The sequence below is a fragment of the Benincasa hispida genome, chromosome 2, assembly GCF_009727055.1.
Source record: "Benincasa hispida cultivar B227 chromosome 2, ASM972705v1, whole genome shotgun sequence".
Classification (NCBI taxonomy): domain Eukaryota; kingdom Viridiplantae; phylum Streptophyta; class Magnoliopsida; order Cucurbitales; family Cucurbitaceae; genus Benincasa; species Benincasa hispida.
Window position 1 is genome coordinate 59,007,090 of NC_052350.1, and position 72,089 is coordinate 59,079,178.

The window sequence follows — 72,089 nt, forward strand, 5'->3', positions numbered from 1 at the left end:
CACTAAGCAATAGTTCATTAGTTGACTAAACGATCGTGGAGCTTTGACTACATGATAGTTCATCAGTTGATCATAGCTAAACGATCATGTGGCTTTGTCTATACGATAGACTGCCATTTACTACACAATCGGGCACATTGTCTATACGATAGACGCTTTTTATTTCCCACTTGCTCGATCGTCTACACGATTGTTGTCCTCTAGTCACTTCCTCAAGCCAAGATCATACAAAGCCCATAACTCCTAGATTCTCACACCGAGAATACCAAGGTAACCATTGTGGTGGTATCCTCACTCAACTTGATTGGTTTCGAGGAGCCGTTGGCTATTTGTGGTGTTCGAACTGTTGATCGTGCTGTGCACCGGTTGCATTCGAGGCCGTGTTGTTGTGGATGCTTGGAGATTGTTCGAGGGAGTTTGAAGAATGGTTCTTCAAAGGTATGCATATTCTATCCTTTGATACTCTTGTTAGCATGCTGTAATTTCTTGTTGGAAAGTCAACTAAGACAGAGCCATTATGATCTCCTTCAAAAGGTCAAATTTAGGCCTAACATGACCTATTAGTTTCTGTTCTTGTACTGTAATTATTTATGTTCAATTTCGAATGGAATTTGGAACGATCCTTCTACTGCTCATGGAAATCCTTATGCTTGATTTCCTTCAATTGGTATCAGAGCCAGGTTGTTCTGACATTCCAAATTACCATGTCTATTTTGAACTTCTTTTACAGTCGTGGTGGGGTTTCTGCATTGCGTTTAAGTGTTAAATGCGTTTGTGGATGGATGTTGATGAATGTTTATGGGAGAATTGCCTCTATTTAAAGCTTTCTTTTCGATTACAAAGTGTTAATTTGTAAAGGCCCCTGCGTTTTTGGGCATAATTAACGAGCAATCAAGTCTATAATTCAAAGTGTTTAAGTTTGTTGAGTCGTTCGTGATGAAGTTTTGAAGCATGGAGATGCGGATCTCATCGAGGAAGAAGACCAAGGGTTGGTCGTATCATGTAGCCTAAGGTAAACCATCGTTGAGATTTGGCTAAACAATCGTGTAGAAAAGTTCTACACGATCGTGTAGTATTAACTAAACGATCGTTTAGCATGGGGTAAAGTGTTTGCTCTATCGTGTAGCATTGGTTGCTCGATCGCATGGATGCTGGAAGTAAACGATCACGTGGAGCATTTGATGCTCATCATTTAATAAAAGGTGTGCACACTAAACGATCGTGTAGTTAGCATGCTTCATCACATAGTCACTGACTACATGATCACCTGGTCTCCGATACCTCGTGCTTGCTCAACGATCGTTTAGAAGATTGTACTTCACAACATCATTGTCGTTTAGATGATCGTTTAAGACTTGCATTGTATATTGCGCACTGCACAATCGCATAACCTCATGCTTCATCGCATAATCAAGGTACACGATCATTTAGCTCAAGAAGCATTGGTAAACGATTGAGTAAAGCATTTACTCTTTCGTGTAGGCGATCACAAGGAATTCGGTACACGATCAAGGAGACGCATTTCTTCGCCCGGATGGTTCAAGACCCAGTTCTCTTGTTTGAACCAGAGACTCATTGTTATTTGTAATAGTTAGCTTAGTTTTTTTTTTTTTTTTTTTTTTTAGGATTTTAGGCTGATTATCCCAGTTGATATGTGATGTATGTTGGTTTATATGCCATAGTGTATGGTTTTGAAACCTACCTTAGTTTATGCAATTATTCATGCATCATATATTATGACTATTATAATATGCTTTTGGCATAATGAAATTACAAGAAAGCATACCCATGCATCATGAAATATAAGAGTTATATTTATGTATGCAGTGAGCATATTCATGCATCATCTTTATATTATAAGAGCTATAGTATAAGGGTGAATGGAAGCATGTGTGCTTGGGTCGTTGCTTGGTTATATAAGTGTTATATAAAAGTAGCAATAAATGAACAATGCATGGAGCATGACACTTAAGCTAATTTATAAAAGTTATGAATGCCTTGTATGTGTAGCTTCGCATTGTGTTGGTTTTAGTTGTTTCCTATTATAAGTGTTACAATGGAAATTAGAACTAAAATCAATAAGAAAGAGTTGCATGCAGACTTAGGTGAACTCATGTTTTAAAAGGGTTTTAAAATTGGATTGAGATAGACCTAAGTTCAAGGTACTAATGAGATTAGAAACCTAAGTTTAATCTTTTAAATCGGTTTAATATGATTAAATTGATTTCCATAAAAGATTAAATTTGTATTAAATCTATCTATAAGGGATCTTTTGTCTAAGGCGGGTTCTGTCTAGACTGGGGTACTTAAGCTAACAGAAACAGAACACCCCTACCTAGGAATCTATCTGGAAAGGTGAAAGGAATACCCCGACCTGGAAATGTTGTCTTCGTATAATATCGTTGGAAGATTTTTACTAGAAGACAAACCACATATTCCACAAATGTGCTAAGTCATTAATCTTAGCCATACACATTCTCAACTAGCTTCGTGAATTGCAAGAATTTCAGAATGATTTGAGGAAGTAGCCATTATAGTCTATTTCACTAACTGCCACGATATAACAGTTCTCCCACATGTGAATAGATAATATGTTTGAAATCTAGCTTTATGTGGATCAGATAAATATCCACAATCTGCATAACCAACTAGATCAAAATTTGATTTATTTGAATAAGATAAACCCATGTTGATCGTTCCTAGGAGATAACGGAGGGGATCTCTCTCGATCTCGAATTGAGACTCCTCCCCCCCCCCCCCCAGGAGGATCAGGGGAACCTGTCCCCCGATCACTTTTGGAAAACAAGTTGGCTCATCTTGCTCAACCGCTTACCGCTCGAGAGCGTGAGAGTACTTCTTGCTTGACTTCTCAGGAAGAAATGATTTATTGCTAGAGATTCATACATACAAAGTCGATCCAATTAAAACACGATTTGGGAGGTTTTCCTTGAGAAGATAGATTTCTACCAAACCCTAGCTTTATTATGAGAGGGAGGCATGAGACAAGCTTCGTAGGACCTTCAAGGGTTTGGCCAATTTCGAAAGTCGAGACAATTTTTTCTCCAGAATTCACCATGATATATCTGATCCATGCATAATATCATGAAAAATGGATACAAATTTTTTGCTGTTATTTAGTATCGGTAATAGGTCTGAATTGAATAAAAGAGGGGAAGTGGTATTGATCAGATTGACGGATTGAGGACGTCGGTCATGCTTTACCAATTTCCAATACTTATAGTTGATCCTACTGATGTAATTTGAAATAGCATAAAAAAAACTCTTCTGGCTTTATCAATCCTTACTAAACATTCTAACAATAAGCTATTCGGTCATGACTTTCAAGTTCAGTTGTTGTAAGGGCTGTTTCAACCATTCCTCTTAAGCGCAAGGGACGATAGTTGCTTGAACATCAGCGAGAGGGATGAGAGTTTGGCACGGGACTCTTATCTCTAAGCAAGATTATTTATGAGCCCTAGACTTGGTCCTAGCATATTCGATAGCATATACAATGATGGAGATGGAGTACTTGGGATCAGTAGAATTCTAAAACTGCCCTAAAACTAAGTTCTTATAGTTTTTCCCGATAAAGTGTGAGACCCTTTTGATCCTTCACTCTTGCAGATTGAGAAATTGAAGAAGAAATTCGAAGTAGTGTACTGACACATATTCGAATGAGATCCTGAATTCGGAATATGGTAAAATGGCTCCTTGATGGAGAACTACACCTTTGATGGGTGTCGCGATGGGTCTATTTGTGATATTTTTATCTATTATTTTGGCGATTTATAATTCTTCCATTTTACTGGATGAAATTCAAGTAATTAGACTCAATTCACAAGAACCCCTAAATAACTTTTCAATTTTCGTTCCACAGGTCCATAAAGTCCCCTTGGTAGCTCAATGAATTCAAGTTGAGAATCAATTTTTTATGTTGATTTGAAATGTTCAAATTGACAAGAAAAAATTCGATTATATATGATATGATCGGTGTGATGTATGAGATATATCAAGTGGATGATTAATGTAAATGAGATTTACATTAAGGACCATGAAATAGAAAAAAAAGTTATCGTTTATATGTTTCATGAGATGAAATATTAAAACTATAGGTTATAAATATAATATGGTAAGTTGGTTATCATATTATTTATAATAATATTAATTATTGGTTAATTATATCTTTTTCTCTAATAACCAATTGAGTGAGAGGTTACTGGTGGTTTCATGGTAACCACGAGATAAAAGAAAAAATGTTTTCCTAAATTTAGTAGTTGAATTGAGAGTTTTTATTCTCGGAAGTTCTCACGCAAATGCTATCAAGTGGATTAGATTCACTAAACGATGGTTGAAGAAAGACTAAATGATTGTGGAGTGAGACTACACGATAGTTCACTTAGCTGGCCTTTAGCTAAACGATCGTGGAGCTTTTGCTAAACGATCGCACGAAATTTGTTAAACGATTGGGCATCGTCTATACGATAGATCTCTGTCATCTCCTAGTTGCTCAATGTTTACATGATTGTTCTTCCTCTGGTCTCTTCCTCTAACCAAGTCCACACGGAGCCCACACTTCTAGATTCTCACACCGAGAATACCAAGGAGCCATTATGGTGGTGTCAAACTCAACTCGACATAGTTCGAGGTTTTTGGAGGCCGTTTGTTGAGTTCTTGGTGTTCGTGTGGTGGTCGTTGTGATCATGCTGTTTTGTGATCAAAGTGTTTGAGCGTTCGTGATTGTTGTGTTGCTAGTGAACGAGCGTTCGTGATCGAGGGAGGTTGAAGATGAGTATTCAAAGGTATGTGTAATCATGCCCTTGATTATCTTGTAAAAGCATGCTGTAATTTCGTATATTGCATGACCAGTTAGTTTCTGTTTCTTGATTGTAATTGTTTATGTTCAAATATGAATATAATTTGGAACGATCATTCCGCTGCTATGGAAATCCTCATGTTTGATTTCCTTCAATTGGTATCAGATCCAGGTTATTCTGATATTCCAAATTTTACTTCTGGTTTGAACTTCTTTTATAGTCATGGTGGGTTTTCTGCATTGTGTTTAATTGTTAAAAACGGTTGTGGATGGCATTGATGAATGTTTACGGGTTTAATTGCCTCTGTTTAAAGCTTTCTTTAAATTACAAAGTGTTTGTAAGGGCCCCTGTGTTTTTTAGGCATAATTAACATGCAATCGAGTCTGTAATTCAAAGTGTTTGAGTTTGTCGAGTCGTTCATGATGAAGTTTCGAAGCATGGAGATGCGGTTCTCAACAAAGAAGAAGACCAAGAGTTGGTCGTGTCGTGTAGCCTCAGGTAAACAATCGTTGGGATTTAACTAAACGATTTTGTAGATTTTTCTATGCGATTGTGTAGTATTTACTAAACGATCGTTTAGCTAATGCTAAACGATGAGGTAAATCGTTTACTCTATCGCGTAGCGTTGGTTGTCCGATCGTGTAGACGCTGGAGGTAAACAATCGAGTGGGAGCATTTGATGCTCATCGTTCAATAAAAGGCACATGCTAAATGATCGTGTAGTTAGCATGCCTCATCGTATAGTTACTGTCTGCACGATCACACAGTATACGATACTTAGATGCTCGCTCAGCGATCATTTAAATGATAGTGTTTCACTACATCGTTGTCATTTAAACAATCGTATAAAGCTTGCATTGCGAAGTGCATTGCACGATCGCGTACCTCATGCTTCATCACATAGTAAAAGGTACATGATCGTTTAGCTCTGGAAATGTAGGTAAACGATTGAATAAAGCGTTTGCTCTTTCGTGTAGACGATCGCGAGAAAGTTTGGTGCACGATTAGTGGAGACCCGGACTTCGACCAAACGGTTCAAGATTTGGTTCACCTATTTGAACCAGAGACTCCTTGTTTTTGTAATAGTTAGTTTTTTTTTTTTTTTTTTTGATGATTTGAGGCAATTTTTCCCGATTCATCAACTTTTGGTTATTATACATAAGATGTATGTGGTTTATATGGCATAATATATGACATACAGATTTGAAACCCACCTTAGGTTATACAATTATTCATGCATCATGTATTATAAGTGTTATAATATGGCATGATGAAATTACAAGAAAGCATGCACATGCATCATGAAAATATAAGAGTTATATTTATGCATGCAATGAGTATATCCATGCATCATCTTTATATTATAAGCGTTATAGTATAAGAGTGAATGGAAGCATGTTTTGCTTGGTTCGTTGCTTGTTTGTATAAATGTTATATAAAAAGTAGCAATGAATGACAATGCATGGAGCATGACACTTAGGTTGTTTGTTGTGTTTGCTTCGTGTTGTGGTTGATTTTGGTTGTTTCTGTTATAAGTTTTATAATAGAAATTAGAACTAAAATCGATAAGAAAGAGTTGCATGCGGACTTAGGGTGAACTCATGTTTTAAAAGGGTTTTAAAATTGGATTGAGATAAACCTAAGTTCAAAGGTTCTAATTTAATCTTTTTAAATCATTTTAGGATTAAATTGATTGGCATAAAAGATTAAAATTGTATTAAATCTATCTATAAGGAACCTTTTGTCTAAGGCAGGTTCTGTCTAGGCTGGGGTACTTAAGCTGATGGAAATGGAACACCCCTACCTGGGAACCTACCTGGAAAGATGAATTAGATAGATTTTCTGCAAGCATGCGATAGTTGGTCAAATACTCCATTAAAGAGTTTAATGGATGATGATCAAAAGTTGTTTAAACTATCTAAGGTAAAAGTTACTTTTGGAAAAACCTAAAAAGTCACTTAGTTAAAATTCTTAGCCGTGTTTTTTCTAAGTAACTAAACCCTAGGTTATAAAATAATCAGTGGGAGAAAGAGATATATCTGATATATCAATTATTCCACTCACGTTTCTCCCTGAATGTTCACGCCGTGAGATTCATTCTTGGCCTCGTGGTGCCCTGGAAGCATCCCCCTTTAGATGGTGTTTGCATGAATCAATATCAAGGTGGACGGAGAGAGTGTTTATAGTAAGTGGGTGAAGGGTGTGTCAACACATCCTACGGTCTCTATCATTGGTTCGTACCATGAGATCATTCTGTACTCCCTCTTGGCACCTTGGGAGCGTCTCCCTTCGGATGAGTTTTGTGCAATTAGTCAAGATCAAGGTGAATTCCAGAAATGGATAGGGTCACTTTAGTTTTTATCCTAATCAAATTTTTTCCCTTCGAATTGGCTACTTGGGGCAGAATTCTAGTGCCTAAAATGACGGATCACACTTACGAGAAATTGTTAAGTAAGTTAATGATTTCTTGACCAAATCAATGATGGCTAGTTATTATAAGAGCAAGAGTGTTTTGGTATTAATGACTGGTTGAGAATTTCTCAATTCAAAGGAGGATAATTGACCTCCCTTCAGCGGCTTTTGTCCTAAACCTTTGAAGCGTCATTGCGAAACTAGATGTCACACGGGGTTCATGTTAGTTTTTCTAAACCTTATTGGATGTTGTATTTTTTCAACGGGTATTTGCTTAAAACTTAACATAAAACCTAATGTAGGTCAATGTGTTTTTGTTTTCAACAACATGTTTGTTTTTTCGTTTATTTTCTCTAATTTGACCAATTACATACAGTGGAAAGAGTCTTGTAAAACATATTTCATGGTAAACGACCTCGAATTTGTCATGATTGAGGAATGTCCTCAAGTCCCGACCCTTGATGCATTGCGAATTGTTCGTAATACATATGAGGTGTGGATGAAGGTTAATTCATTGGCCCGACTTCACATATTGGCTAGCATACCTGATGCTTTGTCCAAAAGGGTTAAGAACATGGTCATTGCACGTGAGATCATGAACTCGTTGTAAGATTTGTTTGAACATCAGTTCTTACATTTTGAGCACAAAGGGATGGATGACAAAATCAGTAGTGTCAGTTCTCAAGTTAAACTCCATGGAGAGAAAGCAAGTGTTTCTAACTCTGTTGACGTTCATCGACGAGAAGTGTTCTCTAAAATGCAACTTGAAGCTTATTTAGGTCCTGATACAGATCTCACTACTCTCCAAAAGAGAAGGATGTCTAAAAATAGTAAATGTGATTTATTGGTTTTGGAGACCTGTTTGGTAGAGAATGATGATTCTGCTTGGATCCTTGATTCGGGTGCTACTAATCACGTCAGTTCCTCTTACCAAGGATTCGGTTCCTGGCAAATGTTGCCACAGGGAGAGATACTCTTCGAGTTGGTACTAGTGAGGTTGTTTCAGCAGTTCCTGGCAAATTTACAATGCATTGTCAATTGTAAATAGGAAAAATAATATTTGTTTTTCCAAATCCTTCAATTAGATTTGTAGAACCTGATATTGTATTGACTTTTGCTTCCAACATTGTTAGTTTGGAAAAATATTTTCTACTTGTAAGTATTGTATGTGTAGTTGCACTGTCTACCAGACATAGATCTTCTTTACTCATTTTTTTTAGTCACCCGACATATGAAAATGATCTATATTTCTTCATTGAAAGAAAATAATTACAATAAGAAAAACAACATTTGGAATATACAAAGGTTAACATCTACTCTGAGAAAAGAAAACATGAAGATTAAAAAAATATATTAAATCTAGATATTTTCAAAATTAAAGGAAACATTTGATGTTCCATTAATTCTGCCAATTTTCTCTTTAAGAGATTCAAAGTCCACCACATCTAAATTTGTCATATGGGATGGGTCAAATATGGCATCCTGATATGCAAAATTTACTTCCACACTTTTCTCTTTTTCCTTCAAGGATGCTTGATAGAGATCAACTAAGTATTTTGACGTACGACAAGTACGTGACCAATGCCCAATCATCGCATCAGAAGCATTTATTTTCAACACTTTTTGAACTCTTATCTTGTGAAACTTTTCCTTTGTGATCATCATTTTGTGTGGTTCTTTTGAAATTTGAATGATTAGAACGATCACCACAAAAATAATAATTATTTCTTCCTCTGTCATGGTCACGGTCTCGACCACGATTATTATTCAAATTCACAGCATTCACTTCAGAGAATGGTGTTGTTTCGGTTGGTCGTGATTCATGGTTTTTCATCAATAACTCATTATTTTGTTTGGCCACAAGAAGACATGAAATTAGTTAATAATACTATTTGACACCTTTCTCTCGATATTGTTGCTTCATGAACATATTAGTGACATGAAATGTAGAAAATGTCTTTTCTAACATATTAGCATCAGTAATTTTCTCTCTGCATAACAACAATTTCGAACTGATTTTAAATAATGTGGAAATCACTTACTGATTTGAAATCTTGTAGCCTCAAGTACATCCACTATAACGAGCTTTAGGAAGAATAACTGTTTTCTGATGATCATACCTCTCTTTCAAATTTTTTTTCACAAGATACAGGGATCTTTTATTATAAGATATTCATTTTCAATCCCTCGTAGAGATGATAAGGAAGGAAAATCATAGCTTTTTCTTTATTCTGACTGGATGTCGTATTTCATTCTTTAATAGTCTCTCCAAGATTCATAGTATCCAGATAGATTTTAGCATCAAACACCCATGACAAATAATTATTGTCGTTAATATCAAGGGCGGAAAATTCTAATTTTGTGAGATTTGTCATGGCAACACTATCACAAAATATTATATTTATATTAGAAATTTAATAGATATTAAATGTGCAAAATAACATTAAATTTATTAATTATAGTGAAGAGTAAAAAAATTGAAACACCTTTATGACCTAATTAGGGAGAAGTTTATTGCCCATTCGATATTGTTTTAATTCAAGAGTAAAATGATAAATTGACTACTCAAAAAGATTTTAAAAAAATATATATATATATATAAAGTTTTTTGTATTTTTCAGAATAGTTTTTAGCAATTTTCCAATGTTTGGGAATGTTTTTGTTTTTGCTTGAGAAGCATCGATGTATGTATTGAAAAAAGAAAAAATGGGAGTCGGTGTGGTTATTTATTGAACGCTAAATTATATTTAAATAATACTATTAAACTTTATACTTTGCTCCAAAAATACTTTGAACTTTTAAAATATTCAAAAATATTCTTGAATTTTTAAAAAAGAGTTCAGAAATACTCTCATTCGTTATCAATGGGATCAGGGATACGTTAGTTTTAAATGGAAATTATTAATGTTTTGTTTTTAAAAAAATACTTGAACTTTCAAAACTTCCAAAATATTCAAAAGTGCCCTTAAACTAGGAAAAAAAAGTTCAAAAATACCCTCACTATTAGTATATGAACAAAAACCATTAATACTTCGTTGTAAAAATAAATGTAAAATTTTTAAAAAAAGAAAAGAAAAGAAAAAACGTTTAAGAACGCTCCTACAGTTAGTATGGTGATCAATTTGTTTGAAGTTTTTTTAGTTCGAAAAGAATCAAATTTAAAATAAATTATACAGATATCCTCTTTTTCATATAGATGCTCTCATTTTTCTCATATTTTTTAATTAGCACATCAATTTTCTCAGCAATTAATTAAAATAAAAACCAAAATTTTAAGTTAAAACATAAAATCTCACAAAATTTTATAATCAAAATCCTCCCTCAAACCATACAAAAACAATAAATAGTCAAATAGAAAAAATGTATTTTGGCTATTAATACACACCCAACTACTAACCTACAATTGATAAAAACATTTGAGGTCACATAAATTACCAATCTGTAATCAAAATTGATGTAATTGCAATGAGATTTTATTGATGGACCAATTGTAATAGGCCTCAATGACAAACGTAATTAGATTGCTTTTGATTACATTTACGTAGGCATTTTGCAAAAGTAATCTGATTGTGATTGAAGTCGTTTACTTTGCATTTTCTTCTTATCGTTACCTTTACCTTTATTGCTTGGGTCAATCGGTAAAAGTAATAGAAACAGAGAAAGATTTATAATTCACCTACTATAACAGTAACAGTATATATAATGTAACGATAACAATAACGATATCTGAAGGCAAAAATTGGAAAGTCATTCTAAAGTATCTGAAGAAAGCTAGTGGATCTCACATAATTTTCAAACGCAATTAGATTAATCACCTTTAGCTCTGCAATCAAATTGTGTTTGTTGACTATAGATTTAACAGTGTACACCACATTTCATTACGATAACAAAACACAGATAAATAACAATAAGCATAATTAAATGGAGCTCACTTTTCAAATTATCATTGATGAATTAAGTTTCATCTGGGATAAGCATGTCCTAAAAACCCTTTATGCTTCAATTATTCTTTTTATTATTATTATAGTCCATATTGTTGGGGTGTATGCCCTAAAGCTCCGTAGTTTTTGATGCGTTAATAACATGCGATGGATTGATAAGACTATTGTGGTTTAACGCTTAGTTTTATAGGGTCAAACCCAAGTGCAAATTCAACCAGAGTCCTGGTGAGTCCAGGGTCGAATGCAGGGATTACTCCCTAATGTGCGGTGAAACTAAAAATACGATCGTAGTGCAAATTGAAATGTTCGAAATGGTTGAGTGAATGAGCTATTTTGAATCTAAGTACTAAGAAATGAAAATTATGTCTAAATGAAACAGTGTGAATTCAGTAAGGGTTGAGAATAATTATCACTAACACTTCTTAAACATCTAAGTGGATTATGTGATCAAGCAATGCACTCAATGTTACGTCCAACATTTCTCAGTGTATCTAGCCACATTATCTTATTTCTAAGATGCATGCGATGAGTGCAATGTGAAGATGATATACTTATTTCTAAGAAATACTTTCTCTTATTTTATGAGATCCAAATCTAAGGTCTTTCAAACTTAGATTAAATTTACTTTGAACATTCTCTCAATTGATTCAAGCAAGTCATATAAGCATGCATAAGACAAGTTGATCGTCTGATTCTTTTGTTATTTAGTAGTGCCAGTTGCACACTTCTCAACCCATTAACAAATTAGTTACACATGATATTGATAGAAATGGACAGAAGATAAGATGAACATGTATTCATATTGTACAGTCTAAAATTGTCAATAAAAAAAGTACAATGCGGAAAAGAAAAGAGTATAGAATCAAGTCGTGGTTTGAAATTTCGTGCTCTTTTACGGCTCCTTTGACGACTGCTTCACTTAGAACATTAAACCATTGTATCCTTCTTCCCCTCTCACAGGAATCCTATGCTCTCTCACTAGGGAATTTCTATGAAAATATAGGAAGGTTTTTTAGTAGAGTTTCCTCTCAGAATTTTCTCTTCTCCTACTATTGTTGTTTCTACATGAAAAATGCATGGGTATTTATAGGCGTTCGAGGATGCTTTTCTTCTTCTTTTTATTTTATCTTTATCATGATTGCATTGATGGGGCGCATTAAATTCCATATCATGTCGCGTCATTTGCAACGTGTCAGGGGTTCATTGAATCTTCACAAAGTTGCCAGCTACCAACACAGTCTGTGATTTGACTCCCACCACCCATGTCATGTCAAGCCCCATCACTTATAGCAACGCGATCATCTGCTTTTCTAGCAGTTCTTATTTGATCGCATCAGTGGGTACTTGGCTTATGTGATCATGCGTTCATCTGGTTGTGCTGAAAGGTATTCTGCACAAAGATAGCAATATCAGTCTGAAATTTAGATGTGTTAGATATTGAGAGTGTGTGATCGCATACTCTATTTTTTGTATAAATTCTTTGGTAAAGAATGTTGAAGCTTCTTGCCTTTCTCTTATTTTTTACATATAAGAGATACAATAACTTATTTCTTACAAGTTATCAGTTTTATGTTAGTTGAACCAATGGTTGAATGATTTTATATTACTTGTGCAAAAGTCCATTAACCTAAGATCCAAGGTTATCTGATGTAACTTAAATATAGATGTGGAAACATACAAGTGGATCATATTTAAGTGATAACCTAAATGGTTTGTAGTATATGGATAAGGTTGGATGCCTTATCTTGGTGACACTACTGATACAACTCACTTTCTAGTTGTTACAATTGTTGTAAAGTACTACATGTGGAGTTTTATGTCTTAAAATTCGTGGTTTGTAAACAGTAAACTTATTTTGTAAATTGATAAAGTTGTTATTGAATATATGAATTGCTTATTTTTCGTTTTAATAAATACAATAAACTAAAAGATCCATGACTATTACATGAGTACTTCAACTTTATGTGCAAATATAAGAATGGATCAGATTTGATTAAATAGTCAAAATGATCTATAGTACATATAAGATTGGGTGCCTTATTCTGGTAACACTATTGGATGTGGCTCACTCTGTAGTTGTTACAAGGAGTTGTAAAGTGCTACAAATGAAGTTATCCTGATTCGTTCATGTGATGACATGAGGAGTGGGGGCGTCCTGTGTAATGAGTTTGCATAAGATCAGACCAAAAAATAAATCACTCTTACTTTATAACGTTGTTTACTGTTTAAGACTGACTATTTCAAGACGATGACCTAGGTGACTTGACCTTAATCCTGAGCTAACTATGAACTCCTGTTTATTCGAAATTATCTTAGATTTGCATGGGTGAGGGTTGGCTCAACAACGCCGGCTCAATAAGCCTTCTATTGCTAGGATAAAACCTAGTAGATAGTTAGGGTGTAAGACAGAATTCACTCCTACCCACTTTCAAGGATAGTAGAGAGATTGTTCCCTTCAGTGCTGATTCCGGGTCTTGAACATGGGCCCCAACCTCTCATTGGCCCGAGAAGGACTTTGTTTGTTGATTAGATCACAAACAAATTGTTCATTAGAGGATCAGCGGAACTTAAGAACCAATAGGTAATCTCGGGGGTAAAACAGTCATTTAACTCAACCGTTATTACGAACAATCTTTAAAGGGTTAACTTACTATTTATGGTTATATCGAGTGGACACAATATATCTGCAGTGAGGGGAGTGCAACTATTGGGCTTTAGTGGAGTGACCCGGTAGTTAATGAATGTGGATTAATTATAAAGAATTTAGTCAATTAATCTCATAACATTGGAGCCTATAATCTGTAGGTCCATTAGGCCCCCTTACTAGCTCACAGACGGAATTAACCTTAGAATAGTGTGATAAGTTAATTTGAAACAGTCAAATTCGAATTAAGGAAATTAGTAATTATATGTGATATAATTACACGTTTAATTTTGGAATTAAATAAAATTGGAGAATCGATTAATATTTAAATATGATTTAAATACTAATGTTATGAATAGGGATTAATAGTGATGGATTTGGTAACAAATTAATTTAATATTTGATATTAAATTAATAGAATTAACTAAATTGTTTAATTAGTTATTAATTATTAATTTTATGAGAAAAACTAATTATTGAATTATTTTTTGTAAAATTAATAAAATTTCAATTTTTAAAGAATTAAAATTGAAAATTGATTTTGATTTTGATTTTGAAATTGAACTCAAAACTCAAAATGGAAAAAATTGAAAATTTGGAAAAACCCACAAAGTGGGATTTTTCCACTCAACTTCAAAGCACCTTAATCACCATAATCCACTAATTCCACCAAGTTGGTGGTGGGTTGACGGTCTAAAATACAAAAGGGCTTCAGTTGAAAAGGACATGCAATTGCTGAATTGTTGAATTTTTTAAAATTGAAGAAGTTATTCTTCAACAAGCTGAAAAACCAGAAAACATTTCCTCAAATTTTCTTAAGTTCAGGCTTGTTTTGAGTCCCACAACTCAATCTAAGGCTCCTAAAGAATAGTAGGAAAGCTTTAGTGGTGGTCCACAGCCTGAATTGGAGAAGATTGCAGCTGTATTTCATTGAAGAAGAGGATCTTCAAAGGTATTTAATGAAACCCTCTTGATCGCCTTTGAACATGCTTAATTTGATGTCAAAATTGAGGAATTAGAATGCTTAATGATCCTGTTTTCTTCCTTTGTGTGTTTCTTTAAACCAACACTACAAATGATCTGATCCTAATCATTCTTGTGGAGACATGTGAGAAGGGGTATCTTATATAAAAGAGTTTATATAAAGATCGGACCACGAAATGTTAAGCTGTTCTTTATAACGTCATTGCTAGAAGAGACTTACATTTCATCAGGATGACCATAGGTGACTTGACCTTAATCTTGAGTGAGTTATGAACTCCTGTCTATGAAGTGGGTGAGAATGGATAAATTCGTTGACTCAATAAGCCTACGATTTTGGGGATTCGTCTGATTGGGGAGCTGGGAACACAGCTGTAAAGGATCTCTTAATGAAGAGCATCCAAGAGCACGTTCGGATCTTTCTGATTTCACCGTGACTGAAATACAACATATACATTATAACAGACAGTTATGCAATTTACACTAATTAAAGGCATGCTTCGAACAATAAAAATACAAGAGAATAGTTCTCATACCAGTTGAAGACGCTCTTCAAGCTTTGGAACTCATACGCAACGGAAGACCTCTACACGAACTCTATCGCCCAGCAAATGCGTCGGCTACAACAGCACGATCAGTCATGAACAAGTGAATGCAGCGGGGACGACACCATCAAAATGGAGCCATTGGTATTCTCAGAGTGAGAATCCAAAGTGTGGTCTTTGGCAAGTTTGGTAAAGGTTGAAGAAAGAACTAATCATGTAGACGATAAGTAAGTGGGAAAGAAAATGAGCTATCGTATAGCTAAGTGCTTATCGTTTAGAAGAAGCTACATGATCGTGTAGGTTTTACTAAGCGATCATTTAGTAAATGGTAGACGATCATTTAGAAAACACAACACACTATGCGATCGTTTAGGCGCAAGGTGTGCGATCATTTAGGCGCTGAGTGACTATCGTATAGGCTCTTGACTATACGATCGTTTTACGTTTCCACACTGATGCCAATTTTTTCGAACTCTTGCAAAATGAAACAAATTTTCATTTTATTCACCGGTTACCATAACCGAATAAGGCTCCTCCCACTAACGCACATCCGAGAGAAATTTTAGGTCAATTATCATATAATTAAACAATTTAATAATTAATGAATATAATCATATTATATTCTTACCATATAATTTGATATCACTTATCATATAATTAACCAGACCAATTATATCATATATAATCGAACTCCCTCTTGTCAATTTGAACATTTCAACCTGACCCAAAAACTAATTCTTGACTTTATCCAAGCTACCTAGGGGACCTTATAGACCTGTGGCTCGAAGCTCCAACGGTACGTGAATAGCTGACTAAACTCTTTAGCCACGAGATCCACCATCTGTTAACTGCCAGACATTCCACTAAAGATTAACAGCTGAACTCTTCTTATCACAGATATATTTTTGTGTCCATCGGATATAACCAATCATGAGTACGATGACCCTTCACAAATGCTCGTAAGTACAGCTGGGCCAATTTACCGTTTTGCCCTATAGTTACTTCTCACTTCTTAAGTACCATTGATTCCTCTAATGAACAATATAACATAGGCCAACTATGTGTGAACACCTCTCGGGCCAAGAGAAAGTGTGTGACGCCACATCGTTCAAGCCCTGGAATCGGCCCTTAAGGGAATTATCTATCTACTTGCCCCTATTTTGGGGAAGGAGTGAATTCCATTTTGTGTAGCTGAGTTCCCAGCTCTCAAATCAGACGAATCCCCAAAATAGTAAGTTTGAATCAGCGACCTGGCCACTCGCACCCATATAAATCAAAGGACTACCCTCAATGGCAGGAGTTCCCAACTCACTCAGGATTGAGGTCATGTTACCTATGGTCATCCTAGTGAAGTGAAGTCTCTGTCATGAACGGTGTTATATAACGAGACGTTAACACTTCATGATCAAGTCTTATACAAATTTTTTGTATAGGACGCCCCCGCTCGCATGTCCCCAACACGAATGATCAGGATCATACCATCTGGGACAAGTCACAACACTTGTGACCATTCCACAAAGCGGGCCACATCCATAATGTTACCAGGATAAGGTTTCCCCCCTATATACATATACTACAGACCATTTTGGTTATCACTCAAGACATGATCCACTTGTATGTCATCATATACATGCTTAAGTTACATACAGATAACCATGGATTTTATGTTTATTGGTTTGTGGTAAAGCAAATAAAACATGCAACTGAGCAAAAAACAAGATGTGAAGTAAATATCATATATTATACAACACAAGCGTTCGTACAAACTGTTTACAAACTACAGGACTCAAGACTTTAGGGCATCAACCCTAACAAGCTGCACAAGAAGAAATTCACTCATTTCCTATAGTTAAGGTAAAAAGATAAATTACTCCCTTAAGGGCTGATTCTGGGACTTGAATAATGAGGCACCTCACCCTCTCATGGCCCGAAAGGGGTTGGTCATAGTTAAACTGTGACTAATTGTTTATTAGAGGGATCAACGGTACCTAAGGAGTTAGATGTAACTACAGGGATAAAACGCCCAGGTGTGCTTACAAGTAGTTTGTGAAGAGTCAACTCACTACTGATTGGTTATATCCAATGGACACATGAATATATCTATAGTGCGAAGAATTCAATTATTGGTCTTTAATGGAGTGACCGACAGTTAATTAATGTTGATTAATTTGATTAAAAGAGTTTAATCAATTAATCTTGTACTATTGGAGCTTCAATCTATAGGACCATAAGGTCCCTTCATTAACTCAACGAGGACTAATGAGAATCAAATTAATTTTGGTGTGATTTGAATTGTTCAAATTAATTAAAGGGAATTAATTGTATAAGATATAGTTAAATAATATATATTGATACATTATATAATATAATGTATGTTTGATACATTTTTGTGAGAGAAATAAATATTTGAATATGATTCAAATATTAATTATATGAATATGATTCATATAAAAACTAGATGTTAAAATTTAATGTGAATATGATTCATATTAAATTTATATAGTTTTATGAGAGAAATAAATGTTTGAATATGATTCAAATATTAATCATATGAGTATGATTCATATAGAAACTATATGTTGATATGAATATGATTCATATTAAAATTATATATTTTACTGAAAGGTGTTATAATTTGAATTTGATTGAATTATTATTTATATGAATGTGATTCATATAAAAGCTATAGGTTAAAATTAATATGAATTTGATATATTAATACCTCAGGTTATTTGAGAGAATGATAAACTATAGTTTATGTTATATATGATATAATATTAAATATAGGTTATGTGTTATATGTAATATAACATATAGTTTAAATATATATTAAGTGGTTAATATAGATATTAAATTCAAATTTTTGAATTTGTATTTATTAAAAATAAAAGGTGAAGGAGTTATAACTCACTCACCCCTTAATCTCTCTCTGTAACAATTATGGAAGAGAGAGTAGGTTCTCTCTCTAGTCCTCCTTCTTTCTGGGAATTTCATAGAGAATAAAAAAACTCTCAGTTATCTTCTCCTTCCCTCACGCCAAGATTGAGTGCAAGCCTACACCTCTATACGATTCTCATCCCTGAGAATAACGGGGAAGACCCCTTGATGGTATCTGTTACTGTTCGTTGAGTTAATGGATGTCGAGTATGTGAGATTGGGAAAAGATGACTTGGATTGGAGAGGAACGTGAAGATTTGGTCTTCAAGGATATGTAATTTCTTAATTCCTTTCTCTCTATTTGAACTGTAAAAAACATGTTTAGGTTTATGTTTTTCCATTGTTTTCATTACTCTGAATTCTACGTATTCTGTAAAACAAAATTTAGAGATTGATGCATCCAATTGCTTCCATTACAAGGAATTTCAATCTTTTCACATATACCTTAATTAAAATTGACAATTTTGTTTATTCTTTATTTTTTTTGTTTGAAATAAATAAATGTCAAATAGTTGACAAAAAGAGGAGTAAGAGGATAATGGAGAAGAGGAGAAAAAAGAGAAAAATAGAGAAGTAAGACCCTATTTAATGGTTTTTGTTCATTTAACAATAAGATTGTATTTTTGTAATTTTTTTAAGTTTAAGAGTATTTTTTAAATTTTTGGAAGTTCGTGCCTATTTTTTATACAAAACCCTCATGGTTTTTCTCCAAAAACTTAGGATGAACTCGATTTGGAAGTTTAAAAGTATGTCTGAAATATTTAAAAGTTTAAGAGCATTTTTTAATACAAAATACAAAATTTAGAGGTAGCTTTGTATAATTTAACCATTATTGAATTGGAAACCTTTTTGAAACATTTTCTCAGGCCGGCCGGCCGGCGGCGGCTCTTACATCCTCTTCGTCTAGACTTACCTTGCCGGCCGGAATCGTGTTTCTGGCGCGGTCCTACATGTTCTTAATATATACACAAATAAATTACAGTTACCGAAGCTACGTGGTCCGTTTCCGAACCAAAGTCGCGCGTTTTGAATACTCGGGTAGTAGTTTCTGCTTGGAGGGAAACCTGGTTTCTTAATTGACCTTAATACCCTTACTCTTTCAACAATAATTCCAATTCCTACTCCATTTATATTTCAAATTTTTTTAAAAAAAATTAACATATTAGGACACATTTAAAGTTATTATAATTATGTCGATTTATCATCTTTATGTTTGTATGATATATTTAAGTTATTGACAACATAGATTAATTAGTTAAAGACATTGAAAATCTCTCAAAATTAGTAAAAACGAGGAAGAAAAATATTTTATTAGTTCTTAAGTTTTGAGTCAGTTTCATGTGGTTTTTAAGTTTCAAAATGTTGCATATTTAATTGTTAAGTTTTGAGTTTAATTTCAATTTAGTTTTTGAATTTCAAAACGTTATACTTTTTACCTTAATTTTTTACTAAATACTAATTATCAATCTTTGAATTTTAGGGATTGAATTGAATAAACTTAAAATTTAAGGAATAAAACTGTAACAATTTGATATCTAGGGACGAAATGAAAACTAAATCCAAAGCTTAACAATTTTTTTTTGTAAAATTTATTATCCTTTACTTTTATAATATTCTATTTTAAACTTAATGAATAACAATTTTGGTTCTTATGTTTATTTTGGCTTAATGACATACTTAATGTAACATGATTTCAAGTCACATAAAGGTAAAGGCAAGCATTTGGCAAGTGGATAGTGTGGGTATATATAGCAAAGATCAAAAGGATTATTTTCTAATAAATTTAAAAATTGAAATATATATTTAAATATATATTTTAAAAATTTAAAGATAAAATAGAACAAACCTAAAAGTTTAAGTCTCATTTGATAATAATTTTGTTTTTTGTTTTTATTTTTGAAAATTAAACCTATAGATACTACTTTTCACCCTCAAATTTCTTTCTTTGTTATCTGTTTTTTAACAATAGTTTAAAAAACAAGTCAATATTTGAAAACTAAAAAATAGCTTTTAAAAATTTGTTTTTGTTTTTTAAATTTGACTAAGAATCCAGTTATTGTATTTAAGAAATATGCAAGTCATGGTAAAAATAGATAGTAAATAGACTTAATTTTCAAAAACAAAAAATGAAAAATGAAATGTGTTACTAAACAGAGTGTTTGGAATCAAAATATGAAACAAACTTAGAAGTTTGACCAAATAAAATTTCTCCAATGAATCTGTGAAAGAAGGGAAATGGTATTTGAGTATTAGTTTATAGTATATGAAAATATAAAACTAAAAGGAAAAAGGAGAAAATAAGAATAAGATAGAAGCACTAGGTCTAATTATTGAGGTGATTTTTTCATTTTTTTCTTCATTAGATTTATTAGGACCACCCATGAAATTTTAACCCTTTTTTCTTATTTCTTACAAAAATTACCCATAAAAGATTTACTAAATAATTGCAAAAATGATTATACCTTTTCATATGTGGTTGACAAATTGAATCATTATATCATATCCAAGGTGAATTTATATATATACACACATATATAATTTTATTGTCTATAAATCTTTGAGTAATTATGAAGATCTTCAAAGTGGTTAAATATACTTTTTAAGAAATGAATAAAATTTTTATGTATTATATAGTTAAGTTTTAATATATATTCTTTTTTTTTTAGTCCATTTTTAACATTTTTACTAATATTTTAAAAACTAAATAAATTTTTTTTTATTTAATTCTTTCAATGAGATTCTTATTTTAAAGTTAATAAAAATGTGAAAAAGGTGATTATTTAGCATCGATTTATATTTACTATATGTTCGTCATTTTCATGAGATATGATGATAAATTTTCATAAATTCAAGAATCAAAATTATAAGACGAAAAGAAAGTTTAAAAGATAAAATGAAACATTCAAAAATTTAAAAAAAAAAAAATTGACAAAATTATATACGCGGAAGAAAAAAAAGTTATTTAAAATTATATGTAAATATTGTTTTTTATTAATTCTTTTAAATGTCTCAATTTGGATCATATTAAGTTATTAGCTAGACTTGATTTTCAAACAATTAGTCATATCTTCGCTACCATATGTTAAGATTTGAATCACTTCTATCGTAATTTATAATGATTCATATTTATGATGGTGGTTTGATATCCTTAGTGACTATGTTCTGTGTGATGGTGGAATTGATTTTGGGGATCATTTATTCTTTTACTGCTCTTTTAATAAAGTTATCTAGAGTGTCATGTTTTTGTGGGGTTGGTGTTCCCAAAAGATTTTTCATTGAGATACATAGTTTATTTGGATCTATCAATTTAGTACTCTCGAAAGCGATATGATTGATGCATCAAGTTTGTAAAATTGATTGGTGTACAGTTATTTACAATATTTGGCACGAGCATAATTTGCGAGTCTATGGTGCAACGTGCATCCCCCCTCGGTGGTTAGTCTGATGGTTCGATCTAAAATTTTTGTTTGTTATTCTCAGTGGATTGAGTTTCTCTTATGAGGTTCTAAAGGGACTTCATCTTCGCCTTGAAACCTTCTTGAGTTGTGTGAGCTTTTGCATTGTGCTTTTATTATTAGTTTTTTTCTTCTTTCAATTCTCATTTGTTGTGTTTTGTTTGTGCTTGACCTTATACTATTAAGTTCCCCTATCTTTCAGCAATGTATTACTTTTGGGGGAAAAAAAATCATATTTACGTCTGATTACCTCTAATCAAACCCATGGATAAACTAATAAACTTTTGCTCATAGTATAAAATGATTTTGTTATCTCACGCCTACTTAATAATTTAATTAGTTAATCAAATTGTACTTTAATATTTTGATTTATTTTTATTAAATAAACTCTTGAAGTTGAACAAAAACAAAGCATATATCAGCTTTATGCCCTCTCCAAGTGATTCGTCTAGATATTCGATCTAATATTTCTATATTGTTCTTCGTTCTTGGATGCTTCCATTGTGGGGATATGATATTGTTAACTTCTTAATATATATATATATATGTATACATAAATATGTATAGAAAAAATTGATCAAATGTTCCCATTGCAAAGAACCTCTTATATGTATTATCAGTACTTATTTAAAACTAAGCATCTACGAGCTAAAGCATGCCATAACATTCTTAATTACAAATGAAAATTTTAAGTGGGCTTAATCATGAGAGAGAGAAAGTATAAAATAAATGGGTTAAAAGCTTAATTTCTAACCAATTAAATAATTGGGGTATGTAAAAGAAAACAATAAAAATTTCTTAATGGCTATTTTTTTTAATATATGTTTAATCCTGTATTTTCTTTTTCTTTCATGTTTCATCATGATTGAAGGTTAAAGTATTGATCGCTAACTTATGTTTTGTAAACTGGTAATATTTAAATGAGAAAAAAAAATTCATCTAAAAAAAAAAGAGTTATCATCTTGGTCTCCATATTTTAATTTTGTTCAATTTTAGTATCCATATTAAATATTATGTCATGTAACTTAAATTTATCATCAAAATCACTTTTAACATTTAGATTTACGAACAATGAAAAATAAAATCAAACAAAGTAACAAAATAAAATGAACTAAATTTAAATGTTATATGTTTATATTGTTTGAGGCAATAAAGCAAACATATGATGTGTAGAATTCAAGCAAAAGCTAACTGATCATTGTTATTGTTTCATGAATGAGAGGATGTACCTATGAAGGGAAAAGAGGAACCTAAAATAATTAACACTCTCCTTCTTTCGCCCATATTAAATTACTTTTAAACAAAACCATTTAATAGTTTTATTTATTGCCCAATTTTTTAATTGACATTTTTTTTAGATACTTTAATTGACAAATTTTAATTTATCACTTATGGTCTTAAAAGGGTTTATTTCTCATTTCAATTGATTTGCTTTCAAAATTACTATACTAATCCTATATACCCTCAAAAGTATATATTTTAGTTAATTAATTTAAGTTTGTTCTTTTTTTTTTTTCCTATGACTTTCCCAATAATGTTTGTTTTAATCATAAATATTAACTAATCCGTTAGAAATCGACAAACAAAGAATGCACAAAATGTAAAATAGTAGAATATCGATATACAGATTTATGTGATTCACTAACTGTGTGTCAATTATGTCCACAGAGCAAAGGAGAAACAATGTTATTAAAGATAATGTTACGGAATATAGAATAGTGGCACCTTTAAGATTAGAGAAGTGTATATAATGCATTTTTCTAAATCCTAAGGTCATAATCGTAAATAAATTGTAAATAATTAAATATGTCAAATCCAAGTTCAACTTAGGTTTGGGAGGTAATCTCTGGACGTACTTGATCGTTTAAAATGTCAAATAACATATTGAAGACGTTCCATCATCTAATAAATGGAAATGATTTTTTTTTTTTCAAATTCTCAAACAGAAAATAAAATCACTTTAAAATAAGCTTGAACAATTTTATGGATTAAAAGTTTAAAAATCAAAACAAAATAAAATTTGAAGAAAATATATAGCGGTAAACAAAAATCTAGATCCAAAAATAAGAATGGAATAGAGACGAGAGAGAGAAAAACCTTCAAAATATAACACTTTTCAAATAATAACTGTCCACATTATTATTATTATTATTATTATTATTATTATTATTATTATTATTATTATTATTATTAGTACAATTGGGGTAAGTGAACCTCGTAATTATATATTAATACATTCGTATGTGAATTCAACTATACTCTAATTATTTTTCTTAGAATTCAATTTTTTTAAAATATATATATAACTAAAAAAATCGATATATGAGATATTCAAATATGTAAATATTTTACTATAAGAGATAAATATTTTTGAAATTTTCTATTTATAAGAATTTTCAAAGTTAGTAATTAATATTATTTTAATCCATTCGTAAGTAGCTTAAATATGAGTACTTTGATTAAAAAAAAGTAAACTATATTCCATGGAATTAATTTCTTTAAATGATGATGTGATATCTCAAAATGTGATTAATTTTTCGATTTTATGAAAATTAAAGGGTTAAATATACAAATTATTGGAAGAAAAACTTATCGTCTTCCATGTTAGTGAAATAGCTACATCATCTCTCAAGTTGTTAATTTTATATTTTCTTTCAAACCATATTTAAAAATTTAAACGGTTATATATTGACCCATTTATTGTCAATTAAAATAGCAAAATTCAACCGTAATTAATATGTACTCCTTCTCTTAATGTTAGAGATTGAAATCTCATATATTCCCACTTATTCTACTAAAATCATCCCTTCAATTTAATACAATTTTTTTTTTCTATCTTATGAATAATAATATAAATATTTCAATATCAAAATTTTCTTTCAAAAGTTTGGATACCAAATCTTGATTTCTAAGCTTACCTTATGTAGATATATCTTGATGCTATACTTTTAACTATTTAACTAAAAAAACATTGATGTTTGGATCATTAGATCACACCAATAACAATTTCTTTTTGTTACATCAACACCAAAATTAGAATAGGAAACACTATCTAACTACAATATTGTTTTTTTCCATCTATTTTCTTTTTTTTTTTCTTTTTTTTTCTTTTTTTTTCTTTTTTTCTTTCTTTTTTTCTTTCTTTTCTCCTTCTTCTCCTTAAGTGAATCTTTTAGATTCCTTCTCACCATCATACTATATCTTTTTCCATATTTCTTTTTTTTCCTACAAAAAAAAAAAAAAAAGAAAAAAGAAAAAAGAGAAAACAGATCAACTATGTCAATACCAACCTGTTTTTTATAGATACTCTAAAATCTATGATCCAAAACCAAGTAGACATCACCAAATTTAGTTGACACATGCTTCAAATTTAGAATATATATATATAAAGAAGAGAAATTCAAACTATTTACAAAAATAGTAAAAGAAATACAGATAGATATTGATAGATCATCTATCAACATTTATTAATGATAGATTTATATAAGTTTCTATAGACACTAATAAGTTTCAACCTCTATCAAAAAAAATTAAAATTTTGTTATTTTGTGTAAATAGTTTTCTCATTTTTCTATTTTTCAAAATCTCTTTATATATAATGTCATAAAATATATAAATTAAATAATTAGAAAGTAGAACGATAACTTTTTAAGGTAAAGATTATACTCAACCTCCTATTAAACCTGAAATATTTTTAAAGGATAAAGTTAGGAAGGAAATGATAAGTAACTGGGGACCAAAGAATTATAGTATAGGAGAGAGGCAGAGAAAAATATGGGAAAAAGAAAAGGAGAAAACTTAGATTTTTATAATAACAATAAAAATAATTTCTTTTCTTTTTATTAAAAAGAGAGCCTAACATTTCATAGTTGTTATTTTAGGCTATATGTGATGTCTACTTGGTTTTGGAATATAGATTTTAAAATTTAAGCCAATAAATTATTTTGATACATATTTTATATTATTGTTTCAAAAAATCAACCCAACTTTTAGAAAATTAATTTTTAGGCCTTTTTTATAACCATTTTGTTTTTTATTTTTATTTTTATTTTTGAAAATTAAGCTTATAGACATTAATTTCACATCTAAATTTCTTCTTTTATTATTTACTTTTCATCAATTATTTAAAAAACCAAGCCAAATTTTGAAAACTAAAAAAATTAACTTTCAAAAAGTTGTTTTTGTTTTTGGAATTTTGCTAAGTCTTCAACCATTGTAGTTAAGAAAGATACAAATTATTCTAAGAAATGTGGATGAAATAGGTTTAAGCTTTAAAAGCAAAAACAAAAACAAAAAACCAAATGGTTACCAAATAAGACCTTAAAAATTTGTTTTCATTTTTTAAAATTAGATAAAAATTCAAATGTCTTTTTTAAGAAATACAAAACTGATAGAAAATTAGGATAAAACAAATATAAATTTTAAAAAATAATAATAAAGTGGAGGACTTTGACTATTTAACCATTTGATTTTTTAAAATTAAGATGTAAAGGCTATTTGTACTTATAATTTTCAAAAACTTGATTTTGAATTTAGAATTAGAAATACGTGTTTTCTTGAGATTCGTATGAAACGAGGAAAAATTATAGAGAAGAAATGAAAAGAAAAGAAAAGAAAAGGATAATTATAAGGGTGAAATGATAATTTCGCCAAATAAAAAAAAAACAAATTTGAATTTAAAAAAGATTTAACTAATTCGGACAAATATATTTGGTTTTAAATTTTCTCACCCGTTGAACACAAACCGTTAAGCCATCTTGTTCGCGGGAGGCTCGGAACTAGCTTCGGTCCCATTTTCTCCAACAAAATTTGGACGAACACATAAAACTGAAAGACCCATCAAAGATTTTCGATAAACACAGAGAAAAATCCTTATAATGAAGAAAAACGACTCGACCCACTAATAAAAGGGCAAGACATTCTCTCCCTCTTCCTGTTTTTCTTCAATTTTTGCAATGATCCTTCACCCAGAATCGAAAATTCCCTTCTCCTGAGCTCTTCTTTCGACCCTTTTTCAAAATCATTTCTATTCTAACACCCAATTTGTTTTCTGGGAAAATTGGGATTGTTTGGAATAGATTAGGGATTTTTATTTGATTTCTGTGGATTCTTGAGGGCTTAATGATGGCGACAGAGCAAGTTTTTCCGTTTTCTGTTGCTTCTGTGGTTGAAGATGTTCTTCAACAGCATGGAGTTCGTCCACGAAATATCGATTTGGCTTCGAAGAAGTCTGAAGAAGACTGTATGTTCTTCGTTTTCTTGTTTTCTGGGCTTTGCATTTTGACAATCCATCGATTTTTCTTCTTCCTTTTGTTTACATAATGACTGTTGAATGATATGATTTGTTGATTGATGTGATTCCCATTTCTGGTGTTGTAATATGTATTTTGTGAGCTCGTGAGTCGTTTGGTAATGTTCATGTTTCTTGTTGGATTCTGAGAAACATCACCTCTTGATGGCCATTCCCTTTTTCTCATTTCTTAAGAAACATATTATTTGTTTTTTCATTTGATTTATATGAACATATTAGCTATTTTGAATTCAATCCCATTTTTCAGTTAGAAAATCAGATTAATTTTGGATTTTAATAGCATGAGATGAGGGGAAATTGGGAAGTTCTGATTATGTTACCCCATTCAAGTACAGAAATCTATGTGAGTTTAATGAAGGGATTTGGTTGACGTGAAAATGAAATTGAATGTTCCTCATTTTACTTTGAAGCCTTGAGAAGGTATGAAGCGGCTGGGTGGCTAAGGAAAACTGTTGGAGTTGTTGGTGGTAAAGACTTACCAGCTGAGCCTTCTGAAGAGGAATTTAGGCTTGGATTAAGAAGTGGAATTATTCTTTGCAATGTCCTCAATAAGGTTCAACCTGGAGCAGTGTCAAAGGTATATATAGTTCATAATTTTTCCCCTTATTCTAAGTTACCATTCCATCTTACGGCGATGCCCTCATAGTTTTTGGTTTCAAAAGATTGTGTATATATCTAGAAAGTTGGAATGTAAACATTTTTCCCTTTTTTGTCTCTATCATTGAGTATATCTAATGTTATGGTCATTCAATTCCTGTCCTTGTGTAGGTTGTTGAAGGCCCATGTGATTCTGTAATCATTCCTGATGGGGCACCCTTATCTGCATACCAATACTTTGAGAATGTAAGAAATTTTCTGGTGGCCATAGAGGAAATGGGGTTGCCAACTTTTGAAGCGTCTGATCTAGAACAGGTAAGTTTGGTAGTTTTGGACCTTTTTTTGGTAACTTGAAGTGAACCAGATTAATCTTTCTTCTGATTGTATTGATCTATTGCGAATTTATGGCTATGTTAGGGAGGAAAATCTACAAGGGTTGTGAACTCTGTTCTGGCACTCAAGTCATACAGCACCTGGAAACAAGGAGGCGGAAACGGGGTGTGGAAATATGGTGGGACAGCTAAATCACCGACATCACGGAAAAATGTGGTGCTAAAAAATTCAGAACCATTCATGAAGTCTTTTTCAAAAACCTCATCTACTGGTGATAGTTTTTCTCTTGAATCGTCTTCAAGTGGTGATAATAGCAATGAAGCAGTTAGTGAGCTTTTCATCCTTCTTTTATTTTCTTCCCATTTCTACCTTTGGTTACATTCTAAGAAGTACAGATACGGATACGAGACAGGGGCACGACAATATGTCATTTTTTTAAATCTAGGACACGATACAGCGATGGTACATTTATTAAAATGTATATTTTTAAAAATATATATCATTTTTATTCTAGAAGATATATATCATTATACTAGAAGAAAATTTAAAGTAAATGTGTTGATGCATTTATATGCTTAAAAAAATAGTTTGATGTATTTTGCACTCAAAATTTATTATTATTGTCGTATATGTGTTTTTTTACTCTACTCAACAAGGGTTCTATGCTTGTCTAACACATTTGTTGCACTAACAAGTATCTGATACGTGTCTAACAAGTGTCAGACACGAATACACTAACCAAGCTAAAGTGTTCGTGCTTCTTGGGTTACATTGTTGATTGAGTTGGTTTAAGACATCTCAGGCTTTTTACAAATTTCAACTGCAGGGATCGCCCCGTCCTTTACATATGCTACTTTCTCAACTTCTTTCTAATAAACAGCTTGACGAAATCCCCAGTGTAAGTGTTGGCTTTTAATTCTCAAGTTATATAGACCATCTTCTTAGAAACATGTAGATGTTGAGATGAGTTTTCTTTTCTTCTCCCTTCATTTCATAACTTGTACTCTACTTTTTTTTCTTTTCTTTTTTTCCTAATGAATCTATAGATCGTGGAATGTATGATTGGTAAAGTCATGGAAGAGTTTGAGCATCGGCTAGCAACTCATAACAATATGGTATACTTTCTATTTCCCACTATGTTTTACGTTAGGAATCGTTATTTAGTTGTTGCTGAAATACATGGTTTATCCCTTCACCTCAAGAGTGATTACTGAATGAGTTAGCCTCTGGAATTCTGTTTTGATAACAATCTTTTATCAACTAATCTAATTGTCTTGATCATGGATAGTTAAACCAATATAGTTAAATACTATAGCCCATCAACTTAATCTTTTGCATTTAATGATGATATAACATGGTACTAGATTTGGATGTTTCAAGTTCTCATTTCCATTCAAATAATTGAGGGAGAGTGTGAACTGCTAAAATATTGATAAAAGATTAAATTTATCGTAACTCATCAGCTAGCTTAAACTTTTGGATTCGATGGTGATTTAACAATCACTCCATCTCTGTATTTTCTCTATTGGTTCTATGCTTATGACATTCCATTCTGCCCATTTGATAGATGAAAACTAATGCAGAAGATGTGGCAGAATCTGTATCTGAGAAATCTCCTCCACAAATCACTTCTGCTGATGAAACGGTAAGCTGTGAATTTATATCTTATGAAAATGTTTTGGCACAAAGTTAATAGTTCAAGACAATTTCTTCTTAAGCTGGATGGGATGCTAATATATTTTATTTTTTTGAGAGATTAAGATGGAAGAGGAAACAACTAGTTCTCCTGAAGAAATAAGTAGTCCAGAAGCAACAAGTTTTCCTGAAGAGATAAATAGTCCAAAAGATAGTCCAGAGGCAGAGGAAACAAGTTGTCTTGAGGCAGACAGTTATCCTGAAGCAGAAAGTTGTCATGAAACAGAAAGTTGCCATGAAACAGAAAGTTGTTCCGAAACAAAAATTGAAAACTGTGAGTTTAATGATCAGCGTGATGAGGAATTGGAACGCAAAATCTTGAGAAGACAGATGCTGCTTGAAGAGCAACAGAGAAACATAGAGGTAGATGGTGTTCTAGTGTAATAGCTAGTAGCTAATTGCTTTTCTGGTACATACAACTTCAAAGTTGGTTTTCTTCTGTAGCTGTTGAAGGGTGCTCTTGATGAGACCAAGGCAGGAATGCAGAGTCTGCAAATGAAGTACCAAGAGGAATTCAACAATCTAGGTATAAATTACTAATTGATTTAAACTCTTTTATCATTCTTCTAGCTTGTACCTTCAAATGCATTCTCAGTCTAATTGCTAGCTGCCTAAATTAGGTAAGCACATGCATGGCGTGGCTTATGCTGCTTCAGAATACCGAAAAGTTCTTGAAGAAAATCGAAAACTATATAACCAAGTTCAAGACCTGAAAGGTAACATTTGCAGTGGCTTATTGTAATTTGAACTTCCTCATAAATTTTGGCTCTAATTTGGCTTTGTAGTAGTACCAGTCTTCTAAATATAATAATGTTCATAAATTGCATTCATCTATCAGGAAATATCAGAGTATATTGTAGAGTTCGACCATTCCTTGGTGGGCACTCAAATCGACCTTCTACTGTCGATCGCATTGATGAAGGGAATATGAGCATTGTGACACCATCGAAATACGGCAAGGAAGGAAGGAAAACATTCAGTTTTAACAAAGTATTTGGGCCTTCTGCGACCCAAGGTTCAACTGCTTTTCATGGTCTTATCATATAACTTTTCTGCATTATGAATATTGAGCACCTACATTCTCTCTACGCAGGGGAAGTATTTTCGGACACTCAACCTCTGATTCGTTCCGTGCTCGATGGTTATAATGTTTGCATATTTGCTTATGGCCAAACTGGATCAGGAAAAACCTACACCATGGTAGGGGATTAAGCATCAAATATATAAATTATGTGATTACTTCCATAAGTTTTTGTGCTTTTTTCCGGTGGTGTTATTGATTATATCTCATTTGTAAAATCCAGTCAGGACCAAATGAGCTCACTGAGGCCACTTTAGGTGTAAACTACAGGGCATTGAGCGATTTGTTTGTTCTTTCACAACAAAGGAAACAGACCATTTCCTATGACATATCCGTTCAGATGCTTGAGATTTACAATGACCAAATTAGGGATCTCCTTGTGACAGATTCCACTAATCGAAGATATCCTTTTCTTTTTTTTCTTCTGGATTTCCTTCTATATTTCTTTATTCTATTTCATATAATGAAGCCCTTACTATATTTCATATACTTAACTAGTAATTACATTAGAAGTTCGTAACAGTTCTCAAAATGGGATTAACGTACCGGATGCATGTCTTGTACCCGTGTCATCAACATCAGATGTTATAAATCTGATGAATCTGGGTCAAAAGAATCGTGCAGTGAGCTCTACTGCCATGAATGATCGGAGCAGTCGTTCTCATAGGTACATTTGCTATTAACTGAGAAGCAAACTCTTAAATCAATTTAGTATGAAGATTTAGGCATGACTCATGATCTCATATAATCTAATTATTCATTGCTTTGTGCTTTGCATCTTTCGTACCTTCCAAAGAGGGTCACAAGTCTCCTTTTAATGTGCATTAACTATTATTGCAACAATTGCAGCTGCTTAACTGTTCATGTTCAAGGAAGAGATTTGACATCCGGGGCGATTCTTCGTGGGTGTATGCATCTTGTTGACTTGGCAGGAAGTGAAAGGGTTGATAAGTCTGAGGTTATAGGAGATAGATTGAAAGAAGCACAACATATCAACAAGTCTCTTTCTGCATTAGGAGATGTTATTTCCTCTCTTGCTCAAAAGAATGCACATGTTCCTTACAGGAACAGTAAACTCACACAATTGCTCCAAGATTCACTTGGTATGTGTGGCTCTGAAAACCATGGACTCCTTTTTGGCTGTAATATTCTGGCTAACCACATTTTGCTTTAATATGCTTTCAGGAGGTCAAGCAAAGACACTCATGTTTGTTCACATAAGTCCAGAGCCTGAAGCTCTTGGAGAAACATTGAGTACTTTAAAGTTTGCCGAAAGGGTTTCAACTGTTGAGCTTGGGGCTGCTCGGGTTAACAAAGATGGTTCCGATGCGAAAGAGCTCAAGGAACAGGTTTTGTTCTTTTTATTGTCTATTATTTGGTTGATAAGATTTGGAAGACCCTTTAGGCTTATTGTCTCTTGTTTTTCACTTTTTCATCTGTTGTCACTGCAAATTCTACTTGATTCATTAGTTGTTGGTCTTTTTCTTCCACAAGGCAATTAAAAAGTTCTTTTGTTTGCATGTTTGTATATGCTTTTGATCAGTACCAAAAAGAAAAGTAATGGTATACCTTGTCTCTCATATTTTTACGTGACAACTTTGTTTCTTATTATCAGATAGCTAGCCTTAAAGCAGCCTTAGTGAAGAAGGATGGTGAAACGGAGCAACATTCTCGATCAAACACTCCAGAAAAAAGTAGGATGAAAACCTTCTTGTCATCCCCTTCACTTCCTAGCTATAAAAGTGTCGTAGAGATGTCTGTTAACAGAACAAACTCATTGGAAGACGTTCGTAATGCTGCTGAGGTACGAATTGTATTGAAAAACAAATAAAGCTATTACTTTTCAACCAAAGATATGACAGCTTAACTTGATAACAAAATATGTAGCATGAAAGTTATATCAAAATTAGAGACAAGGCGAATGATAAACAATCCTTATGTAGGGATCATATCTCTTCTCAAGTTCAATATTGTATGCAGCTCAAACCACTTTCACTTGGATGTTAGTAAAAATCTTGATCGGTCACCGAAACACATCTTTGCTCATACATGCTCTTTCGCTAACAGGCTCAAAACAAAGCTAACCAAAAGCTCAAAAGAAGAAGCCTAGATCCCCGAGACATGTTACGGAATTCTCCATGGCCACCATTGGGCGCAACACTTGCTAAAGCGAGGGAAGACGACAAAGAATCTGTTTCGAGTGATTGGGATGACAAAGTTGTCATTAACAAGAATGAACTTACAGGACCTTGGGATGTAAACAAGTTGTCTGAGACATTTCATCAGAATATTCTTGTAGAACCCTCAAAGGTGTACCCTGAAAGCCCGTTCAACAATTATTCAGTGAACAAGAAGGAAAACCAAGAATTTGATGTGCAGAGGAACCAGTATGAGATGGCCAGCACTGATGATTCTGATGATCATGAGGCTACAAATAGTGAAACATCAGAACCAGAAGTAATTTGGCAGTCAAGCCTTCCAATTCCAAAGGCTTCAACCATTCCAAATGGTTTGGTATCAAAGACTAAGAAAACAGCTAATCCTAAGCCAGCCAAGAGCCCAGAAATCAGGTAATTAGTCAATCTCTACATTTCTTACTGCTCTTTGGTCTACATAGAAGATCATTTTTCTCTTTCTATCCAAAACCTGCTACCGAGTCCCGTGCAAAAGAACTTTCAACTCAAAATATCATGTTTAGTAGTGATTTATAGTAACCTTGGAAAAAGTCGAGCACTCAAAAGTTCTTTGTGAGAAAGCACTTGCAGAATGCAGAATGTGTTCGATTCAAGTGTTTATCGGAATGTGTAGAACCAAACATCAAAGTGGTTTTTCATTACCACTTATATCAGAATATTTGCTATTTAAGAGTCAAGTATGCCTTTTGTAATGCACATTGAAATTAAACCCTCAGTCAATCATACTTTATCCCCATGTTTGCTACACAAGATTGATGTATTCGAATATCTTTTAAACTAGGAGCTTCATTCCATCATTGATTCCTCCACCGTCACGGAAACCGCAAGCTGGAGTTGCCCAACAGGTGCCTAAGACGGGCAAACAGTTCGTTCCGGTTGAGGGGGGGAAGAGAAGGGGTGGCAATACTAAATGAGTATTGTGTGATGGAGTTTGTTCATGAATTGATTCTTCCTCATTTTTGTTTTCCTATTTTTGTATCCATTTGTTGTTGTATATAGAAAGAGAGAGAGAGAGAGAGGGAGAGATTCTCTGTTAAATGGGCAATAGTTCAAGTTGCCTAAGTTTCTCTGTTGAATCTTCAAATGTATGGTGAAATGGGTTCCCTCCTTGTATAATCCAATTTGTTTATATGTTGGTCCTTTGAGTTTTGTAATTTCAAAACTGTGAGACAAGGAAGTTGCAAGTTGAAAGGAAAAAGAAGAATCAAATGTATTTTGTGTTTGTTGTACCCCTTCTTGAGAGTGAAATTTAAAGCTTTAACCTATAAAGAAAGATACTAATGTTTTGACCATTTGATTTTTGTTCAAATTGACCTTTCTCTTTCGATTATATTGATTCGTGCTAATTAGAATTGTTGACAGATATATTGTTCAAAAAGTTGTGTTGTTTAATATGCAAAAGAATATAAGAGATGAATCAAACAGGTGGTTTCATACTTAGTTCTTGCCATCTTATATAACTATAAAATTGGGCCCCAAAACATGCAAATTCATGTAATTTTGGCCGTTGAACTTTATAATTGCTGAAATGAGTTTTTTTTTTAATTAAAATTTTTGTTTGTATCAGAATTTAGTTTCTTTTTCCATAAAACTATATTTAAAAAATATGAAAAATTTTCCATTCCCAACAATTTTTATAGGGAAATTATATCAAACAACTCAATTAGTCACAATATCTACTAATATAGCACTTATTTAAAATTAATTTCATATATGACGCATACTCACCTATTAGGTTTTAAAATTTTCATATATTCAAGTTTGCCCTTCTCTCGCGTGCTCTTTCTTCCTTCTTTTCTTCTTTCTTCTTCTTTTCCTTTTCTTTCACCCTTGCATGTCCTATTCCAACTCTTTTCCCTCTCTTCCACTGCCGCCACAAATGGTTGCCATCTCGTACCCTCTCTATGCTTTTCCTCTCTCTCTTTGGTCTTACCTGAACCACCACCGAATCCTACCTCAACCAGATTGTCGTTCTCGACCATGTTGCCCAAACGATTGTCGTTTTCGAAGGTCACATTCTTGAATATCTTCTCCATGACTTATCGAAGGAATCTAGTGAAGGAACTCGTTTACAAGGATCCTTAAGCGGAAGCAGATGTCCAAATTGTGGACCTGTAGCTTGAAGCTCCAACAGTACGTGAATAATTAATTAAACTCTTTAATTACATTATCCACCAAATTTTCGGGCACTCCACTAAAGACCGACAGCTGCGCTGTTCTCACTGCAGATATATTTCTATATCCATTGGATATGACCAATCAACAATACGATGACCCTTTACAAATTGCTTGTAAATATAGTTGGGCCAAATTACTATTTTGCCCTTGTAGTTACATCTAACTTCTTAAGTACCACTGATCCCTCTAATAAAAAATAGATCATAGTCCTACTATGACTAAACCCCTCTCGAGCCAAGAAATGGTGTGACGCCACATTGTTCAAGACCCAGAATCAGCCCTTAAGGGAGCAATTTATCTATTTACCCTTGCTTTGGGAAAGGAATGAATTTCATCTTGTGTAGCTGAGTTCTCAACTCCTCAATTAGACGAATCCCCAAAATGGTAGACTTGTTGAGTCGGCGATCTGGCCACTCTCACCCATACAAATCAAAGGACCGCCTTCATAAGTAGGAGTTCACAACTCACTCAAGATTAAGGTCATGTTACCTATGGTCATCCTAGTGAAATGAAAATCTCTATTATGAACGATGTTATATAATGAGACTAAGCATTTCGTGGTTCGATTTTATACAAACTCCTTTGTATAGAATATCCCCGCTCGCATGTCTAATACATGAATGATCAGGATCAGATCGTTTATAGTACTTTACAACCTTTGTAACATCTACAAAGTGAGCCATATTCGTAGTGTCACCAAGATAAGGTACCCAGCCTTATCCATATACTACAGGCCATTTAGGTTATCACTTAAATATGATCCATCTGTATGTCTCCACATACATGTTTAAGTTACAACGATAACCTTGGATGTTAGTTTATTGGTTTGTGGTTAATGCAACTAAAATATCATATATTTCATAAACAAAGTGAATAAAATATCAAATATTATTAATCACATACAAGTTTGTTCATACAAGGTTTACAAACTATAAGACCCTACGAGATTTAGGGCATCAACCCCAACATCTAGGCCCCTTGTCGGCATCCAAGACTTCGATTGATGTGAAGAAGGGTTACGAATTTGGGATAGAATGTTGATCTAGTCAACGACAAACCAAGCGATCAAATTCTCGATGTCGGAAGCAGCATCGGTAGTCCGCTACAGTCAATCATCGCCCATTCCAAATCCAATGTGGTCTGAATCACAATCTACATTTACCGAGTCCAACGCACTAGATTACACAATATAAAAGTTTGGATTAACTCACTTTGTGAAGTCGTTTACGGAAAACTCTTAGAAATGCCTTTTTTTTATGGTCACTAACAATGATAGAAGTTGATAGCATGTTATCATTGGTATAACTGATAATATGTTATTAACGATAACTTTGAAGGAACTCTTAACGAAGAGCATCCATGAGCGTGTTCAGATCTTTTCGATTTCAATGTGACCGAAATACAACACACACATTCTGACAGATAGTTATGCAATTTAACACTAATTAATGGCATGCTTTGATAAATAAAATATAAGGGATTGAGTTCACATACCAGTTGAAGACTCTCTTCAATTTCGAACTCAACGCAGCGAAAACTACCCTCTACAAACTGTATCGCCCAGCAAAACATTCGGCTATGGCAGCACGATAGTCTATACGTATAGCAGCAAGCACGAACAAGCAGGAGTGGGGACGACACCACCACTTAGAGCCCTTGGTATTCTCAGAGTGAGAATCCAAAACGTGGTCTTTGTTGAATTGGTAGAGATCGGAGGAACGGGTTGATCGTGTAGATGATAAGCAAGTGGGAGAGAAGGCTATCGTATAGCGGGTGCTTATCGTTTAGAGAAAGCTACACAATCGTGTAGGTTTTACCAAGCGATCGTCTAGTAATAGGTAAACGATCGTTTAGAAAATACGGCATGCTAGGTGATCGTTTAGGAAAGCTAAGCGATCGTTTAGAAAAAAGTGTGTGATCGTTTAGACGCGGGTGTGCGACCGTTTAAGCGATGAAGCTCTATCGTATAGGCTTCAGCTAAGCGATCAAGACGTTTTCACACCGATTGCGATTTTTTACGAACTCTTGCAAAATGAAACAAAATTTCATTTTATTCTTCGATTACAATAATCGAATATTGAATTTCCCACTAATGCACAATCGAGGAGAAGATTTCGGTCAGTTATCACATAATTAACCAATTTAATTAATAAATGAATATAATCATATTATATTCTTACCCTATAGTTTGATATCATATATCTACTACAGTAGTTTCTCCTCCACTTGATATAAATCACATTTATAACTAATTTCCTCCAAAATAATGTATCTCATACATTTAGTCAATTATATCATATATAATTAACCAGTTCAATTATATCATATATAATCGAACTCCCTCTTGTCAATTTGAACATTTCAAACTGACCCAAAAACTGATTCTCGACTTTATCCAAGCTACTTAAGGGACCTTATGAACCTATGGCTCGAAGCTCCAACGGTACATGAATAGCTGACTAAACTCTATAGCCACGAGATCCACCATCCGTTAACTACTAGGCATTCCACTAAAGACCAACAGTTGAACTCTTCTTACCATAGATATATTTTTGTGTCCATCGGATATAACCAATTATGAGTACGATGACCCTTCACAGATGCTCGTAAGTACAGCTGGTCCAATTTACTGTTTTGCTCTGTAGTTACATCTCACTCCTTAAGTACCACTGATTCCTCTAATGAGCAATACAACATAGTCCAACTATGTGTGAACACCTCTCGGGCCAAGAGAAGGTGTGTGATGCCACATCGTTCAAGCCCTGGAATCGGCCCTTAAGGGAGTTATTTATCTACTTGCCCCTACTTTGGGGAAGGAGTGAATTTCATCTTGTGTAGCTGAGTTCCCAGCTCCCAAATCAGACGAATCCCCAAAATGATAGGTTTGAATCGGCGACCTGGCCACTCGCACCCATACAAATCAAAGGATTGCCCTCAATGGTAAGAGTTCTCAACTCACTCAAGATTGAGGTCATGTTACCTATGGTCATCATAGTGAAGTAAAGTCTCTGTCATGAACAATGTTATATAACGAAACGTTAATACTTCGTGGTCAAGTCTTATACAAACTCTTTGTATGGGATGCCCCCGCCCGCATGTCCCTTACATGAATGATTAGGATCAAACCATCTGTGACAAGTCACAACACGTGACCATTCCACAAAGCGGCTGCATCCGTAGCGTTACCAGGATAAGGTTTCCCTCCTATATCCATATACTACAGACCATTTTGGTTATCACTCAAGACATGATTCACTTGTATGTCACCACATACATGCTTAAGTTACATACAGATAACCAAGGATTTTATATTTATTAGTTTGTGGTAAAGCAAATAAAACAGACAACTGAGCAAAAACAATATGTGAAGTAAATATCATATATTATACAATACAAGTGTTCATACAAACTGTTAACAAACTACAGGACACGAGACTTTATGACTTCAACTCCAACAAACTTCTATCACTGATAACATGCTATCAGTATCTTAACGATACCATGCTATCAGTGACAACTTTAATCACTGATAACATGTTAACACAATCAAGCAATCTCTTAGCAGCCATTTCATCTCAAATACTACATTACATAATACATAAATACTATCAGTGATATCTTGATAGAAATAGAAAGATATCACTGACATTAGCTATTAATGATATCCTTTATTGCCATCAATGTAGAAAGACATCATTCTATACCTATTTTATAGATTAATCAAAAGACCCTAATTATTTATAGTGTATCAATGACAGCTACTGATAACAAATTGAAAGCTAAGATTTCAAGGTTGTATTAATATTTCTCAAATAGAAAGCTATCACTGATAGCAATAATCAGTGATAATCAATGATAGCAGCAATCAATGATAGTCAATTATAGTAGCAATCGATGATAGCCACTAATAGCAGCTATCGATGGTAGCAACTTATAGCAACTATCAATGGCTATCACTGATAGCAGCTATCAGTAATAACTTTCAATTTGAGAAAACCGAGAAGAGGCACACGAAATGGTGAATTGGGCATGGGCTTTTTAGTCTTTTACCCATTTTTGTGCTATATTTGTAATTATATTCATCCTTGTACTACATATTCTATTATTTTTTGCTTGAATGCCATTTATGCAACTAGCCCTTTTTATATGTTATTTCTTATTGTTCATACATAAGTTTTAAGGCCCAATTTTAATAATTACAGTATGAGTTTGAATATTTAGTTAATTTCATGACTTCGCTTTTTTAAGAATTAAATTGTAATAAGAAAAAAAGAAAGATGGTATTAAAAAGAAAGGAAAAAAATTTTTTTTGGTCCATAGGTTTTGGATCTAGCTTCCATTAGATCCCTATGTTTCAAAATTATAAAGTCGGCTTCATTACTATAAAAGAAGACTATTGAACACTGTGAACTGATCACCGGAGGTGATTGTCAATGTTGGTCGTCGAAGGGAGTTGTCATAGCCTAGTCGCTGAAGGTGGTTGTCGCTCAAATTAAGTGTTAGAGGTGGTCTTCGCTAGAGGTGGGTGCCAAAGTGATGACCACTGGAGTTGGTCGAATATGTGGTCATAGGAGGTGATAGTCGAAGTTGGCTACCAGAGGAAGTCGTTGGAGCAGGCATCAAAGGTAGTCGTCGCCTTAAATTGGATGTAGGAGGTGACCTTCACTAGAATTGGACTTTGGAGTGATCACCAGAGGTAATCATTTGAGTTGGTCATCGAAGTGATCCCCATAGTTGGTCGCATAGGTGGTCTGCCAAAGCTGATTGTCAGAGTCGGTCGTCGAAAGAAGTCATCAAAGCTAGTCACTAGATGTGGTTGTCCCCAAAATTTAGTGTTGGAGGTGGTCTTTACTAGATTTGACTGCCAAATTGATCATCGAAGTTGATCGCATAGGTGGTCGTTAAAGGTGATTGTCAAAATTGGGCGTCAAAGTAGTCATGGGAGGTGGTTGTTGCCAAAATTAGGCATCGAAAATGGTTTTCGCTAGAGCTGGGCACCAGAGTGATTGTTGTAGGTGGTCATTAGCGTTGATCACTAATGGATGGAGTTATTGGAAACATATGAAGGAGGAAAAGTTGCTTATTTTAATCACAGAGTTGTAAATAATTTTATTATAACAAAATGGGGGTTAAATAATCCATACTCATTATTTTAATACGTGCCAAACGCTTAGTGAGCTATTATAACTCACTTAATCCATTTCAAGTTAGAGTCCGACCACCCCTCGAGAAAGAAAAAAATCAAACAAAGAGTGGACAAGTGTTTGAAAGAGGAGGTGTATAGAGCTAGCGGGTGACGTTAGCAAAAAAAAATGTAACAGCAGCCCTATACACCCAACTGGGCCCCACCTTCACATGTGGCCACGTCACCATTTCTTTTCTTTTTCCTTTTTTTTCTCTCTTCTTTTTTATATTACAGAGACAGCATACCAACAACAATAATTTTTTTTGCCCCTTCAAATATTGGAAAGAAAATTATTAAAAAAAAGAAAAAGAAAAAGAAAAAAAGAAAAAAAGAGATTCCTTTACCAATACACTTTGGATTTTTATGATTAGGGTTTTGAGATTTTTCTCCCACTACTACTACCACTACCCTTTTCTTCATTTTCAATTCATTTCAACTTATTTTCATTTTTTTTTAATCTTTATAACCTTATGTTCAAATGTTTTTATAATTTTAGCACGTGTTCAAAAATAAAATGATTAGAGACCATGAGATCTGCAGTTTGAATCTCTTTATTCTTTTTTGTACTAAAAAAATCTTATTGAAGGTGGTTGTCATAGAAAGTAACTATTAAGGATTAAAAACATACTCGAGTCAAAGAGACGCATTTCAATCTCTACTTTTATAAAAAATGACTAAAAGGACTAAAATCAATTCCGATTGAGGACTAAGTCTATCTGAATTGAAATCGTTTGCCTTTTTTTTCATTTCTATATTTTATAAAACTAAATGATCATTTTTTAAGAATGGAATGATCAACAGTTTATCTAATGCTTGAGCGTACGAGCATACTACTTGTTCAACAACTAAATTGCAATGAGCAAAAATATGATTAAAAAATGTTTAACAAGATTCAACAACTCATGAGGTGGAAACTTTAGTCATTTACTCTTTTACTAGAAGATACACATTTTAACTCATTGAATTATGTTTAGTTGAACGCTTGAATAGAATTTATAATTATCATTAAAAAATTTATAATTATCTTTTACATAAATAAAATCCCTATTCTTTTTTTTTAAATAACTTTTAAAGTCATTGACTACATTATTTTCCCTATACAATGATTTATTAGGTAAGTAAAAAGAATTTAATATCAATTTAGCATTCCTTTTCAAATACTCTTTGGAATGCCCATCATTAGGGATTTGGTTTTTTCTCCCACAATCTTCAATAAGAATGTCTCCAATATAATATTTCTTGTTCATCCACGAACCTTCAAAACATTTGTGATTATAAAAAATGAAAAATATCTCTATGGTATTTTTCCTCTATATATATATATATATATATATCTTTCATATTATTAATAAGATTATGATAGGAACCATTCAAATCCTTGTGTCTAATAATTTCTTAATTAAGCTTTCATTTTTGTGTATAGTATATTCAAAAAATGAAAAAATATTTAATAGATCAAATACCTATTAGATAAAATAAATATAAAAAATTTATAAAAAAATTTGAAAATTTAAAGATTTATTAGACAGTTTTAAAGTTTACAAATCGATTGGACATAAAATTAAAAGTTCGTAGACGTATTAAATACTTTTAAAAGTTTAAACTCATAAATGCAACTTTCAAAATTTAGGAACTAAACTTATAGTTTAACCAAAATAATTTTATTGGCCTAAATAAAGTTTTGAGAATGAAAAAATATATATATTCTTTAAATAAATTGCTTGAGAAAAAAAAAAAAAAAAAAGAAGGTGTGTATTAAAACTTTTATCATCATAAATTTGAAGCTTCTAATATGTTTCCCTTGATAGAGTCACCATCGTCAAACCGCCTGCATTTTGACATTGCTTGCAATATCATCATAGCAAATTGTTTATGGGACCAAGTAGAGAAAGAAAGATTATATAGTCCCCCTAAACCTAGACATAGGATATTATGACTCGTAAAGTGATCTCGATCGACCCTTAACACATAGCTAGCTAGGCAAGACGATGAATGAAGTAAAACGTTTATTTGTATAAATTTAAGTATAATTTAGTGGATAAGGATATCAATTATCATTTCAAAGGTTGACGATCTTATTTCTATTTATGTAATTGTTGAACTAAAAAAAGTCAGTTATATTCACCAACAAGATCATTTAGAATTTTAGATATTTGTTCAAATACCATTTTTCGTCTCTATACTTGGATTTATTTCATATATTTTTGTTTTGTATTTGTAAATGCCTAAGTTAGTAATTAAAGTTTAAATAGATTTGAAAAATATCTAGTCTCAATTAATTTTGTTAAAATTTGTAAAATAAAACTAAAAAATAATTTTACTTCAAGAAAACACCATTGAAAACATGTTCCCAAAATTTATAGAGAAATTATTAATGATTTTTTTATTGAAAAAGTTAAGGTTAAATATTAAACTTAGGTTAAATATCAAACTTTTTTAGGAAAATTTAAGTTTAATATATAAACTAGTACCTATGAAAGTAGGTGAACAAGAATAAAATGAATCTCAAAGTTTAGAACATGTTTTGTAACCATGTGTTTTTCTCTTTTTGTTTGAAAATTAAGTCGGTAAAACACTAATTTCCTCTCTATTTTTTTTATTTTATTATTTAATTGCAAAAAAAAATTGGCTCATCTTTCTATATTTGAAAACAACCCTTCTATCAATAATGTTTTTAAAAATCAAGCCAAATTTTAAAAATTAAAAAAAGATAGTGGTTAAAAACTTGTTTTTGTTTTTTGAAATTTTACTTAGTATATTCAACTATTTTATTTCAGAAAGATGAAAACAATTATAAAATTAAAACCCAAATTTTTTTTTTTACTTTTCAAAAATAAAAAATCAAATTGTTACTAAACGAGGCATTTACCGGGGTATTAAAAAAATGAGTCTTTTTAAATATAAAAAATATTTAAAAATATTTGTACTTATAGCAAAAAGTTCCAAAATTACAAACACTTTTGAGACTTTTTGCTATAAAGTGTAAATATTTTTTAAATTTTTTTCTTTATTTAATACATTTTCAAAAAATCCGACAATCTAAATAACCCGGACTACCCAACCCAAACTATAAGAGTTGAGTTGGGTTAGTTTTGTTCTTGAATTGAGTTGGGTTAAATTTTCTATTTTTCTTAAGTCTAGGATTGGTTAAAATATATCGGGTTAACCCAATCCAACTCGATTTTATTGGGTCTTTTGGATTGTCAACCCAATCAACTCGAATTTTTGGATTAGTCCAAAAACACTCTCAATCTAATCAAACCCCACCCATACATTCCTTTAGCTTTTGAAGACAAAAATGATATTTAATATATAAATATAATATATGATAAAATTCTTTGAAGGATTGACTTTTGAAGCAATTGATCAAAAGAGAATCATTGATCAAAAGTTACACATAATGCTAATTGTTGGCATTACCTTTATTTTATAATTTTATTAACCAACTACCATTTAAAGTCAAATCTTCGTTGGTGATAATATATTATTGTTCATATAAAATTTTTTATGCATAAAAAAATGTACTTGTTATTATAACTAGGCAAGTTTTGTGACTTTTCTTAATTAATGGATATTTTTCTATTACCATAGAATACATAATTTGGTATTACATGTATGAAATGATAAAATATTTTCATAGAAGATGGAGACAAAAAAAAAAATGTTAGTACAATAATAGTGAGGTGTAGGATCGAACCATCAATCTTAAAAAATAGTAATAGTTATTTTATCCAATAAACTAAACTCAAATGGACAATACTACTATCATTTTTAAGAATTTTTTAAATAATGTTATTTTAATATTTATTGACAAAAATATGATTGGTACTCATCCATAAATCGTGTACCCGTCCACTATTTAAGGCTAAATTTATTTTTTTTTTTTCACATTTTCTCCCAACCTCTAGCTTCTTCTTATATTTTTTTAGCATTTTTGCATCTTCGGAGATTTTTTTACTGTGAAATTCAAATTTTCAAATAAAATAAAACTGAATCAAATTTCTAGCTAGAATTAAGGTTAAATATATATATTTTTTCACATTTTCCATCTTCTTCTTTTATTTTTTAGTGTTTTTTGTATTTTCGGAGAATTTTTTATTGTGAAATTCAAAATTTTAAAGGTCTACGGTAAAATAAAAAATTAATAATCAAATTTCAATCCACAAATTAATTCTAAATCTATTTTGTTTTCACACTTTCCCATAACTTTTGTCTTATTCTTTTATTTGTTTAGTGTTTTTTTGCATTTTCGGACTGGAAATTCAAATTCTTAAAATGTCTACGGTAAAATAAAAATTAAATCAAATTTCTAGTTACGAATTAAGGTTAAATCTATTTTTTTCCCACATTTCTCTCAATTTTTTGTTCTTTTATTTTTAGTGTCTTTTTGTATTTCCAGAGAATCTTTTACTGTGAAATTTAAATTTTTAAAGGTCTACAGTAAAATAAAAATGGAATCAAATTTCTAACCACAAATTAATTCTAAATCTTTTTTTTTTTTTTTTTTTTTATATTTTCCCCCAACTTCTGTCTTATTCTTTTAGTGTTTTTTTGCATTTTCGAATAATCGTGAAATTCAAATTCTTAAAAGCCTATGGTAAAATAAAAATTGAATTAAATTTCTAAAGGCTAAATCTATTTTTTTCACAATCAAATTTTTAATCACTGTAGATTTTTTTTTTTTCACATAGATTTGTTTTACAGTAGATTTTTTTAAAATACGTCCACGAGTTTGTTAGCATGGCCATATGCTGACATGGAGGTTTAACAAAACCCGTGTACCAAGTACACGATTTTGTACCCTATTTTTGTCAATATTTTTTTTCTTTCACCTTAGTTTTGTAATTTCTTTTCTATCTTTACTAAAAATATTTTCAAATATAGAAAAATGTCATTGTATGTGATAGACCGTGATGACTACTATCATTGACAGTGATAGATAATGATAGAAATTTTTGTAAATAAGTAGTTTCATTTTTCTTTATTTGAAAATAACTCTTTTTAATATTATTATAATACAATTACTATAAGTATTTAAAGTAGTCATATGACGCAGATATAAATAAGATAAAAATATAAAAGAATTGAAAAAAGTTCTATAAAAAAATTTATTTAAATTTAATGGAAACAAAGTTCAATTGTATGTTTTCAAATATGCTTAAAGCCAAACTGGATGTCTAATTTAAGAAGTAGATGTGTTTTGAATACATTTTCAAGTTTTTTATTTTAAAAAATAAGTCATTTTGGAAGAAATTGAAGTGTTTAGTAACCACTTAAAATAATTTTTTAAGTGTATTTTAATCCGTTTTTATCAAAAGTGTTTAAATAAAAATGAGTTTTTTAGAAAATGCTTTTTTGTCAAGTCAATCCAAACGAGCTCGTATTAGAAAAATGATTTAGCAACTAATTTTAATGTTTATCAGATAAATTGTTAAATGTATTTTGATGGTAGTTTAGTAGATTAAGTTAAAAATATTCGGTTAAGTTAAGACAAACACATATATATGCACAAATATATACCTCATGGTTTACTTCGATATAAGGGAGATTCATTTAATTACTCGTCAAGTACATAAAGTTGTTCACTCACTTGCGAATCTGCTCTATCAGATTGGTTCTTCACTGATATTTTAGGTTGAGGAAGTCCATCCACGTGTCTATTCTACTCTTTGAAATGACCGTTCTCCAATTTTAGACTCTTTCCATCTCTTAGTTTATATTTTTTCTTCAGTTGTTATTTGCTTTTCATTTGGGGGAAAAAAAAAACATATACCTAATAGAAGCAAAAAAGTGCTTTAAAGGGACAATGTTTTTTATTTTGCTATTTTTTTAATTATGTTGTAAAAATGTGAGATTTCATTATTATTTTTTTAAATCTTAATTTGTCAAGAATTCTCTTCATCACACCTATTAACATAGAAAATTATTCAATGAGGTTGATACAATTTGATCCACAATCTTAAAAAAAAAAAAAAAAAAAAAAAAAAAAACTTAATTTTATGCAGGGATAACTACAATAAAAAGTCCACATAAATATTTTCTCTCTAAATTAATATATTAAGAGCGGCTGTAGTATTTGAGACATTAATATGAACTTTTTTGAAGTTATAATATTTTAGTTAGTTGAATCAATTGCGTTTTTAAATTCATTATCATGTATTTAAATTTAGTTTTATTGAACAATTATGTATAATCAAATATCATTTATGAGAAAACACAAAGAGTCACTCAAATGACTAATACATATTACATATGCAATCAAAATAGTTTAAACAAATTATTAACTTGAAACTATTTTAAACATGATTTTCCAACAAAACCAAAACTTTATTTCTTACCTTTTTCCACCTAATCTTTGCTTACCAAAATCTCTCTTCATAAACTTAAAAAATAAAAAATAAAAAAGGTACACATATGAACAATTAATTAGAAAAAAGATTGATAAAAAGTCAAATGATATGGGAAAAAAAAAATAGATACCAACTACATGAAGAATCTACATTAATCAAATTCCTTCAATCAAGCAATTGATTTTCAACTTTTTTTTTATAATATTATTATTACATTTGTACAAGAAGATTTGAATCTAAAGCTTATTGATGGGGTTTATATAATAATATTGTTTTTTTTTTAATGTCTTTGGAGGTTCATGTAAACAAAGATAAAAAGAAAATTCAAACAAGTTCAAATGGGATCAAAACCAAACATATTAAATGTGATGAATGTAATTGTTTTTTAATTTTGCTTCTTATTTAAGTTTGAGTGAATGAAAATCATTTAAACTTTTTTCAAGTATTAATAAAATACCCTTATGGTTTGCAATTTTTGCAAATCACCCCCTATGTTTTAAGATTAGTTTTCTCGAGCCTATGTGTTTGCCAAATAATATTGGGTTAGAACAACAAAATCTTTTGTACCTTCACAAATGTCTGGTTTTTTAGGCTAAATTATCACTTTAATTTTTTTGGGCAGATCATTGAGTTTTGGTAGTGTCTATATAATCTTTGTACTTTAATTAGTTTTACCTATAAAGCATAGACACAAATACGATCGGATACGGTAATTCGTCAATTTCTAAAAATATTTTTTAATATATATATTTCTAAAAAACGAGGATACTCATACGTTGAAGATACATTTTTTTTTAAAAAAATAAGATATAGATAAATTTAGCATACAAGTTAATAACAATAACACAAAATATAATATAAATACTGAAATACAATACAAAAAAAAAAAAAAACATCTAAGATGTTGAAGTATAATAGTTAATAAAATGCAATAGAAAAGTGACTCATATTGCAGAGAAGATGAAAAAGATTAGAGAGAGAAGTATGAAGATAAATGAAGAACTTATTGTTGAAGATATCCAAATAGTTTATATTTTGGTGGACTTTGTGGGGACTCAAATGTGAAGATAGAGATTAGATGATTCTAGTCTAGGATTTGGTCTGTTATTATTATTTTTTTATTCTTTTAGTTTTGGACTTGAGTAGTGAGCTTTTTAAATAAGTTGCCTAATTTGATGTTATGAAAGATTAGATGAGTTACTTGTCTTTTTTCTTAAAAAAAGTATGCATAGAAATAGATACGTCAAATTGTGTGTCAGATATGTATCTCTGAAAGTATAGATACGTCAAATCGCGTGTCAGATATGTATCTGGAAAGTATTTGGAAATATCGATATCCGATACGTGTCTGATACTGATTCTTTACCTCACATGAAGTATCTGTGCGTCATAGAGTTTTACAGATCCTAAACTTTTCAATATTTTTTTTTGTCTCTAAACTATCAATATTGAATTAAAATAGATATAACTTAACCGATATCAAATATATACAAAAACTACGAGGATAGAGGTTAGATTCCCCATCCTATATATTGTAAAGAAAAGAATGTCGAACTTCGGTAATTTGATGATTATTTCAGGAAGTTTTAGATATCGCACTACCTTAGGTTGAGATATTATTGAATGAGTTTTATATAAAAATGTCTTTTATCGATAGATTGATAGTTCAATGCCACTAATTTTTTTCTTGGAATAATATCACATTTTTCATTTAAAAATTGCACCAATGTCACTTTTATCTAACAAATAATCTTATTCCTAAGAATTAATCTAGATAAAATAAAATATAAATTTAAGTTGAAAACATATATGATATAATATTTTAAATGATTATCTTAAGGAAGAAATACTTTTTTGATCTCTAGGTTTGAGTCTAGTTTTCATTTGGTTCTTTGTTTCAAAATGTTACATGTTTAATCTTTAAGTTTTGAGTTTAGCTTCATTTTAGTCCATAAGTTTCAAAAAGTTATAATTTTACCTTTGATTTTGAGTTTTGTTTAGATTTGGTTCATAGATTTAAGAACTCACACTTTTAACCTTGATCTACAGGTTAAAAGTTTAAATCTTGAAATATAAGAACCAAATTTAAACAAATTCAAATTCCAAGGGTATATTTGAAATAATTTAAACCTAAGATCTAAACTGAAATCAAACTCGAAACTTAGGGACCAAGTAGAAACAAATCCCAAAACTTAGGGACTAAAAAGTATTATTCTCTTTTTTAAAATATAAGCTATGAACAAGAAAAAAATATTCAAATTATGATGGTGAAGCTATTTAGTTATTATTGTTAACCACAATAATTTAACATTATTTACTAAATACTATGATCAATTTTTTTAAGATTAAAGCAAAAATTTACCAAACACTAATTTTAAACCATTATTTTAAAAGCTATCAATAACTTAAAATTAAGTTTTGAGTAAAAGAGTGGATAGCGATGCAATACTAAGCCTATAGACTATAGAATTTAGATATGATTTAAAAAGTAGAAGAAAAACCTTTAAAAATTGATTTTTTCATGGAATTTTAAATAATCAAAAGTAATTTGTAAAATTAAAAAAAAAAAATACTAATTTAACTTCGTTTTACACTTAATTTTTTTTAAAAACAAAGTTACCAATAATTACTTAAAAAATTAGGATAACTCGAAATGAAGTTGGAGTAAAAGAGTGGATAACAAGGCAAAACTAAGCCTAGGGCTATAGTATTTGATTAAAATCTAAAAAGTGGGAAAAAATAACTTTTGAAAAGCGATTTTTTTTCCCTTGAAATTTTAGATAATAAAAAGTAATTTGCAAAATTCAAAAAACAATTATGAAATATGGAGAAAGGAAGGGGTAATTTGCAAATAGGAATAAGTAGTAGGATTAGAGTCAAAAGGACTAAAATGTGCAAAAAAAGGATAGTTGAAGGGTATTATAGGGATTTTGGAAAAACAATGTCATTATCAAAGACCTTGCCCAAAAATCCCATCTCCAACCCCACCTTTCCGCGTCTCTCTTCATCCCTCTCTCTCTCTCTCTCTCTCCCAATCAAATCACTGAAAAAAAAAAAAAAAACTGTGGGTTTCTCTCTTTCACTTCATCTCTCTCTCTCTCTAGAATTTCTCGCTGAGAATTTTCCCCGCCATTCGATCGACCTTGCTATACCATTAGATAATTTCAAGGAAATTCAAGATTTTGTGAAATGGGGTTTCAGAAATCTCCTCTCTCCGATCCCCTTCGCTCGATCTGTTACTGACACTGAATGTACCACCTGTGAGTTCTGTGGTCCTTTAATTTTCCTAATTTTTATCGTCATTGTGGTTTTTCTTTCTCCTCACCAACCCCTTTGAATTTCCCCTCAATTTGTTCTTTGCTAGCTTTGTAGAAGAGGGAATTTGAGAGGCGTTTGATTGTGTTTGAATTTGAATTGATTCTGTGAGTTTGCATTTCTTGGGGTTGGGCTTGCTTGATTGGGTTCTTAGATGAACTTGGTGTTGTGCATTTCTTTCGTTTTGGGTTAGTTTTTCTTTTTGTTTATTCTTGTGTTACTGTGATTATGCTGCTGAATCGGTTTCTCAGGGTTTAGATCAGCCGGTGGGAATTATTCTTTTAACAGCTAGTTTGTGAGAATAGTTTGAGATTTTGGTTATTATGCTTTGGCAGAAGAAAAATCTTTGTGGGTTTATGATGTGAAGTTGAAAGACTCATTTAATTGATTTTAATGACCAGGAATTTGGGCTGTGTTTTTGGAAATGTCGAAACATAGGATGAAATGAGTCAGACAGAAGTATCAAGGATAAAGCCCCCTCTCGTTCCGCTCGCAACTTTGATCGGTCGCGAGCTGAGGAACGAGAAGGTTGAGAAACCTTTTGTGAAGTATGGACAGGCTGCTTTGGCAAAGAAAGGAGAGGATTACTTTCTGATCAAACCTGATTGCCAGCGTATTCCTGGGAATCCTTCCACTGCATTTTCTGTCTTTGCGGTATTATTTCCTTTCTAAACATTATTGTGTTCTTAGTTATCTGATAGATTAGGTACTTCTCTTGGTACATTAATACTGCGATTTCTGGAGAACTGGGAAAATAGGATGATTATGAGTCTTAGAAGGGATAAATTTCCATCTCAAATGGGATTTGCTGAGATTTCAAAAAGCATGTCTTGTGATTAAAGGAGAACATTGACGTTGATCGAACCTTCTATTTGCAGATTTTTGATGGACATAATGGCATTTCAGCTGCTATATTTGCAAAGGAACATTTATTGGAAAACGTCATAAGTGCAATTCCTCAAGGGGTCAATCGAGAAAAATGGCTTCAGGCGCTTCCCCGAGCACTAGTTGCTGGTTTCGTTAAAACTGACATAGAGTTTCAGCAGAAAGGTATGTGGCATGTTTTTAGGAGAGATTTCCTTCTTGTAGTTCTTCCTGAATACAAAATGCCCTTGTCTGCTGTGCTTTATGTCCCATTTAATCTTAATTGCAGGGGAAACTTCTGGGACTACTGTTACATTTGTTGTGATTGACGGGTGGACTGTTACTGTTGCATCCGTGGGAGATTCACGGTGCATATTAGACACCCAAGGAGGCGTGGTTTCTCTATTAACAGTTGATCATAGACTGGAGGAAAATGAGGAAGAGAGGGAACGTGTAACTGCAAGTGGTGGTGAGGTTGGGAGGCTCAATGTTTTTGGTGGGAATGAGGTATAATTTTGTACATCTCAACTGTTTCTAGTCTTACATTTAACTTTTATATATTATAACCACTATATCCTTGACTACTGTTCACAGGTCGGTCCTCTACGCTGCTGGCCTGGTGGCTTATGTCTTTCTAGGTCCATTGGTGATACAGATGTAGGAGAATATATTGTCCCAATACCACATGTTAAGCAAGTGAAGGTGACTTCTCATCCTATCAGTAATTGTTTGACTACTTATTTAGAATGTACCTTGACTATTCTGCTATCTTTCTCTTCTGTGTTATACAGCTTTCTAATGCTGGTGGAAGGCTGATTATTGCTTCTGATGGTATTTGGGACGCATTATCGTCTGAAATGGCTGCAAAGTCTTGTCGAGGTTTACCTGCAGAGCTTGCTGCCAAGCTGGTTGTGAAGGTAGGTTAAACAATGCATTTTAGTAGTATCAGAGGCAATGTTCTAAGAGGCTTTTGAGGCTTATGCCTTCAGCCAGGCCAAAAAAGTTGTGGCCTTGATCTTCCACCATTGGTTCATAAGGGGCTTAGGTCTCTAATATGAAGCTTACACCTCCAAGAAAATGCACCGAGCCTTATTCTCTTTACTCCTTGTGCAGTGACTCTAAAAATAAAATCAATACAATTTGTCATATTTTTCAAATATTTAAATATATACTGCAGCATAAGTTGTTAGCGTATAGCTCGTTACTACTTTTACCACTAAGGCTTAGGAAAACATTGGTGATAGAACGTAAACGCATAAGTCGTCCTATTAGTGGTAATAATTATGATTTTGAATTTGATATTTAGAATACTTATTTAAGAAAGTGAACTTTTTCTGGGATACTCTTTAGACTTAAATGTTTGCAATACTTTTTTTTTATTCTTTTGTTTTTAAATTGAGGCTTATGTGATGCACCTATGAGAAAAAGGAGCCTCAAGTTGTCTTTTTATTGTAGGAAGTACATTTCTTTTCAATCCTCTCAATTTTTATCTGTGCACATTGTAGGAGGCTTTGCGGTCAAGGGGGTTGAAGGATGATACAACTTGCTTAGTTGTTGATATTATCCCATCCGAGCAACCTATATTATTACCATCAACTCCAAGGAAGAAGCAAAATGTGCTTACCTCATTCTTTGGGAAGAAATATCCAAACTCTTTGGGAAAATCTGCTAACAAACTTTCTGCTGTTGGAGTTGTGGAGGAATTGTTTGAAGAAGGTTCTGCTATGCTTGCTGAAAGGTATGATTGATGCTTTTCTTTGGAGGATGAAGTAGGCTTTTAAATAGTATCGTGTTTGAATTAATATTTTCTTCTTTCTTGTGTTTAATAATATCGAATGGTGTCTGAAAGACGTTTTACTAGGATCGTTCTCATCATTTGTTGTACATCATACTTCTATTAACCAAATATCAAAGGAAGTTTATTTTTTATCCCACATGGAATTTAACCAAGACTGTTATTCTTCCTAACTTGTTATATTTTCTTCATTATTGATATATATCATACTATAATTAACCAGACACGTTTGATTTTCTTTTTCATTGTTGATTTTTTTCTTTCTGATTCTGCCTAACCTGTTATAGTAATAGGAAAACAGCTGCTATTCTGCATTAATATTGCAATTTCCATCTGAAAGTGACTTATTTAAAACATGTTCAGTATCACTTTTTCCTGAACTTTCTCCCTGTCGATGAAAATGCAGGTTAGGCAAAGACTTTCCTTCGGATCCAAACTCAGGGATCTTCAAATGTGCAGTCTGTCAAGTGGATCAACCCCAAAACGAAAATTTGTCGATGAACTCGGGGCCTTTCTTTTCACCGTCATCAAAGCCATGGGAAGGTCCATTCCTCTGTGCAACTTGTCGAAGAAAGAAAGATGCCATGGAAGGAAAAAGGCCAATAAAACCTACAATAACGGTTTAATAATTTATCCCATAACATAGTATATGTTAATAACTTCATATAATTTTTTTTTCATCATCTGGCAGTGCGAGCATGGTTGTTTTTGTGTCTTTCCCCTGTGGTGATTGTTATAGATGTGTGTGTAAGAAAAATGAGGTTGAGATAAAAGAAAGAGTTGGTAGAAGAAAAGATGTTTTGGAGACTTCTAAAAAGCTTGCCTTTTCATTTGGTTTTCTTGCTCAGCTGTTGGACTGACCGACTGACAAGATAGACAAACATGATATCAGACAAAATTTCTTTGACTGTTTCATTGCTAACAACTTCAATTTTTAGAGTCAACTGTAGATTGTTTTGTGACTGTTCCATTCTTGTCTTAGCATTCTCTCTCATTTTGCTTCTATTTTGCTTGATAATTTGCATCCATTTCCATAGAAATTGCTTAAATTTAAACTTTTAACTCAAGATGACATTTGCAACTTTCCCTTGAACTCTTCAGCTTTGGTTCAAGGAAAATTTCAGTAGCTTTTCACTGCCATTCACATGTTTTTTTTTTTAAACCAGACTTGTAAAGAATAGTTTTGATTTGATATTAGTTTTTGAAAAAATTAACTTATAATCTATTTGATATTAGTTTTGGCTGACCCATTTTAGAGACCCAAAATGTTAAATGACCCCCCTCCCCCCCTTTTTTAAAAAATGCTAAATGAACTTCTGCAGATAAATTATTCTTCGACTAACTTCGGTAAAACCAGAGTTGATAGAATGGAAGAAAGCGAAAGAGAGACCGAGAGAGGGTGAAACCAAGAGAAAGCAAGATCGAGAGAGAACGAGACAATCAAATTTTGAGCCAGTTCCATAGAGATTTTGTTTTAATGCCAGGATTAAAGTTGTTAGCACATGCAATATAGGTAGAGCTCTGAAAAATCCATAAAGGGAGCGAGAGCAAAACCAAGAGAGAGAGCAAGATGCTTTTTTGCATGTGCGGGAGTGTATTTTGATAATTTTACTGACATTTGATGTCAACAAAGGGTCACTCGACATTCTTTAAAAAAAAAATAGAATCATTTGACATTTTATATCCAATTTTTGGGTCATTCGTACAAAAATTTCCAATCTATCTTCACCTATGAGTTTTTTTTTTTTTTTTTTTTTTTTTTTTTTTTTTTGGTATTATTTACCTTTTAAATGTGCTTTCAAAATTCAGGTCAAATTTAATTTAAAAACTAAAGTCTATTTTTTAAATTTGACTATAAATGCCTATGTTTCATTGGAAAAGGTGAATAGCTTATAAGCCTAATTTTTAAAAATTTAAAACTAAAAAGAAGACTATTTCATAACCATTTTGTTTTTGGTTTTAGTTTTTGAAAATTTAAGCCTATTTTCTTACATTTTTCAAGAATGATTTGTATCTTTTCTGATTAAAAATGTTGAATCTTAACCAAATTCTAAAGTCCAAAACAAGCATTTAAAAACTACTTTTTTAGTTTTTAAATTTTGACTTGGTTTTTGAAAACATGTGTAATAAATAGATAAGAAAGCAAGAAATTTAAGACAGGAGTATTTGTAAGCTTAATTTTCAAAAACAAAACATAAAAAATCAAATTAACAAGGCCTAAATAGAGTGATTCATCAATAGGAACCATTCCATGCCATAGGAAGTTGCTTCTTAGACTGTTGTTCAAGCATAGGCTGGTCACTGATTCAATCAACCTTCGAACCAAATGGCAGACGTCGACATCGTATTTTCACTCGAAAAAATTAAAATACTTTTCCTAGAGATTATTTTACATAGAAATAGCGAATAAAATAAATCACCAGAAAGATTGTTATAATCTCCTTTTGTATAGGGATCATCTGTAATCAAACAAGCCTTAACAATGAACAGCTACTATCTTCAAACCAAATGTTAGACGTTAACATCGTATTTAGTTCGACAGAAACAAAATACTTTTCTTAAAAATTATTTTAAATAGAAATAGGAAACAAAATAAGTCACTGGAAAGATTGTTATAATCTCCACTTATATAGGGATAAGTGTTAGTGTTATCAAACAAGCCTTAACAATGAACAGTTACAAGACTGTTTTGAACTAGTTTAATCTGTAGAATTCAAAATTATGATGCCTTCATTTTTAGGAATGCATTTGAAGAAGATTAAAGGCATCAGGAGTGACAATTTTTGTGAACCTAGAATATTCCCTTGCCAATCCAACACAAAACTGGCTTAAAGCCTTGAAGAAGAAAAATACTACAATGTTAATAAGCAATGACAGGAAGAGATTATGAGGGCTTGGTGGTTCAGTACTCAACTATGGCTAAATCGTTAAATGGCTAAAAGCCTCTCTCTCTATCGTGCTCAAATTACAAAGCTACACAAACTTCAACTGAGGTTTTCGGAAACAGGTGATGTCTCGTTCTGAAACAATCCTTCTTCTGTCAGTCACAAAAACCAACAAAATATAACACATCAGGTTGCGAGAGAGAATGAAAAAGTTGTCATTCTTAATGATTATATAAACAAATGCTAACAGACAAACTCACTTAAATCGTCCAGAGAAATATTGCTGGCACTTTCTCCGGGCTTTAAAAGGCGAAGCTTCCCTACAAAATGAAGCATGGCAGTTAAAGGAGTCCCTAATAAGGTCTTTCACAGGACACATTTGGACCAACATGTAACAAAAAGTACTATCTGTGTTTGGTTGTAAATAATTTTCTGTTCATACCGTATTAAGATAAGGATAAATTACCATTTTTGTCTCTATTGTACCTTTTTTTTTTTTTTTTTTTTCCAATTCGTTCCTTTGGCTTCAAGAATTTCAAATTGGTCCCCATGATTGGTAAATATCTCATAACACTAGAGAGAGTTTACCACATGCTGGCACTTTTCTTACTTGATACATATTCTTTAGACAACTCATTACCTCTCTATCACATCCAAAGAAAACACGGTATGTCCAAAGAAAATGTGTCATGTAAAATAATTGTGACTTTTGTTTGGAAAATCAAACAAAATAAAAGGGACCCTATTGGAACTTTTAAAATAAAATCTAAAGTAGGAATGATAGGAACTAATATGATAATTTAACCTTGTGATTATGAACATCCAAGAATCGCACATTTCTATGCTTAACATGACATTTAAGAAATAATGAAGTAGAGGCAGAAAGCACAGAAGTTATCAGATGACGACTTCATATTAATTCAGCGTTCAACTAATTCCAGAGAAGCATTGAAAAGGAAATAAAAAGATAATAGTATATGTTGCAATACCATCGCGTCGAACACATATTTCTGGAATATTTTTCACTTCACCACCAATGCTATCATTGTAGACTCTGGTCTCAATGTCGCCCTCAACATAAACCGATGCGCTGACAGTCCACCAAGAATCAGTGAAATTATACAGTCAAATCAGTTTTTATGAGAAGTTAAAATCATACTTTTTAACAAGTTGTTGAACTGCATAAGCACCAAGTGGTTCATTATGCACAGCAATACGATGCCACTGAGCAGGCCTTGGCAGGTCTTTTGCTTCAACAATTCGTTGGTCAAACATCCCGCCCGTTCCAACAGTAAAGATTGTTATCGTGCGCCCATTTCTCAAGATTTTCTGCACAGGGGCTTGCCCAACTCTTCCACAAATTATTGCCTGTAAACATTTGATCACATTTTAAAACAGAACAAGACATCATATTGGGGATCACTGACGCCTTCTTTCCCTGCAGAAGAATAACAAATTTGAAGACACATGATTTCCCTGGTTTTTCCCTCCTTTTCACATAACCTTATCGCCTGAATCAAAGATAACTTCTTTTGCTTAGTTGGGGTGGGGCTTAATACCTAAGACTTTGATATAATCCTCCAAGGAAGATATTTGATCAATTGCCAAAGAGAGAAAACTCTTGGCTGATATATTCAATTCAATTGCGTTCTTGTTTATTTTGTTTATTTTTATTTTTATTTTTATTTTATTTTTTTTGAATTACAAATAGAGAAATGTATATTCCACAAAAGATGAGAGCAGATAACCCTAGAGGCACAAGGTAGAGAAAAACCAGCCCCATAAGAAACTTAGTTATATTTAGCTGCTTAGTTAGTCTTTCTTGAAAGGTTAATTAAGTAGTACAATTTGTCAATAAATAGCAGATTATGAATCCAATTATCATGTGAGAATAACTCTTTCACCATCGGTGGCAGATTCTAGAACAACCAAAGTTCCAAAGATGGGTTTCTCCCAAAATCAATCTAATTGTTGCTTATCATCCCTCTCAAGTCTCACATACAAGCGATACTTACAAGATTTTTCTAGCTAAGAAACTGCTCATCCTACTTGCTCACCTGAAATTTTACAATACATCAAACTTCAAAGTTCAAGCTCTAGCCACATAAGTTCTCATTCTTGCCCTTGCTGACAACAATATCTGACTTAATCGCTACACCCCCTTCTTATTCTTTCTAAAATACGTAAAGTACACAAGAGGCTTCTCTTTCAGATCAGATTTCCATAAAACACAATAACAAAAGAAAGCAAGGCACTAGGCACGTTTTCTAAGAACAAAAAATAGGGAAGCTGTTCCTTTATTTTGGATAGTTTGTAACGAAAAAAAGTAAAACAATCACACTGAGTAACATCACAAGAACAGAACGGTCATTTATTGGGTAAAATTCCAACTTTTAAAAATGGAACACATCTGTAGACAAAGATCAGATACCTTATGTACGCCTCGATATCCCCAACCTCGCCTGGGATCCACACCCTGGGGCTGTAATTCGACCTTTTCATTAAAAAATTGATCATATTCATCTTCTTCTCCATTGTTCTTCTCAACATCTACGTCACTTTCAGAAGCATCGGTGGATAACCACAACTTCCAGCTTGTTTGTCGGCTTGCCACTACAACCAAACGTTCAATAATTATCCAAGCCATCCCTCCGGCACACACATTACAGTTAGATAAACCCAATACACAAAAATAGCCAAATTCTTGGTTGGGACACTCAAATTAAAAAGCATAAACAAGTTCCCCCATGTCTGACGACCTTTACGACACTTAACTACAGAAAGAACATACGCTTTAATTAACAGAGAGGAAGAATACCAAATGAAGTTGTGGGAAAATTTGAAGAAGAAATTCTGAAACGGTTGAGGAATCTCATTGCGACTGCGTTCATGTCGATCAACACACAGCAGAAATGGAAGCGAATCAGGGTAGAAGGAGGGTTTTGGGCTTTTCTACTTATTTATTTCTTTATTTATTTTTGCTACAAATGTTTCGAGAAATAAGGATTTAAACCATATTTTCCCAAATTTGTAGCCATTCAATTCTTGCTACATCATATTTTTAATTAATTTTATATTTAAATTAAATAGATTAATTAGGCGAGTGACCTTTTAAACCTATTTTTAAAAATTTAGGACTAAAATGACAAATTTAAAACATTATGAACCAAACATACCTATTCTTAAAAATTGAGATACCACTAAAATATTTTTTTCCTATCGATTTTTATCACCACTTCCGTTACTTTAGTGGTTGGACCAGTTATTTGAGATTCTTGATTATTCCATTCTTATGTTAGAAATGAATAATGGTCAAATAAGATCATTTTCTACTCGAGACCTCATAGTATGTTCTTTTTAATCTTGCGGGAGTTATAATTAATTATCGTTCATCTACTTCTATCAATTAGGAGTGGAAAGAAATAGATGTATACAACTATATGGTTTATTTTGTACACCTTGAGAGTTTTTTGTTTTGTTTTTTCTTTAATGGGAATTTTGAATATTGGTTTATATGGTTCTAATGAACCAAATTTGGAAACATCATCTAATCAATCGTATGAACTTAATCTCACGTATTTTGTGCATATTTAATAGTATTGATACATTCCAAAATGACCAAATGAACGTAGAATTACGAATTTAAAATTAAATCAAACACATTTTAAAAAGTTGGTGGAACAATTTTTTTTCTTTTTATTTATAAAATATGATACTTAATATACTAGTACTTGTATAATACCATACAAAAGAAAAAAAAAAAGTCGAAAACAATCCTAAACCCTAAACTCATACTTAACAATTTCATGTTGATTAAAGAAATAAAAAAACAAACACATAACAAAATCCTAAACCCCAAGTAGAATTATACCTTGTTTTTTTGGTACTAGTTTATTTTCATATTGTTTATTCTCCTTTATTACTTCTCTCTCTTTTTTCTTCAGTGGTTCTACTCTTTCCTTTTTTCTATAGATATTATCTATTTTTTAGTATTTTTCAAAAAAAAAAAAGGTAAAAAAAAAAGACTAATCCAAATCAGATCGGATCGTCGGGAGTTCGATTGCCTTTCAAGGAAACCCGACCTAACCCAAACTACTTTTACCTCAAGTTTTTTTTTCCTTTTTTAAGTTAACCATCAATAATAATCGATCATTACTTCTTTCCTGATTCATGATTTAATAATCTTTAACTTTACTTCCGTGCTTGATTATCAACAAACTTATAAATGTATCAAGGATTTAATAACCTTTTAACTTTACTTCAATGCTTGATTATCAACAAAATTATAAATGTATCAATTTACATATTCCTTCACAGTTAACTAGAAAAATATCGTGAGACATTTCATTATTTCAATTAAATTTCTAAAATATTATAACTAAACTAATTAAAAACCTTTATTTGAATCATATTTGAAAATCATCAATGCATCAATTCATATATATGATTTTTTTTAAATGTCGATTCAGTGATGTTTATCTAAATAAAACATAATAGAAGGTTTAAGCATAATAGAAGGTTTAAGTTTATACACTTATAAAAATCTAAAATTTAAATTAATACAATTATTAATACAATTATTAATTTAACATTTAATTGATACAACTACTTGTCAAAAAATAAATTGATATGAAAAAAAAAACGAAGATATGAGGTATTTTCAAGTTGGTTGCTGAAATTAACTACATACAACTTGATGAAACAAGGTATAAAAAATTTTCATCCATATACTCGAGTATCTTTGAACCTATTTTCTCCTATAGTTATTATTCATTATCTCCTAATTCGGACTCCAAATTTTTCAAGCTGTAAATTTAGTACTCATACAAAATAGTTGTATAAAAAAAAAAAAAGAAAAAAATGAACAAATTGCAAAAATCACACTTAAAATATAGTGGTAGTTACAACCATACCTTTAAACTTTCAATTTTAAAAATTGAGCTTTCAAACTTATATATTTGTTAAAATTCCCTAAAACTTACATAATTGTATAAATTATAATAACCATATAAATTTAGGAGTTCAATCTATTCATTTACAAGTCCAATTTCTAAATTTAAGACCTAATTTCAACACTTTTAGAAGTTTAAGAACCCAATTTTTACAATTGAAAATTTTAATTGTTAAATTACAATTACAATTACCACCATACTTCAAGGATGATTTTTGCAATTTGCTAAAAAAATCATTTATATGCTGTCTAATTTAACACTATGGTAGAAAATAGACAGCTGAGACAAACATAAAGTGAATGAAAGGTTAATGAACCAAAACCAAGATCCCAAAAATTTCCAAGAAAAATCGAGGAAATAAGACCCGATTTTTTTTATACCCGTGAATGCAAGACCAGCTTACGCGTACCTTGAACTAAAAACGGACTTCCAACCAAAATACTAGTCGGGAAATAGAATTAAAACACGCAAAAAGTTGTATCAGAAAAATTGGTTCGAATGTGCAAACCAAGCAACCTAGTCAGGTAGTACATGAATCATAAAAACAAGTTATAAATCAACAAAAATGTAGACACCAAAACTCATCTCATCCCCGTGAGGTACGAAGAAAAGCACCAAAACTGATATTGACTAAAGAATTGAAAATTACTCCAGATATAAATTGAACATAGATGTAATTCTAAAAGATCGCGAGTTCTCTTCAATAAGTCCTTAAATTAAGAGCAAAAAATTCAAATATCTAGTTCTATATCCTCTGTGTTCTCCACAATTAACATAAAACTTAAATAGGTTCAAAACAGGATGAAGAGCGAATCACATGAGAAACACCTCAAAATCCGAGTTTAGTGCGGCGCCAGTGCCTTCGCTTAGCATTATACCTGAAGAAGACATCAAAATATGACGTTAAATTTAAAACGAAGAAGAACAAAATGATAATATGATTAGAGATGGAACCAAAGAGTTAAAAGAAAAAGACCTGATGGTGTTGTCAGTCCTCAACCGAATCCAGTGAGGAATAGGCCTGTTCTGTCTCATCTTCTTGGCCAACTTCTTCTTGATTCTGAAGGTCTTGTGAGACGGCTGTAGACGTAAAGAAAAAAAAAAAACTCACATTGTAAAAACACAATCTCACGAAATACAAAAATCACTCTAAAGAAAGAAACAGTTACCATCTTCAAAATTCAGGAATTGGCCAACGACAGCAAGTCAGAAACAAATTGCCTGATCCAGGAAGAATCAACATCAAGATATAAACCAAATGAACAAAATAAAAGAGAATGAATAGTTCTGCATTGAAGCTCAGACTGAAAAAAAGGAAATTCATATTCTACAAACATTTTATTTTCTTTTTTCTTTTCTTCGTTTTGGTGTGTCCACAAGAGTCTCGATGGATTCACCACCACATCTATGGTATTCAAATATTTAAATGAACAAAGTTACAGTAAAATTCTGTAAACTGCATACCAAAATCATGGGGAAAAAAAAACTTGAATGATATTGAAACTTACTAATCAGGCAATAAACTCAGACTAGTACTTATATTACAAAACTAAGGATCAATACAGCTAAATTAAGGGCATGTTTGGACTAACTAGGGAAGAAAAAGTGCTTTTCAAAAAAATCATTTTTATTTAAACTCTTTTGATACGAACCGTTTAAAATTAACTTTGAAAGTGTTTCAAAAACTATTCTGAACGGTTACCAAACACTATAATTTTTTTCTAAAATTACTTATTTTCAGAATTAAATAATCCAAACACACCCAAGAGTTTATTCTACCAAATTAACATACACACACACAAGAACCTACAGTAAGTATATACACCCAAAATCGGTAGTACTCCACTCCCTACACCGGAAAATTCCAGACTCTAAAACGCCTTAAAAAATGGAACTGTTGATCTAATAATTCAACAAATAGCGCAACAGTTCCAAAGTTCCCCAATTTTCAATCTCTAAACAATCAAAACCTGCGTTCTCGTTAGCCTAATAAATCCAAAATCATTCCACAAATTGACAATACAATGTATGACACACAGGTCTACAAAAACGAATCGAAATTGTAAGGCTAACAACCCGAGGAACTCTGTAACTGTAATCCTAAAGAACGAGTTCATAAATCAAGTTGATAGAGATTCAAGAAATTGAAGTTCTACCGAAAATGAAGCAGAGATAACCAACAGCAGAGAGGAGGAGAAGGAAGATTACCTGAGAGAGCAAGGTGAAGAAGTGGCCGTTCTCTGTTAGCTCAGGGAAGCAACAATGGATTAGGGTTTTAGGAGTATTCATCGGGTTTGGGCTTCGAATAAATGGGCCCAATATTCGTGTCAAGTAAAAATTGGAGGCCCATTGAAAAAAAAAAAAAAAGCTCATAACTATGTCCGCATACTTTTAAGAGGTAATAATTAAGTGTATAGCAACATTTTTAAAGAATTACAAATATAGCAAAATCTATTTGGTGATAAACTCTTATTAATGATAGACTCCTATCAGTAATATAGTTTATCATCGATACACTCTGAGAATTGGATATAAATTTTGCTATATCTGTAAATTATTTTGTATTGTGCTATATCTACTAATGTTTTCTATATTTGCAACCGTCTTTTTTTTTTTTTATTTTTTATTTTATTGACATAACAAAATTTTAAGTTCTATTTGAAAGAATGACAAAGAAAATAATATTCAATAAGATTTATAGTATTGAGTAGTGTTTTCACTTTTTATTAATCTAAAATGCCCTCAACAATGTATCTTTGCTCAAATTTCACATTTTCCTCAAATTTGAATTAACTCCTTTTTTATTTTTAATTCCACAATATCTTTTTTTGTACTTTATCTTATGACTAATGTCGGTTATTTTAAACTCACTCCAAAACGATTTGTATGTTGTAGTTGACCACATTCCATCTCGACAACATGATGTAAGTGTACAAAGATATCAACAACTACTTTGTTTAATCAATACACTATAATTTATCACAGTTACATTATAATTAATCTGTTAGTCATATTTTTTAGGTGATTCTTATTCCCTTGCGAAGAAAGTCTAGGTATACTTTGTGTTTTCAAGTTTAGATTTTAACAAGTATCCCACCTATGTTTTCAAAACTAGAAAATAAAACTTTTCCTAATTCGAAATTTTTTTATTTAGTGATGTATTTTGAATAAAAAAAATCTTGGATTATTATGATTTTTTTTGTTCTAATTAAAATTTTTCTTGTTTAGATAAAATGTATTCTGAATACAACGACATTTGGTTTGTTATAATTGAAAAATCTCTATATTTTTTTTAGGTTTTCTTAATTAATATTTCTTTGTTTATATAAATTGTATTTGAATACCAAAAATTTTAGTTGATCATGATTTAAACATATATATATANAATAAATTAGTAATCTGTGTCTTATGAGGTATATATCGATCATGTGTTAATAATTAATTAATAATCTCTAAAACTACTTTGCTTTTCAAATTTGGGATCATCTTTCTATTTTTCAAAATGAAACGTTAAAATTTGTCATTCTTCTAGTATGGTTTTTTTTTTTGTTTTTTCGTTTTTTTTTTGTAAAAAAAAGTTTATTACTATAGTTTTGAAAATTAACATATTACAAGCACATCCTCGACTTTGACAAGAACCTCCTCGATCTTCCCTTCGTGATGAGCCATTGAGCGACAAGCTAGATATAAAGTTAGCTTTGTTTGTTCGGCTTCACTAAGCCTAGTTGCTTGAAAACAATAAGGACATAGATTAATACCTTAATAACTCCATAAAAGAGCTATTTTATACCCTAATCTTCTTCGTTTAAGATGTTTTATATGTTCATATGTTCATATTTATAAAAAATCAAGTATAAAGTATATTCTAAAGTATTTAGGGTGAATCAGGTCAAATGGGATCATGTAGATGCTTATTCAAGTAACTGGGCTTCAAGAATGTGAAATAACGAAAACATCCCTGTCCAAGAGCATTGTAATACTTCTCAACGTTGTAGATTAACGCTTGAAGACATAAATGTAGCGTCACAATAGTATTCCACAATGTCGTGACGCTCTCACAATGTCCTAGATATATATTTTATTTCATTTGAGGTTATAGAGTGAAGAGCTTTATGTCGAGTTTAGTTCGATTTTGGCCAAAACCCATGAGTTTTACTTGGCATGAAAAAAATGTCATATGTCAATTTCAAGTTCATTCCTTTATCTATGGTAACTACAACAAATTCCTCTTTAGTTGTATCTCTTTCTTGTTTAACTTTTAATTTGAGCAATTCAAAATGCTTTGAAATTATATCAATGTGGTACAATAAAAGCTTCTAAAGCTAACCAACATCCCATTTTGAGATTAGCATCTTGTAGTAACAAGTAACTCGAAAGAGCGAACACAAACATTGAAATTCTTTTTTATTTTTCTAGAATGGAGCTACAATATACCAAAAGATTGTTGATGCAAAGGTGCAGAATGGAGGTAGAGGACGATAACCGACATGTCATCCGCTGCGATTCTCGGCCTCTTCCGCTTCCATGCTCGAGTAGCATACTCAACCAGTCGCCGAGCAGATTTTTCTCGATCTATAGTTGAATGTACGATCTGCACGGCTTCTTGATTCGAGACCGCGTCCCATATATGATAGAAATAGATGAAACATTTGATACTACTAGGACTATACTACCATAATATTGTGTATTTGTTCATTTAGCTTGATGAGAACAATCACTTGCTAAAGGAAGAGTGTCATTTTTTAGCTGAGAAAAACAAATGTGAAAAGGCTTACCCCATCAGTTGCTAGTACAACAAATAAGTCTTTGTTGGTTACACTTCTTTGTGTTACATCAGGCATGGAAATAAGTCCAAAATTCTTAATGCAAAAATCGCCAAATGATCTTGACATTGACAACCCCGGCGTTTCCTCATCCGACAACCAAATACGATGGGTCCCTGGTTCGTCTCGCAAGCAAAAAACCCTCCCATTGCATTGTGTTATTCTCTCAACTTCCTCTTAAACATAACAAATAACTAAAAATGTTGGAGCTTTAATTTGTATATACTCTCCATTTTCAATCCTCATTTTGTATACAAAGAGAGGAACGAACGAGGTAGATTCGGTTTGAAATCGACAGTGAACTGAATTAGTGATGGGATCGGGTTTCCATCATTAGAAGTCGTAGCCAACACGGCCCGAGAGTCGCCAAGGTTTGCAATGACTAGTATATCACCCTAAATAATCACAAGTTCGTATAATAAGTCACAAAACTTGATAAAGAAAATGAACACTAACTAGGAATCATATAGAAGGGACGAAACACAACAAATATAACATTACTTGTCGAACGATGGAAAGGGCCGTTGTTCCGCTATGAAACGTGTCAATTTTACGGTGTCGCTCGAGTTCTTGATCAACCATAGCACAGGCTTCTATGTAAGAATGCTCCCACAAATTGAATTGTAGATGTGTTTTACTTGAGTTGAGTTCCAAATGTGGGCAAAGAGAAGTTTGAACTACTGCTTCTTGCCAATTGCAAAGCAGAGCAGTTGGCATTAACTCTCTAACCTTTTTTGCAACAAAATGGCCCCATGGTCCATGCCCATCAAAAACCCCACAAAATATCATATCCTTTTGATATCCAAATTCCTATCATCAAAAACAGTTTTCTACATTTCAAAACTCAAACAAAGAACCAAAAAACAAAAACATCATTTTTCCTATCACTTTTCTTAATTCAAAATATGAATAGTTCTCTTTGAATTTTTCATTCGACAAGCACAAGAAAGCAACGGTTGGAAGGCTTTGAATTTGTTATTTGCACTTTGAATGATCAAGCATGGATCTTGTTGAGTTATATTGTATTTATGTTATTTACTATTTTGGCCCTAAAGTTTAGAGGAGTAGTACGCTATATTTAAACTCTCCGACTTTAGATGTGCCTCTATAATTTGAAATCTAATATCTTCTCTCTAATAATAAAATCGCCCTCTCCTTATATCCGTGAACGTAGCAAATATACTATCGATTTCTTTACTCTATACATTTTCTCACCTTCTTTGATTATCGATTTCATAACAACAACTATATTCAACATCTTTCGTACTTTCTTAATTTAAAACTCTTATTTCAAGCAACAATCATGAAGAAAAAGTTCTTGTAAGCTATATTTGCATACCTCCCACACAATGCAACAGTCCTGATTGACTCCTTTCTCAACTCTCTTTGAAAAACTCGAGACAAAGTTGCTCGAACCATCGATATTTATACTCACAGAACCATGGATGATCAAATCCTTCTTCTTTGTTGACTTTGCCATTGCTTCTGCAACTTCTCTTCTACTTACATTAGAAGCATTTTCAGAGTTTCTCCGTTTCTTAGGAGTTAGTGACTTTGTTAATTCATTGACCTTCAAGAACAAGTTCTTTATTGCCTTTTCGATGTACAATCGGTTTCATGTATTCGTCGTTCTCGCCTGAGTCCTAGTTAATGAAAACTTTGATCTTATAGTGTTAAATAAAATATTTCAATGATATAAGTGGAAATAAACAAATATTGCTAAAAGGATGTATTCTTTTCATCATCTCATTGATTACTTTGTTTGGTTTCTATTTGTTTCTTCTCACTCTCTCTTTACAAACATTTTGTACACAACCAAAAAGAATGTTATTTGAGAGTAAAATACATAATCTGACTAAAAAGGTTTACGGACTCAAATTTTAAATTTAGAACCAAATGCATAGACAATGAATCTAATATACCAAATATGGAATATTCTTTCTATGTAGAATGGTATAATATTGTCCATTTTACACCTAATTTTACTTTTGAATTATTTCTAAAGTAAAAATGTCTCATTTACTAATAAATGAATATGAAGAGATACAATGTCCTTACTTTCAAATCGAGGATCATTCTTATTTCTAACTAAGGCGAGACGAGACTAAGTTTGTATCTCGACAAACATGGATGAATGACGATTACATCGAGTTTTCATTATTAGTACTATCTTTTAATAGTAGAAAGTTTGAAATGAAAAATAATATTATAAGTTGTTGGTTACCCCAAACAAAAGGGTAGGTTACAAAGAATCTTCTAATGTATTTTCCATCAATCCGCTGATCAGTGTAATCCACCGATTAAATCTTATTAAAGTTCATAGACTTGTTTAGTCACTGAAAAAATGAGAGAAAAAGTTGGATTTGTTTATAAAACAATGTTTCTACAAAATCTTGATGGCCTCATGTAAAAGATCATCGGATGCAAAATAAAATTAAGGGATAAAAAAATATATCTATCAATCTCGTAGTTTTATTGAAGCAATGATTTAGACTATAAGGGAGTATTTAGGTCTCCAACTTGAAGTTGGTGGATTGGGCTATTATAGTCCATTCCATGTTCGCCGCTCTCATTATAATTGTTAGTGCTTCCAACAATTATAACCTACCATTAATTAAAGTATTAATATTTCAAATCTCTTTTTGTTACTGTGTTCACTGTTTACAATTTCCTACTCATCCTCTTTTTTTTATTGTTACAGTGTTTACTATTTTCTATATAGACTAAAATAATTTACATCCGTCCTAAACACAGATTATTATAGTCCAAATTAAAATAGTCTGCATCCCAAACACGGACTTTTATAACTTACAGGTTATTAACCCACAAACTATAGTAACCATTGACTATAATAACTAACTCAGCGTCTCAAACGTGCCCTCTAAATGTTATTCCTGAGCAAGAACATTTGCTACTCTGAATATTATATCAATAAGAGAACCTGAGGTGGAAGATTTGCTACTTAAAGTATTAGCATTAGAAAAATCAACCCAAAAAAAATCTCTTATGTAATAAATATCCAGCCGCCTGTCAACCCTTTGGGACTGTCTTATTCAATATTAGTTCAACTACTCATTTACCCACAAATGTAATAAAGGTATTGGGTTTGATAATAATGATATCCCCATCGAACTAAAGCTAGCTGTCACCCAACTAGAAGTAAGAGATATAATGATTGCACAAATTTACGTTCTTGTCCTTTTAATTGAAGTAATGATTTATCTTCCATTTGATAACTATTTCGTTTTTTATTTTTTATTTTTGAAACTTAAGCTTATAAAAACTATTTTCATCTTCAAATTTCTTCATTTGTTATCTATCTTTTACTAATGATTTTAAAAACTAAAAAAATAGCTTTTAAAAATTTAGATTTCAACCATTGTACTTAGAAAAATACAAATAATTGTAAAAAAAAAAAAATAGACTTAATTTTCAAAAACAAGAAACAAAATACTAAATATTAAGAATGTAAAATCGAAGATTAAATTGAATTTATAAACAAAAATGGTTCTAATCATTTCAAAACTGTCCTAAAAACTTCACATACTAAAATGTCACAAATTTAAAACCGAAAATTATTAGGACTAAATATATCATCACTTTAATGAGATTACCTGATCAAATGTGGTTTTTTAAACCATTATTCTAAGCATTTGGAAAGAGAAAACAAAAAAGGCAAAAATAAATAAATGACGCTAGTAAAAAGAAAACCAAAAACAGCAAACAGAAAAAGAGAAAAAAAAAAAAAAAAAGCAGTAATGTGACATAGTAAGAACCTTGATTTTCCAGGAAAATGGAAGCTAAAGCACCGGAATCTGAAGCATTGATCGGAAATATGAAACTTCGGTAAAACTCCGGCGACCCACGACAGCGGAGAGAGAAACAATCGGCTGAAACGGATCGAATTCCATGTCGATTCTTTTTAATTTTCTCGAGAAACAAACAGAAAGAAAACCAAAAATCGAACTAAGAGGGGTCTCCAGATTTGGTGTATTTGAAAATGATTTTTTCCCCTTAAAAAAGTTGAGTTCGATCGATAATGTGCAACATATGGGAGAGTTTCTTGAGCATTAAATAAACAGAGATTAGAGAAATTGTTTAGTTTACGCAAAGGATATGAATCATATGAATAATATGATATTGTATTACCTCGTTTTTCATGGAGGAGGTCAAAACTGACCACCCAATAATTGAAACTTTTTTCTTTTCATATTTTGGTGGATTTAAAATCGGATAATTATCTAAAATAATAAAACTGTTCAAAATATCTTCAAGTATAACAAAATGTCACCATTTATTGGCGATAGATTACAATAAACATCTATTTATGAGCAATAGACCACAATAGATATCTATGGTAGTTAGTGACATTTTGTTATATTTAGTTTATACTCTATTTAAAAATGATCTTTTAAAATCTTTGCCAATTTATTTGGGTGTTTTTTCTTATTTTAAATGTTTCTATTTTAGCCTCATGATTCTTGTGTGTGAGAGTTTTTTATTAATAATTTTTTAAAAATTTATTATAATTATATAATAGATCGGAAACTTATTAGGGAATAATTGAACTTTGATCCTCACATTTTTAAAACATAATAAAATTGTAAAATATTGAAAAAAAAAGCCTTACACACATGATAATGTGAGAATGGAATCTTTTTTAAATAATGTTATTTTAATAATTATTAACAAAAATAGGGTTGGGCTGAAAGTATTGACAAAAATAGGGTAATGGAATTGTGGACCCGATACACAATTACACCTAAATCATGAACGAGGTCCACGACTTTCTTAGCACCATGTGAATCTGCCATACCTGGTAGTGACCTGGCATACGTGTATTTCCACATGTACAAATATGTAGCGTTGACTAGGTAATCGTGGATAAGGTCCACGGCTACCCTAAATCGTGTATGGGGTACGCGACTTAGTGGTCCTAAAAGCAGTCTCACGACATTCTCCCTCCACTTTCTTTCCCATCTCAAACTTCCTCCCTTTCTGCCTCTTTCTCAGAATTGTTGTCTGCCGCCATCTGCCATTCGCCGCGTCCACCATTGTCGTTGTTCTTTCTACCGTCACTGATCATAGGTAAAGTTTTGTTTTTTTTTCCTCAATATATGTGATTCTACTCCATAGATCTACTATTTTTTTTTTTTTAAATATATGCATAAAAAACTATAGTTTTGATCTATTTTGGTTGAAAATTTGTGATTGTGCTCCATAGCTATAGTATTGTATATGATTTGAATTGTTTTATTTATTTATTATTTTGTAGTTTAATATTATAAGTTAGACTGAACATTTGGGTTATAGTTGGTTTTTTTATTTTAAAATAAAATATTTGGACTGGTCATAAAATAATATTTGGTCTGTTTGGAGTTTTGATCTATTTTGACTGTTTGGACTTTTTTATGTAATCAATTTTGTTACATAATTTATATTTGTTATGTAATGGATTTTGTTATGTAACGGACTTTGTTATGGAATTGACTACATTTATATGTGTTTATACTCTTTTAGTGTTTGTGAATAATTGATCCTAGTCCTTCTAATCCTATGGAACTATATCAACAAAATATTCATCTTTACCATCGATATGGAATTGTTCTTCTATTGTAATTTTTGTTGGGATTGTTGTCCTAATTCTCCCAAAATCTCGTTGTTTGTAATATATACACATTATTATGAATAAAATAAGAGTTATTTTATCTGGCATTTACTCACATCCAATAAACAAACCTTCATGGTTATCGTATGTAAACTTAAGCATGTATACGAGATATGCAAGTGGATCATGTCTTAAGTGATAATCTAAATAGGTTTGTAGTATAAGAATTAAAGTGAGATACCTGATCCTGGTGACACTATGGATACGACCTGTTTTGTAGAGGTTTGCAAGTGTTGTGAACTACTATAGATGATAGATCCTGACCATTCATGTAGAGACATGTGAGCGGGGGTGTCCTATACAAAGAGTTTGTATAAGATCGGACCACAAGATGATTCGTCTCTGTATATAATGTCGTTGATACTGGAGACTTACATTTCACCTAAACGACCATAGGTGACATGACCTCAATCCTGAGTAGTTTGGGAACTCCTACCTTTGAGAGCAGTTCTTTGATTAGTATGAGTGAGAGTGACCAGATTGCCAACTCAGCATACCTACCTTTTTGGAAACTTGTCTGATTTGGGAGCTGGGAACTCAGTTACACAAGATAGAATTCACTCATTCCCCAAGGCAGGGGTAAGTAGATAGATTGCTCCCTTAATGGCTGATTCCGGGGCTTGAACATCGTGGCCACAACTTCTCTTTGGAAGAGAAGACTCAGTCCTGTCTCTTATACACATCTAGATGTGTATAAGAGACAGGAGTAGGATTATGACTTATGTTCATTAGAGGGATCAATGGTACTTAAGGAGTTAGATGTAACTATAGAGGCATAATGGTTATTGGCCCAGCTGTACTTACAAGCGATCTATGAAGGGTTATCGCACTGTTGATTGGTTAAGATGGGCATATAATATATATGTAGTAAGGAGAGTTCAACTGTCGATCTTTAGTGGAGTACCTGGCAGTTAACGGATGGTGGATCCTGTGACTAAAGAGTTTAGTTAGTTATTCACGTATCGTTGGAGCTTCGAGCTACAGGTCCATAAGGTCCCCTTAGTAGCTCAATGAATTCAATTTGAGGATCAATTCTTGGTGTTGATTTGAAATATTCAAATTGACAAAAAGGTATTTTGATTATATATGATATGATCGATGTTAGGTATGAGATACATCAAGTGGAGGATTAA

General features: G+C 31.9%; 5 protein-coding genes across 7 annotated transcripts in view; 2 read left to right on the forward strand and 3 right to left on the reverse strand.

Moving 5' to 3' along the window:
* The first annotated feature begins 26,494 nt into the window (after positions 1–26,494).
* On the forward strand, positions 26,495–34,221 carry LOC120070887 (kinesin-like protein KIN-14F). The gene is made up of 19 exons (XM_039022785.1): positions 26,495–26,971; positions 27,451–27,617; positions 27,809–27,952; positions 28,055–28,294; positions 28,797–28,868; positions 29,017–29,085; positions 29,538–29,615; positions 29,732–30,028; positions 30,110–30,191; positions 30,286–30,381; positions 30,504–30,680; positions 30,759–30,865; positions 30,970–31,148; positions 31,252–31,413; positions 31,596–31,849; positions 31,932–32,095; positions 32,362–32,550; positions 32,814–33,316; positions 33,723–34,221. The coding sequence occupies exons 1-19, from the start codon at positions 26,851–26,853 to the stop codon at positions 33,853–33,855; spliced, it is 3,234 nt and encodes a 1,077-aa protein (XP_038878713.1). The 5' UTR covers positions 26,495–26,850; the 3' UTR covers positions 33,856–34,221.
* A 15,452-nt stretch (positions 34,222–49,673) lies between these two features.
* On the forward strand, positions 49,674–53,591 carry LOC120072214 (probable protein phosphatase 2C 5). Of its 2 annotated transcripts, none has more exons than XM_039024625.1 (8): positions 49,674–49,914; positions 50,371–50,623; positions 50,848–51,019; positions 51,123–51,340; positions 51,428–51,535; positions 51,625–51,750; positions 52,339–52,571; positions 53,035–53,591. In XM_039024625.1, the coding sequence occupies exons 2-8, from the start codon at positions 50,414–50,416 to the stop codon at positions 53,252–53,254; spliced, it is 1,287 nt and encodes a 428-aa protein (XP_038880553.1). In that variant the 5' UTR covers positions 49,674–49,914; positions 50,371–50,413; the 3' UTR covers positions 53,255–53,591. The 2 variants fall into 2 exon arrangements, with proteins under 2 accessions (XP_038880553.1, XP_038880554.1); XM_039024626.1 differs by lacking the exon at positions 49,674–49,914 and adding an exon at positions 50,002–50,157.
* Positions 53,592–55,237: 1,646 nt separating this feature from the next.
* LOC120070846 (single-stranded DNA-binding protein, mitochondrial) lies at positions 55,238–58,493 on the reverse strand. The gene is made up of 6 exons (XM_039022732.1): positions 58,332–58,493; positions 57,945–58,126; positions 56,673–56,881; positions 56,503–56,603; positions 55,774–55,833; positions 55,238–55,665 (listed from the first exon to the last, which is right to left on the reverse strand). The coding sequence occupies exons 1-6, from the start codon at positions 58,402–58,404 to the stop codon at positions 55,613–55,615; spliced, it is 678 nt and encodes a 225-aa protein (XP_038878660.1). The 5' UTR covers positions 58,405–58,493; the 3' UTR covers positions 55,238–55,612.
* Positions 58,494–61,065: 2,572 nt separating this feature from the next.
* LOC120071528 (60S ribosomal protein L39) lies at positions 61,066–62,775 on the reverse strand. Of its 2 annotated transcripts, none has more exons than XM_039023852.1 (4): positions 62,674–62,775; positions 61,635–61,686; positions 61,442–61,545; positions 61,066–61,343 (listed from the first exon to the last, which is right to left on the reverse strand). In XM_039023852.1, exons 2-4 carry the CDS (start codon positions 61,635–61,637, stop codon positions 61,295–61,297), a joined length of 156 nt encoding a protein of 51 aa, XP_038879780.1. In that variant the 5' UTR covers positions 61,638–61,686; positions 62,674–62,775; the 3' UTR covers positions 61,066–61,294. The 2 variants fall into 2 exon arrangements, with proteins under 2 accessions (XP_038879780.1, XP_038879781.1); XM_039023853.1 differs by having other exon boundaries at positions 62,622–62,693.
* Positions 62,776–64,779: 2,004 nt separating this feature from the next.
* LOC120072181 (probable protein phosphatase 2C 34) overlaps positions 64,780–72,089 on the reverse strand; it is a 56,818-nt gene continuing 49,508 nt past the window's right edge. Inside the window, exons 2-6 of the mRNA XM_039024590.1 lie at positions 66,628–66,905; positions 65,790–66,098; positions 65,560–65,683; positions 65,242–65,464; positions 64,780–65,093 (exon numbers count right to left, since the gene is read on the reverse strand). Coding sequence (XP_038880518.1) covers positions 64,889–65,093; positions 65,242–65,464; positions 65,560–65,683; positions 65,790–66,098; positions 66,628–66,905 — 1,139 coding nt within the window. The 3' untranslated portion in view covers positions 64,780–64,888. The remainder of the gene's footprint in view (positions 65,094–65,241; positions 65,465–65,559; positions 65,684–65,789; positions 66,099–66,627; positions 66,906–72,089) is intronic.

Excerpts from the sequence above, each read along its gene's own strand:
- LOC120070887 (XM_039022785.1), top strand. The coding sequence starts at position 26,851 with ATGATGGCGACAGAGCAAGTTTTTCCGTTTTCTGTTGCTTCTGTGGTT. Across the intron at positions 29,616-29,731 it reads TCACTTCTGCTGATGAAACG|ATGGAAGAGGAAACAACTAG; the intron begins GTAAGCTGTGAA and ends TGAGAGATTAAG. Across the intron at positions 32,096-32,361 it reads CGAAAGAGCTCAAGGAACAG|ATAGCTAGCCTTAAAGCAGC; the intron begins GTTTTGTTCTTT and ends TCTTATTATCAG.
- LOC120072214 (XM_039024625.1), top strand. The coding sequence starts at position 50,414 with ATGAGTCAGACAGAAGTATCAAGGATAAAGCCCCCTCTCGTTCCGCTC. Across the intron at positions 50,624-50,847 it reads CTGCATTTTCTGTCTTTGCG|ATTTTTGATGGACATAATGG; the intron begins GTATTATTTCCT and ends TTCTATTTGCAG. Across the intron at positions 51,020-51,122 it reads CATAGAGTTTCAGCAGAAAG|GGGAAACTTCTGGGACTACT; the intron begins GTATGTGGCATG and ends TCTTAATTGCAG.
- LOC120071528 (XM_039023852.1), bottom strand. Across the intron at positions 61,344-61,441 it reads AGGACTGACAACACCATCAG|GTATAATGCTAAGCGAAGGC; the intron begins GTCTTTTTCTTT and ends TGTCTTCTTCAG.
- LOC120070846 (XM_039022732.1), bottom strand. The coding sequence starts at position 58,404 with ATGAACGCAGTCGCAATGAGATTCCTCAACCGTTTCAGAATTTCTTCT. Across the intron at positions 56,882-57,944 it reads GATATCGAGGCGTACATAAG|GCAATAATTTGTGGAAGAGT; the intron begins GTATCTGATCTT and ends AAATGTTTACAG. Across the intron at positions 56,604-56,672 it reads GTTCAACAACTTGTTAAAAA|CGCATCGGTTTATGTTGAGG; the intron begins GTATGATTTTAA and ends GTGGACTGTCAG.